General features: G+C 46.2%; 1 protein-coding gene and 1 long non-coding RNA gene across 21 annotated transcripts; one reads left to right on the top strand and one right to left on the bottom strand.

Annotated features, from left to right (window-relative positions):
* The first annotated feature begins 15264 nt into the window (after window positions 1-15264).
* On the top strand, window positions 15265-43054 carry TPM1 (tropomyosin 1). Of its 19 annotated transcripts, none has more exons than XM_045791634.2 (10): window positions 15265-15529; window positions 16599-16724; window positions 28490-28623; window positions 30923-31040; window positions 32367-32437; window positions 32693-32768; window positions 33736-33798; window positions 34085-34154; window positions 35590-35668; window positions 37089-37282. In XM_045791634.2, exons 1-10 carry the CDS (start codon window positions 15416-15418, stop codon window positions 37090-37092), a joined length of 855 nt encoding a protein of 284 aa, XP_045647590.1. In that variant the 5' UTR covers window positions 15265-15415; the 3' UTR covers window positions 37093-37282. The 19 variants fall into 19 exon arrangements, with proteins under 19 accessions (XP_045647590.1, XP_045648318.1, XP_045649673.1 ...); XM_087859153.1 differs by lacking the exon at window positions 16599-16724 and adding an exon at window positions 16270-16395 and having other exon boundaries at window positions 15309-15529; XM_087859155.1 differs by lacking the exon at window positions 37089-37282 and adding an exon at window positions 16270-16395 and having other exon boundaries at window positions 15312-15529; window positions 35590-35672.
* A 6119-nt stretch (window positions 43055-49173) lies between these two features.
* LOC123794047 (uncharacterized) lies at window positions 49174-55671 on the bottom strand. Of its 2 annotated transcripts, none has more exons than XR_015723168.1 (3): window positions 55488-55671; window positions 52592-52698; window positions 49174-50900 (listed from the first exon to the last, which is right to left on the bottom strand). It is a non-coding gene; the product is annotated as an uncharacterized LOC123794047 (long non-coding RNA). The 2 variants fall into 2 exon arrangements; XR_006780179.2 differs by having other exon boundaries at window positions 49174-52188.
* Between the last annotated feature and the right edge of the window lie 15324 nt (window positions 55672-70995).

Consider the following 70995-nt stretch of genomic DNA (forward strand, 5'->3'; position numbering starts at 1 on the left):
CTTTCTCCGTGCTTCCTACTCCCTGGTCACTTTGGGGATGGAGGGTCAGGTAGATAGATGGATTCAAACATTTAAAGAGCAGAGTGTAGGCAGCAAGCTGGCTAAGAAAAGCACATGGGCATGAAGGTGAGTTCCATAGATTCTCAAGGGACTAGAATGAGTGTTCAGCTTCTGGACCCTGAGGATCAGCAGATACTGAGTGTCATGGGCACCCTAGCACACCATCTCCCTTCACAGATCTGGTCCTGACTTCAGCCCAGCTTCTTCCCCTAACTTCCTCTCACCTGTCCTCTTCTTCTCCTCTTCCACCTCAGCCACCTTTTGGATTTAACACCTGTTATGGTACCCTTGGTTTTGGCTTTGACTTTCTCCCACTATGATTCTTCATCCTCAACCTGACAAAACATCCTTGAGCTGCTGCCCTAAGGAACATCCTTCCCCCTTCACCTGGCACTTGGACCTTCTTAGCCAGACCTTCTTGCCTTCCCACTAGTAGAGCTCCCACCATATTCACTTCGCTTATTTCAACCTCTGATCTTCCATCAAAACTGGCTCCTAAGTCTGAATTCACCTTGATTTGAAATAGGGGGCTGTAATACAGTCCTTCCATATCAAAGTCGAAGGGGAAGCTGTCGCTCTTTAACCATACCTTCACGGTTTTCCCTTTCGTAGACCCTGGACTTCTGGAGCAATAGACAATGTCCCCAAAACAGTAAAACTCTAGTGATGACACCAGATTGGGAGGCTCTGGTGGAGAGCCAAGGCAGGAAACTTCACTGACAAAAGAAGGACTTAATGCAGGAGCTCTGGAGATAAATGAATGGAAACAAAATACAGAGTAGTCAAAGTAAGGCCCTCGCTTCCCAAAATATCCTTGCTTTCTCCTAAAACTGGATACTCCTCTAACCACAAAAGTGTAACACAATGTGAGAGGACAAGCTCAAATCCAAATTCCCTCCTAACACTACAGAGATTACCTGTGGTTTTGTAGCACCTCCTAGTTTTTCAAATATATCAAAAACACAAAGTTTCCAGGTACTCATCCCAAAAGTAAACTCTCAAAAAAAAAAAAAAAGACTTTACCCCCAAAGATCATGCAGATTGATGCTGAACTCTTCCATGTCAACCTCTGCCCTCTCCCACCTTCAATGCACAATGTTCAGGTCCAGGAGAGTTTTCTATGGCAATTTCTCTACATAACATTCACCATTGTTAGCTTAACGGACGTAAATTTTTGTTCCTTGCTTGAGCTATAAGAATTGTTACTACTGAAATGTTTCTGAATTAAATCAAATCAGGCTCCAATTCCCAATTAAACCAACCTCAGTACGAAGTCCCATGTTGGTCATATTTTGTGGCTCCCTTGCCCCTTCCCAGGAGCTTTCATGACCCATGAGAAAATAGGAGCAAGTCCTCTAGTTGTGGTCTACCATGGTCAGTTAGGATCCCTGGCCCAAGCTTGTAAGATCCATTCAAAGGAGGGCTGCTCCACAAACATATCCATGACCACCATACCAAGGTCAGCTATGGGACAGAAGCTAAAGCGCCACAGATATGGTGTTTGGCCATGGTCCTTAAGCATCCAACAGCCCATCCTGGTTCCTGCCACCCTCAGGAATGAAGGTCTCACATCCTCTTCCCCACCCAAGCCCCAAGCCTGATCCCTTCTCCTCTAGGACAATCAAGCCTTCCTCCTAGCTGGGCCTAAACCTTCCAAAAAAGCCCTGATGCTTGATGTTTATCCTCTTGATCTTTCAATCATACACACAAAAACTGCCCATTTTCAGCCCTCCACCCCATACCCCAGAGCAAGTTGTGCAGGACTCAAGAACAGGAAACCTGGTCCCCTACACAGTGAGGGTCAGGGGTTGGGGGGCAGGGATTAACTCTGCTCTTCTGCTGATGAGCCTGTAGCAGCAGAAAGGATAAGACACTCATTTTTCAATAACTTGATGGTTAATTTATCATTACCTAAACACATTTCATGTTCTTGATTCTAAAATAATCTATTTCGTTAGAGCAGAAAATCCAGAGTAATAGGACTCACTCATGGCCAGGTATACAACAGGGGCCTCGATGTAGCTTTACCGATGAGTACTGAAAGATGGTGTGAAATCCACCTTGCTCTTTTCAGCTCACTGGGACCTGACTCATTCCAGTTTCAGGAACTAAGGTAAGGCTCCAAAAAGCTACACCCAGGGACTGGCTCATGCCATGGGTAAATATACCTTACTAAGAATTTGTCCAACTTGTTCGTTGAAACAATTTGTTGTGTGTGTGTCAGGCACTGTGGAAGATTAAAAGAAGAAGATGACATGGCCCCTACCCCCCCAAAGACTGTGGTTTTCTAATTGGGAAGATATGCACCCGTGAGAAAGATGAAGCTTAATAACTGTATAAAATAACGATGAAAGTAAGGCCACAAGACAAATTGACACATCTCATTGGTTTCTTGCAGCAATCCTGAGTGGTGTTATGACCTCCCATTTTGTAGATGAGGAAACTGAGCCTCAGAAAGGGGATCCTGTCCTCCTATAAACCACGCTTCTAGCGGTGGGAACCAACGTGGGACCAGAGAAGCTGTTCCAGCCCCCCCCCCACCAGCCTGCTTCCCATCCGCTCACCCGGACCTGCAAACTTCCCGACACATACACACAGAGTCTGCCTCTGCCTTACGGTGCAACTGACTCTGCAACAGTCTATAAAAGTTTTATTGTTCCTTCTTTTAGAAAGTTGCTGGATCTCCCCAGCACTTGGAAATAATATGGTGCTGCACCCCTGCCCCCACCCCGTCCCTAACTGCAGGCACCCAGAGAAGCTGAAGAAACATGGTCGGGATTCTGAGATCACAGACCTCCGCCTGTAGGTTGATGACACACTGTCCCGGCTGCTCCCACCTGTCAGAATATTCCCACTATTTCTCCTCCTGCCCAGGCTCGAGCTCATGTCCTTCCCTCCTGGAGTACCCTTCCTTCAGATTATGCTTGTCCAGTACTGCCCACTGACAAGAACTCAGTCGAGATATTACCTTCTCCTTCAGTCCTTCCTCAGTCTCCTCCATCTGTATATGAGCTCACCAGTCTCTGAAACACCAGAATGTCACCGGGGTCATTTGAAGGCATGCTTCACCATCGGCTGCTTCTCACAGCCATTTGTGGATTTGCCGTAGGGGATTGAAGTCAGAACTCTGAATCTGTGTCCCACCTCTGCCACATATAACCCATGCAAAATTGGGAAACTGAGCCGAAAGAAGTTCATCCATAAAATGGGGTTTCTTGAGGATGAAATGAGATAATCAGGAGGAAAGCTTTTTGTAAATGATACTAGGCTTTCCTTGTCTTACGCTTAACCACTCTCTGCCCCAGCTTGCACATTCATAAAAATAAGGAGTAGGAATAGTAATGGGCTCACGTCTGTAAAGCAAACTGAGCACAGTTCCCTGCCTCCATCTCTGTTCCACACATGACATTAGCAGAGCTGGAACCACAGACCCAGCATTATGCTCTTCACCCTGACCCCGAGCTTATGCAGGATTTAGGACGCCTTTGCAAACACTCCTCTACATGGGTGACTTTTGGCATCTGGGCAGGAATTCCAATGCTCTGCAATAATCATCACCATCATAAACAGTTGGTGGTCCCTGCGTCTAGGAAATTAGTTTTTAGGGGCCAAGTCTGGCTGTGATAGAACACAACCCCCCACCCCCACCCCTGCCCCAAACCAGGGAGAGACTGTAGAGCATGTGTGTCTATAAAACCACAGCTGATCCTCAGAGCGAGATGAAAGGGCCACCATCCTGAGTGGCTGGTTGCTGCATCAGAGCCAGAAAGTCCCCCTCAAATGGGAGTTCAGAGAGCATCGGCCTTAGTCCTCCATGAGCACTGTTATCTCTGAAGTGCTCCAGTTCAAATTTGGTACAGAAAATGAATAAATCAGTTTAGACTTTGGGTCAAGGATCTGTATATAAGGAAAAGAAATCATAGACTACCAGAGCGGGAAGGAGCCAGTTTGGACCCTGATCCTTGCTGAGAACCTCTAAGCCAAGGCCCTCCCCCTTCCTCAGCAGCGCTCCCTCTTCTCAGGGGTGGGTCCACAGCCCTTAGCACCCTGTGTCCCTAACCCTCTAGCCACAGTTGATATGACCAAGAGTGGGCCAAGCCACGCCAGTCAGATACTTGTCCTGGAATTCTGGAGTTGGAAATCAGACACACTGGTAGGTTTCCGTTGGGACCTTTACCAAGGAAGGCTTACTTCCATGGATAGAACCCAGGGAGGAAGCTAGGCAAGAGAGCAGAGTATGGGAAACTTGGACGTCATTCTAGAGAGAAACAGCTCAGCGAGTTGGCCCTCTGAGAAAAATTGCAAAAATCACTCACCAAAGACACCAAGCTCCTTTTGTCTTATTGCTTTACTTAACACAGTGTCTTGCATGAGGTTGCCGCTGAATAAAAGCTTGCTGACACCTGCATTAATCATCAAAAACAGGTGAAAACTTAATCACAGTGTAGATTTTGGGGAGAAACAAATAGGCACTGAGCTGCTCAAAATTTAAGAGCCAGATTTATATGAAGTTCAAAACCAGGAAACAACTAATCAGGATCGTGGTTACCCTTAGAGAGATAGTATATGGAAGGAGCACAAGGGGCTTCAGGAACGTTCTGATTCCCAATCTGGATGCTGGTTTACACAGGTCTGTTGAGCTTGTGAGAATTCAGTGAGATGTATGTTTATGATATATGTACATCCCAGTATGTATGGTACATGTCAATAAAAAATTTAAAAATAAAACAAATAAAGGTCAGGTCTTGACTTGTCCCCAGAGCCTACCTGATACAATTCTGGCAGGACTTCAAGGATCCATCTCCCTAGCATTTCATACAAGTGATATCTGGTTAAAACGACTAACCTTAAGTGGTTTGGAAGAGCATAGGAATCAGAAGGCCAAGTCACAGAAGAGCAGCCTTGTTCAAGAGTTTGGGGTGGAGAAGAGCTCACTGCTAAGAAGTCAACCCCAAATGGTGTGAAAACAATGTGTTTGGGCTAATGTTTTATGCACAGACCAACAAACACACATATGTGTGTGAGCGTATGTTTACATGCCTTGGACCTTTCGATAAATTCAAAATAATTATAAAAGTAGTATTTACTGAACCTTTCTACGTGGCAGGCACTTGTGGTGTACGTTCATGAAGTAGCTCAGTTATCACCACAATCCGATGGTGTATCGTTATTTATCCTCATTTTTCAGATGAGGAGACTGAGGCACAGAGAGGTTTTAGTGACAGGTCATTCAGGTCACTCAGTCTAATTCCAAAACCTATATTTTTAAAAGAATAATTCCTAGCTCCTAAAAAGGTATAAACAGAGGTTTGTATGCTTGACTCCTCCATGTAAAATATGATAAGAAATAGTTTCATTTATCAATGGTTTATACTGAAGGCACATCTACTAGCAAGACCAGTGAGCTTGTTTGTTTCAGGGGGTAAACAGGAACTCATTAGTTTGCTGGTTATTTTCCCATACGTGAAAGTTGGAAGGGAAGCAACAGACATGGTGGTTTTGTTCTTACACTTACTCTTCCTAACAATTTTATGAAGTAGGTATTTTTTGTCTCTGGTTTGCAGGAGAAACTGAGGCTGGGAGACATTAAGGACTTTCATCCCTATTCAGACTCTTACCTGGTGACTCCGAAGCCCAAGAAGGCATTTTTTCCCCCAAACATGGCAGTCTACATCCTGTGTTGACCTCTAGGCTGTTGGGTTGGACAGGAGGGCTCGTGTGTGGCCTGGCCCTGCACTAGATCAGGTGTGCTCAGTGACTGGGCTCTTACTTCTTGGCTTCTATTTGTCTCTAGCAATACCAGGGCACCCAGGCCCACTGGCTCAGCAAGCACCAAGAAGAAATGTTCACACCAAGGAACACACCCACCATGGGTTCCCTGGAATGGAGGGTCCCAGAGAGCCACCACCAGCACTCATGCCTTGGAAGAATCTGGTGGATGAGAAGAGAAGGACATGGGTAACAGCTTCCACACTAACCACACACCTGGGAGAAGCACATCATTCCCAGCCATGAGCTCACCATCCTTGCTCAGATGTCAAGGCTGACAGAGAGTGAGCAGGGGTAAAAACAAACTACGGTGAGCTTTGCTTTCTCTCTTCTCTTAGCTGAGAAGATGCTGGCTGTGGGCTTTCCTGTTGCTGTTAATGATGTATAACTGCAAGATCTTGGGGCTGCACTTTCTTAACACACGGATCATTCATTCACTCGATAAACATACGTTGCAGGCCTATTCCTGGCAAACTAGCAGCCAAAGAAGGGAATTCTGGTGCCTGTCCTGGGTTCAAGTCCTAGCCTTGTTCAGGCCTGGTCTAGGGAGTCTGCTGCTATAATTACTCGTCTTATTATTCAGTGGAAGTCCTAAGCTGGGTGCTGGGGGGGAGAGAGATAGTACTCAAGGAGCATTCCTGTTAGGAGAGGCATTAAGACAAGTACACAAATAGCCCACGATTGTGAAATAAGAAACATGCAGAATACAACGAGTAACCTAATAGGCAACTTAGAATTATAAGCACTGTCTCTTTCAAAACTGCTCCTTGGGGAGGCCTCGTAGTTATGGCTAAAACATTGTTGCTGTTCGTTAAAGGAACTTTTTAACATTTATTGATTTATCATTATTATAAAAGTAAAACATATTTGTTTTCACTTTTTTTTTTTTAAGTAATCTCTACCCCCAACGTGGGGTTCGACTTCACATCCCCGACATCGAGAGTTACATGTTCTACTGACTGAGCCAGCCAGGTGCCCCCAAATTCATTTTTTAAACTTTGGAAAGTATAGAAAGTATTTCAGAAATGTCTCATAATCCCATCATCCAAGAAACTATAGTCAATATTGTGCATTTTTTCTTTCATTTGAATCTTTTCTGGAATTATTTTTGAGCTCCACATTTGGTGCTACTCCCTTCATCTCTGTAGCACATTCTTTTGACTTTGCCGAGTGAGACAGATCTTGATCCTTTGAAGGTAGGTTGCATTTTGGAAACATTCGTAAGTCATCAGGAACCAGGTGCAGCAAATTTGGTGTGATCAAGCCAAGGGCACGTTGCTTTGGGTCCAAACACGAGATGATGGAGTAATGAAACTAATTTTATGGGGGGGGGGGGTGCTTGTAAAATAGTACTGACAGGAGTTCCAGTGGATGGCTTGAAATCTGAGCTTGCCACAAGCAGCGACTTAGAAATAAAAGATCTCGAAGAAGGTCAGAATGCTGGGTTGTTCATTTTTAATTTCTGGTGCCAAGTGTTATGACTGACAAATCACAGACACTTAAGAACAGTTGGGTGACCCGAAGGAGATCGACCACTCTATTTTTTAACTGATTTTTAATTGCTGTGTGACTTGGGCTAGCATTCCTTCCTCTAAGGGACTCAGGCGATTATAACCCTCCAGAATTTTATATATGATACTCAAGAATATATATATATATATACTGAAAGTAAGGTAAAGAAAAAATAAGAGATTGTTAACACTTTAATTATATAATTCATAAAAATATTCCACTTATAAAAATGAAACCTTAAATACATGGCTATACTTCTGACTACCATAGTCAATCCTATCCCCCCCTCGTCCTCAGAGGAAATGAATTCAGTTAACAGATTGATATGCAACTTTCCAATTATTCTATGTTTGTGTATGTACCCATATATATTACACATATATATTACATAAAGTATACCTATCATTTTTTACTAAATTATGTCACTATGTATGATTCACTGCTTACATTTTTCAGCCAAGTAAATTAAAACTGACCACTTTACAGGAGACAAAACACATTTAAATATTTAAGTTCTGGTTCACTTCCTTTGGAAATAAGCTCCTGACTTCATAACCAGGCCCTCCATGGCATTTGGGAGAATTTAGAGGAGCCCAAGACGTCAGCAGATGCACAGAAGAACTTCCCCACGGGCTAGCCCTAGAATTTATCAGCACAGTCCTGCACATGTGACAGGCCCTGAGGAATGTGGTGGATAACATGGGCTGACGTCAAACTCCAGGATTAGAGACCTCCTAAGACTTTCTCATTGTCCTTCATGACCCATGATGCATCTGTCTTCCACAAATGTATCAGGCTCCTTGAGAACATATTTCTATTTCCAGCTTGCACCATCTTTAGGGGATAATGAATTCAATGAGTTATATCTGCCGTGAGAAAGACGTTTGCATCCCCATCATCATCATCCGCTCTAGAGCATTAGCTGGACTTTGTCTCTCATCTTCACATATTTTCATGGATATCAAAGGAGGATTTTGCTTCAGGGAAATGTGTGTTGAGAGCCTCTTGTGGCCTCTGTCTGGCATAAACAGTAGAGGAAAAAACTGAAGATGGGAGCCAAGAGTAGAATCATTATAACTAAACTGGCTGCCATTGAGGTCAACAGATCCAGTGGTTTTCTCCAACCTCTTCCCAAGGCAGAAGTCACACAGCTTGGCCAGGATCTGTAACAGCCCCACAGTTTGGGGGAGGAACAAGAAAAGCAACAGAGCTAGAAATGAACTGGCTCTTGCAAGAAAACCCTCCCTTGGGTGGTATTTTAGGACATTAGCTCAGGCTCCCTTGTCCTCAGTCATCTCACTAGCATTTAAGTAGCCCCTTGGGTTACAGATCACGGCAGGTGCTGGGAAGGAAAGAAGGCCATGCTAAAAATAACCAGCCCCTTCTGGAACCCTGCCTGCAGGCAGGAGCTCCCTCCTCAAACGACAACACCTCAGAAAAAGAACAGTCTCCTCCATCTCGAGCAGTTAGAAAGGTCCGGCTCTTTCCTCCACTGACGTTATTGAGGTGGAAATGGTCCTCTGGAGAACATACACTCAAAGAAGCATTTCTACTGAGAAATAGCAATTTCTATTAAATCAAGAAAACGGGCTTTCTTAAAGAGAAGCCAAGGTCCCAGCAGAAAGTGCTTGGGGAGAAGGGTTTTGCTAGTCAGCCAAGAAAGGGTCTTGTGCTTCTTTTCAGTCACCTGGGCCTACCCATAGGCCTCCAAGCCAAATAATCTCCACTGCAAATTAAACTGTTGGCCGTGGGTATGGCAAAGTCACAGGGACAAAAATGTTGGAAATCCCAAGTTGGAGCACGCCTCCCACAGCAGCCCTCCGAGAGCCTGGGTGAGCACAGCTAGATGTCAGCTAGAGCGGGGGGCTCTGGCTTGCCCACCTCCACGGGCCCTTTTGCATCCGATTTCATGGTCTACAGAGTAAGAGTGGAGTTCTTCCTGCCACCTGGGAAGCTGCAAAGGTCATTTTCACATATGTTCCTGTTAAGGACATCAGTGGAAACTTGAGAACCAAGTATAAAAATACAAAAATGCACAGGTGGCATCCAATACGAAAAGAATGCGGGCTTTGTGGGAAGTTATGATTAAAACCGTTCAAAGCTACAATGTGGCCCCCGAGGCTGGCTCGAGTCTCTGGACTGCAAAGTCTGTGGACACTTTCTTTCGGCACAGCCTGAGTCTTGAGGAAGCACTAGCTGCTATCCTGACCACATATTATGTCTTCGTTTCCCCCCCAAATGTACTACTTGGATTGACTGGTGGCTCGTTCCTTTGCCAACCCATTGGTTTTGAGAGAAGCAGGTGTAGATTTCAAGCAGTTACCTCGACTCTCCCTTGAAGCCACTAGGAACAAAATTAATACACCTGCCCTTCTCTCTTCATGAAGATGTCCTTCCTGTCCCATCTTGAGCCATCAACGTGAGAGGAGGGAAAGTCTCCTCGACCCAGGTTCTCCCAACAGCAGAGGGTTGGGGCTGCGGTACAGAGCTGGGGCCATACAAGATAACACACCCTTTCAGTCCCAGCCTCACTACTGTCATCTGTCAACCACGTTCATATGTAGAAATGACCTCTGGTGGCCCTCTGTTCTCTGCTCTTCACCTTGTAATGTGTTGTGTTTAAATATGAAGATTAATATAAACACGGGCTGGTGCAAGGTTAATGGAAAGAGCACCCTTGCTGGGAGCCAGGACATTGCTGTTCTTGTCCCTGCACTGCCACCTCCCAGCTTGGTGATCCGGCACTGCCCTTGATATTCTAATCTGTAGAGTGGGAATAATAGTCCTATCCTGATGCTGTCATAAGCTGTGAGGAGAAGATAATAAACACGAATAAACTGTACAGACATAGGGAACATTGCTGTTCTTGAGGCTGCTAAATTCCACAAGTCAGGCTTGAACAATTCTATACATAGTTGGTGTTGTTGTAAGAAGAGAAGATATAAGGCAGGAAAAGCCATAGGCCTTTTTTTTGTAGTGGGAGAACCATTCTGCCTGTGCAAACCATCCAGGTAGCGCCCGCACTCGAAGGAAGCATCCATGGGGCCTAAAGGCTTTTCTCAGAGCTCTGAACCCTTCCCAGAAGCAGAGCCTATTTTCCTTGGGTCCTTGGTGTTGGCATCCCAAGCCCATGAGAAAGAAAACTCCCCTGTGGGTAAGGAGGACACGCTGTATCTTGTTCCGTGAGACAATGAGCCATGAGCATAATAACACGCTGCATTCCAAAACCCAGTAGAAGAAGCAATTGTCTCTTGATTTAATTATAGATTCTTCACTTTCCCTTAATTGCTTGAGTCAGCACTGTTGACTCTGGGGCAGTCACCGTACACAGAGCTGTGGCTATGAAACAAGGTGTGACTATCAGGTAATGAGGTTTTTGTTTTTGTTTTATGTTTTTAGACAAACAAATCCTCATGTACATATTCAAGTAAGTGTTCTGTTAAAGGTGTCCCAGTAGCAGGCTCTGCTTATGTTAACTCTCTTTTCAAACCAAATACTGGGAAATGTAGTGGGGCAAGTAGGGCTGCTCTTATGGGGGCAAAGGGGCAGTATATTTAATAGTAAAGCTCTCCTAGAAAACCTGAGATATGTGATCCTCATAGCTATAGGGGGCCCAGACAGCATTTGGGACAATGGCCATAACACTGTTGGAAATACACATTAAATGACCCTCAGAGAGAGGGTTTTATCTGCAACATACATATTTTCCTAGAGGAAAAGATCTATGTCTCTTATCCACCTTCCCTGATCTCATAAACTCTAGTTAAATGCCTTGGACACCAAAGGTGTTCAATAAATTTTTGAGGCACATTTGTCCTACCCTATCACAATACTTATATTTATTCTTCAGAAAATAAACCATAGAGTCCATATTTTCAATGGAAATGAATCTTTTGCACCTAGTTTTATTATCTTTCCTTCCCAGTATTGTTTCTCCTACTTACTCGTATGACTAATAGCCAATAAACCGTCATTCAGCAAACATTTATTGAGAAATGATTGATACCAAGCCCTGGAGAAATCTGGAAATTCCATGGATGTTCTTAGTGTCCACACAGAGCTCGGGGCCAAGGGTGTTGTGCGACTTCTACACCAGCATGATTTGGTCAGCTTTTTACTTTCAAAGAACACAGACTCTCTCGTGTTACCCCAGGAAAGAAAGTTATTATAAAGACCCTTGGAACTGAAATATGATCAGATTCTCCCAGTCTCTTTCACTCCATGGTGTTCCTGTTTATCTTGATAAGTCTGTTCCATTCTTGCTCCATAACCCAATTTCTCTGCTTCCTCATAACTTAGAGGATGCATGGCCTATTGTGATATATTAGTCAAGAGAAGCTAGTTATGCTTCAGTAACCCCCAATCTCAGTGGCCTAGAATAGCAAAGGTTTATATCTCACTCAGGCTACTTGTCTACCAAGGGTTAGTTGGGGGAGAAGGGGAATTCCTCTTATCATAGCTACTTAGGAACCCAGAATGACAGAGCAGCAACAGTCTTGAAAAAGGAACACGAGGACGTATGTGCTCTTCAAGTGTCCACCATATGTCACTTCTGCTCACATTTCCTTGGCCAAAACAAATCATTGACCACCACTAATTTGGCAGAGTGGGGATGTGCAATCCTACCAAGACCCAGACTGGAGAGAAAGCTCAAATATGCCTGAATGGCCTTAATTGCCCTCATTCAAGACATCTCCAGCCCAAGACTGCAAACCCCTTTTGTTTCAGCAGCTACAACTAATGATTCATATTTTCCATGTTCCTTCATTCAAAGTGCAGTGAGAGAGAAGTTGAGTAGCCCAGTCCCTCTGTCTTATAGGCTGCAACCTAGGTCCCTGGTTAGCCAATGGATCTGTCCTTGAGTCATGGCCAGTCTGCTGGGAACAGGGATGTATACTGCAGCACGTGGCTGTCTAGCCCAGCCCCCTTGATCCTCTCCAGCCACCAAGAGACCTGTCCAGTACGGAAGAAATTGTTTGAGTTAAGTCATGATGTTTGCTTGTCCTTGCTCTTGATGACAGAGAGGTCATGGATGTGCAGTCCATCAAGCTGGGTGAGGTCTGGCTGTCAGGCTGTTTACGGAGCAAACTCTCAATGGTGGTGAAATGGAAATTACTGAGCCCAGGGACCTGCTATGTTAACCCATCAGTCTAGGGATCAATGATGTGGTACTACTGGATTTTTAAAAATTGGCTCTATGCAGCTCTATTTCCACACTTGGACACCACAGTCTTCCTCCTCTGAACATAGACTTAGGTGGGAGGTGCAGGGAGGGGAACAGAAGTGGATGGCTTCAACCCACACAAGAAGACCTGAACATGTGAACCCTGAAATTCAAGTCCCATATGCCCCCATCTATCTGTTCAGTCTCATGCCCCATTTTACCCCCAAATACACCTACTGTGCAACCACCGTCACACACTCCTTGTTTTTCTCTTGGCTCATACAATACCCTTCTCTCTAACTGCTACCCTTCCTCTAAAATCAGTTTATTTTTTTAAAGATTTTATTTATTTATTTGAGAGAAAGCGTGAGAGAGCACAAGCAGGGGGAATGGCCGAGCGAGGAGAAGCAGGCTCCCCTCTGAGCAGGGAGCCCAACGCAGGCCTCGATCCCAGGACCCTGAGATCATGACCCCGGCCGAAGGCAGATGCTTAACCAGCTAAGGCACCCAGACACCCCTCTAGAATCAGTTTAAGACCCACCATTTTCAGAAAAGTTTTTTTCTGTCTGCTATGACCTGTGGTCATTTTTAGGTCTTCCTCCTCTGAATTCCCCCCCCCCCGCCCCTGCTCATGCTGAACACGTGGAGGACGTGAACATGTCTTACTCATTTTGGAATCCCAGAGCTTGGTGCCTGCCTAGTCTATAGCAGGTGCTCACCAACAGTGTGTTTAATGAATTATCTGTAGCACTGGACATTCAAGGAAGCTTTAAGGAGTTCCTCTGCGCTATTACACACAGTGGAGGTAAGTCAGTAATATATGATCTCTCCAGGAGTTTCTCTAGTTCAGTTGCTTAGTTTCATAGATGAGAAAATTGAATCCCAGAGAGGAGAAATGATTTGCTGTCTGCTACCCAAACAGCCACTATCGACCAAGCACTTTGCTATGTGCTAGACAAATGCTTTTCACTCTTTATCTCATTTTCATGATTGTGACAACCTTAAGAAGGAAGACTTTCTACACCTACTTTTACAGAAGAGAAAACAGGGGCTTAAAGAGGTTGTAACCTGGCTAGGGCCACATTGCAAGGAGGTAGCCAGGCCAGGTTTGGAATCTGCAGTCTAACTCCTGAGTCCCTACTCTTGTCCCCTGTGCTGAGGTCCAAGCTAAGGAGTCAGCTCCCTGTGGTCCATGCATCTGTATATTGCCCAGAGGCCTTGAACCTTTTCTGTGCTCCAGTGGCTGGGTTGACATATGGTGATTAAAGGGTCCTAGTGAATTTCTGTGCCAGGCAGCGCCTATGCACACAGGTCTAATGTTCTGACCGCTAGGTCAGGGTATTTTTTCCTACCTGGGCAGTTGGGTTAGTGGAAGAAATCTGATAAAATCCTGGAGAGGAACTTGATCATTCTCTGAAGGACTTACAAGTTGTTTGGCCTGCCTAAACTGCTCAGACACCGTCTGGGGAATATTCGGTATCCATGTAGTACAGGTTGTGAATTACTCTGTGGGGACTGTTAACAAGACCCTCACCAACTCTGCCTCCGCCAGTGTCAGACAGGGCCCTAGGGCAGCCCCCTTTCTTCCCTTCCACCAAAGCTCTTTTCCCCCTTGGGGGCTGGGAAGAGTGAGAGATGGAGGGGAAATCCTCCTGCCTGCAAGCAGAGCTCACTATACACAGCTGGACTTGATCCCTCCTCGGAGCTATGGCTGTGGATACAATGACTTAACTGGGATAACACTCAGCCAGGGTTTTGGCAACCTGGTATCTGAGCATCTGAACATGGAAAGAGGCCGACTCCCTGAAATCAGTGCAAGAATAATGATGAAGAGTTAGATCTGGAGGCACCTCAGGGATCATCTACCCCCTGGATTTAAAAAAATACTGAAGCTAAGTTACTCGTCAAGGTCACACAGCTGCTGGTGATAGAGACTGAAGACTACGGTGCCTGAGTCGAAGCTCACAGTTCCTTCTCTTTAAACTTCCACCCACCCACCTACACACTGACACACAGCCTACCTTTGCCATACCATCACACACAGGCACACGCACAAGTAAGCCAACTGGGTCCTGTGTCGCTAAAGTATTTGTCCCTCCCATAGGGAGAAGGGCACACAGAAGACAGATTCCCATACATCCCGACCCGCACCAGCGCGAAAGTCTCAGGAGGGGCCCCCAGGTCTTCCTCTCAACAATCCCTTCCCTCCTCCGGAGAGGGAGCGCCCAGATGACACCCGGCAAGCTGAGAGCTGCGCGGAAAGCACCGGGCGGGTGCGGGGAACGCGCAGGCCTGGGGCCGGGCGCGGCGGCTGCTGGGGGCCCCCCGGGGCCGAACGCTGAGAGCGCCGGGGTCTGGCCGCTCCCCCGGGCGACCCACACCCACTACCTGCCCCGCTCCCCCGGCCTCCTGGGGCTCGGGAGGGCCCGGCTGGGGACCCTGACGGCGGGGCGCGGGCCCCGGGGGGAGGGGGCGCGGAGGGCACAGGGCAGAGGTCTGTGCCTCGGCCCGGTTCGGCCCCAGCGAGGCCTCGGCGCCCTCTCCCTGGCGCGCAGGTTTGGAAACAGGGCGGCCTCGCCCGGCCGCAGCCTCGGCGGCTCGGGTCCCCATATATAGTCATATCCACCGTCAACTGGGAGGCCGGCAGGCGGCAGCGAATGGGCGCGCGGCCCCCGCGGGAAGGAGCGGGGAGGGGGCAGGGGGCGGAGGGAGAAGAGGGGGGAAGGGGGCAGGAGAAAAAAGCTTTTCCAAAAAAGTATTGGCTGTCTCGAGGAATGCGGTCGCCCCCTTGGGAAAGTACATATCTGGGAGCAGCAGGCGGCTCCGCGCTCGCACTCCGGCTCGGCCGCCCCACCGCGCGCTCCCCTCGCCGCTCCCGCCGCAGCCCCAGGGCCCCTTGCCGCCGCCACCATGGACGCCATCAAGAAGAAGATGCAGATGCTGAAGCTCGACAAGGAGAACGCCTTGGATCGAGCCGAGCAGGCGGAAGCCGATAAGAAGGCGGCGGAGGACAGGAGCAAGCAGGTCTGCGCCTCCCCGGCCCTGCGCCCGCCCGGGTGCCCCCGAGACCTGGGCGCCTGGCACCCCTGCCCGGCCTCTCACCCCGGGGACGGGGGGAGCCACCCCCCACTCCTGGGCGGCCAGGGACGCGCAGCTGAGAAGGGGGAGGGGAAGAGCAAGACTCGGGCTTATTCTAACTTTTTGGTCTCGTCTGGGGACGTTTATTTCCCTCCTCTGCTTCCCAGAGCCCGCGAAAGTCAACTCAAGTCCTAGAGGCACATGATTCTCAGGATCTGGGATCAATGTCGGATCGGGGACGGGGGATGGTTTGAGGGGAATCGAGTCCAGAAAGTGTTAGACGTTCTTCTGGACTTTTGACTGGAAAGAATAAAAGCTTCAACTGGGATAGAGACTGGGCGGGGCGGGGGGGAGGGAGTCATGAAGTTTTTCCCTAAGAACAAAGATGGGACAGAACAGAGTGCGGCCCGAAGGCCAGGGAGACAGGGGCGTTTTTGCACCCCCATTTGTGGACTTGAGCCCGCTGAGACCTGGGCAGGAGCCTCGTCCCGCGGGAGGTGGGGGTGCAGGGTAGGCCACAGTGCGGTTCCAGCTACGGGAGAGAAGAGGTTACCTAGAGACCCTTGAACCCCAAGTCGGCGGCGCCCCAAGTCGAGGGCCCCTAGCCAACCAGGCGCTCGTGTGTTGTGTATGTCTCACACCCGGTCCGTGCCGGCCGCCCGCGCCCGCCCGCCGCTGCCCCCCAGTTCGAGGAGGACATCGCGGCGAAGGAGAAGCTGCTGCGGGTGTCGGAGGACGAGCGGGACCGGGTGCTGGAGGAGCTGCACAAGGCGGAGGACAGCCTCCTGGCCGCGGATGAGGCCGCCGCCAAGGTACCCGGGGCGCGCGGCGTGCGCGGCGCACGAATGGCTAACTCTGTCTCTCTCTCTTTCTCTCTCCCTCCCTGTCTTTCCCTGTCTCTCTCCCGCTGTCCCTGTCCTTCTGGCTCTGTGCACCCACACCCCTCCCCTGCGGGATCACGCTGCCTGCTGCACCCCACCCCCACCCCTCCCCGTCCCCCACGGCCAACTCCCAGCTGGAAGATGAGCTGGTGTCGCTGCAAAAGAAACTCAAGGGCACCGAGGATGAACTGGACAAATACTCCGAGGCTCTCAAAGATGCCCAGGAGAAGTTGGAGCTGGCGGAGAAAAAGGCCACGGACGTAAGTGCACGCACACACTGCCTCCCTCACCTCCTGGCCACTCTGCGATCACCACAATGGCCAAGGAGCAATGGAGGAGGGTCACCTCCTCCTGCTGGACACCCGCACACAGCCCTGACATGGCCCAGAGCACTGGATGCTGCCTCAGACTTCTATTGCACACATTCATTTATATTTCATCCACTCCTCTTTTTCTCCTTCTTTCCCCCCTTCTGGGGGTGGAGGTGGGTGGGTAAGAAGCTGGGAGTGGAGTGGCTGAAATTGGATGCAGGAGGTGAACCTTGCCTCCCTGGCAGAAAACCTCTGAGGTGTCATCACCAAGGTTTGTGCAAACAGAATGACTAGTTTTCTTTACTTTCTTTCCTTTTCCGCCTCTGGTAGGTGGGAATGCCTGGTTTTCCATGGTGAGTCTTGTCAGGGTACAGAGGGCCTGGCCTCTAAATTGAAGGAATGGCATGGTGCTACTTTTACTCAGAAGGCTGAGCTTGATGTTGGGGTGCAGAGACCCTTGAGGCCTCTTTTCTCACTAGAGAAGGCTTAATCCTGCCCTTAAGATCCTCCTGGGAAGATGATACTTGCTTGGGTCTGCAGTCTGACAGCACTAGATCCTGAAAGTACCCTGGGAGTTATATATAGCTCAGTGCTTTATATGGTATAGTGAGCTAACTGCCCCCTGCCCCTCCTGCTTGCCCCACCCCCACCTGTCAGCCTTCTGACAACCACCACATAGTTTCAGGGGTGATGCACACACTGCAAAAACTCTACTAGCACTTTGTCCACTGCACTTTGGAATCTTCTTCTCTGAAGAGCTTGCCTCTTCTGCCCTGCCCCGTAAGTCAAGCCAAGCATTAGATTTCCAAAGGAACGACTTCTTTTCACACTGTTGGATTCCATTGTAGAAGCTCATTAAGGCTAGAGGCCCAATTAGGAAAGAATTCCTTGGGAAGTTAGTAACAATTCCAAGAATGTATGAGCACCGGGGAAAGCTGTGCCCAGAAGTTGAACTACCAAGCACAATGGCAGAATTTCTCTTATGAGAGTAAAATGCAAATTGCTGGAGGGTCTTGGGTCTTGCAACCAGTAAAGGCCTTTTGTGGCATGAAAGGCTTAACACGTAATCTCCAAGAATGCTTTGTAAATGAGAAACCCAGACATAGGACATTTAGAATCAACAAAAATATTTCGATGACTGTCAAGATTACTGGAAAGGGGGTTCACAGAAGCACTGACTTAGCTAAAACTTTAAAGTTACAAACTACCTGGCTTTAGAAAAAGAGCCAAAAAACACACATAACTGCGCCTGCTTTGTGTAATGTAGATCAGATGTCTGCTCCGTATAAGGTTAAACGGAGGATGCGTGTCTCCCCCAAATTCTCCAGCAGGACGTTTATTTAGCTTTTTCAAAAGAGCCGCTGATAGATCTAGGAGAGATATTCCTTATAAGGAAAAGAATGCAGAGAATTTGAAAATAGCCCAGTAAGACTGAAGGCAAGAGAAGGAGAAAAAAGCCACCACAATTCTTAAAGGGAAAAAAGATCATGATTATTGTAACTATGCGGTGCTATCATGTCTTAATGGAAAAGTCTTGTTTAAGGGAATGCTGGAATGAGGTGGGGCAGAAGTGGAAATGAGGCTATTTAAAGCCACCTTGGGGGGGCGTGGTTAGCAGGGGAGGGAAATTTTTGAAACTATGTTTTGGTTCTTTTTTTTCCTACCGGAAAACTGTCCCTAATATGGTACTTTTCTTCTTTCTTTCTTTCTTTCTTTCTTTCTTTCTTTCTTTCTTTCTTAGTATTGATCGTTTTCCCTTTTAAGATATTTTAGGTTGTTTGGAATCTGTAAGGATGTTGAAGAACATTTGTGAAGAAATGCTGTATTTAAAATGATTCCTAACTAGTAAAAATAGTCAAGACTTCAGGAGGAAGAGACTGAATCATTAGAGAAAGAGGGAGGTAGGAGGTCAGCTTCCTGAGGTAGAATCATATTTGGAATTAGGATACTTCACTGTCATTACTCACCAGTGTCAAAACATTTTCATTTTTCCTACTACTAAAAACATTTTTCTACCTATTTACCATCATATTTTACAAATCTTATTCCAGAAGGAGGGGATTACTTAAAAGTAATTCACAAGGCAGCAGCACCCTGGTGGTTTTGGTGTGAAATTTTTGGTGTTCCACCTAAACGAGGTTGAAGGAGATTGAAGTCTGCATTTTCTCTCAGCCCCCCCTCAATAATTGCGATGTCTCTGATATTTGCAGTATGTGAGTCTTTATGCCTTGCTTCCTAAATCAGTAATTCTCAACTTTATGTAAACAGAATCTCCTAAGGAGGTTTTAAAACCCTGGATCCAGGCTGCACCCAGGTCAATTAAATCAGAATCTCTGGGAGTGGGACCCACGCATTAGTATTTTTTTTTTAAGATTTTATTTATTTATTCGACAGAGATAGAGACAGTCAGCGAGAGAGGGAACACAAGGCAGGGGGAGTGGGAGAGGAAGAAGCAGGCTCATAGCGGAGGAGCCTGATGTGGGGCTCGATCCCACAACGCCGGGATCACGCCCTGAGCCGAAGGCAGACGCTTAACCGCTGTGCCACCCAGGCGCCGCACGCATTAGTATTTTTTAAATATGCAGCCAAGAGAGAGAACTGTCCTAAACTCTTGTATAATGACATCAGCATGAAAATGAACTCACCTGAAACTGTCTTTCCCAGGTGTTTGAAAAGCAGGACATTAAGTCATTAGTTGGCTGCCGAGAGCACTTGCAAGTGTCCAGCAGTTTCCCGGGCTCCTCCTGGAGGCAGCCTGACTCCCCCTTCCTCCATCTCCAAAGTTGGAGGTGCACTGTCTATACTCCTCGAGGGGAGGAGCTGGAACCTCCCTGCCTGACCAGATGAACTGCGCGGAAACAAAGCGAGAGGCTCCACCTACAGGACGTGAGGGCACGTGCTGAGGTTTGTGAGTCTGAGCCGGACTGACACCGTCCAAAGAAAAAAGAGTCCGGAAAGCCAAGGAGGAGGTTCGATGTTAGGGCTTTGCAGGCGGAGGAAGGGGGTTGTCAGGTATGGCTTTATTTTCTTCATTATTGCCACAGTTAAACACATCAGAAATTGACTTGAAGGGCCTCCTGTGGGAAAGGTGAGGAAGAAAGCCATGAGACTTAGAAGGCATTTAAAAATGCAGCCCCGTGGGAGAATTGGCGGAGGACGGTTCCCAGAGCGTGGGTTTTCATCCAGCTGTAGCCAGAGGCTCTCATAGGGCTCTGTAGCCTTCCCGGCTGTGCCTTTGAAAGGCATCCCAGCCCAGCCCAGAATTGATCAGATTCCAGAAGATCTCTGAGGCTGATCTAAAACCAGAGAAGTGTGTACGTATAAGGGACCCTCGAGATGATTGTTTTTATGGAAAGTGAGCCCCAAAGAGGCTCCGGGCCCTGAGAGCACAACTGGCTACGCGCCCGGCCGGACTCTTAAGTCAGTGCCTGCATCACTAAAGCGATCATTTAACTATGTACAATGTATTGTGCTAAGTGCTTTGTATGATTTCATAATCCTCGCCACAGCCCTATGAGGAAAGTGCTACTATTAACCCCACTTTTATAGATGAAGCCCAGGAAAGTCGAGTTATTTGGCCAAAGTGAACAGCCAGGAGAGATGCAGGAGCCAGATTCTAACCTAGGAAGGCTGCATTGAGGAGGAGGTTTAATCGCAGTGCAGTATGTTAGTGGCTTTCCCTTCGCGAGTTTGGAGAGGGGGAAAAGCCTGTGTGGTTAGGATCTTGCGTGCTGGGGTTCTCTGCAACGAGGAACACTCCCACCCGGGACACATTAAGGCCCCAAACCCCTCGCTCAGCTTCTCTCCCTCTCCGGCTTCGGAATCCAGAACTCCCGAGTGCAATGCTCCCGCCGCCAATAGGCGGCACCGTCGCCCTTAGCAGCCCGGTCCGTTACCCCGGGTCACCGTGGAGCCAGGGAGGCGCGCTGGGAATCCAAGTAAAATCCCTGGCACGCTGGCCTGCCACCCGGCCGTGCCCAGCTCTCCAGGTGTCCCTCAACGCGCCCACCGTCTTCACCAGCCCCGCAGCTGCGAGCATGCGCAGTATCTCCCGCGGATTGCAAATTCCCGGGGTCCGCGGCGCGCGCCCCGCCCCGCCCGCTCTGCCCGCCCCCGGCGCTCGCGCACCCGCCTGCGGTTCGCCTGCGCCGCCCGGGAGACCGCCACTTCCGGGCTGGTCCTGGGCCGCTGGGGGCGCCGCCGTTGCGCGGCGCGGCCTGGGCGGGGCGGCCGGGCGCTCAGGAGTGCGGCAGCAGCGGCCGGAGCGCGGCAGCCGGCCTCTCCCACCGCAGCCCGCCCGCCAGCCCGCCGCCGCCCCGAGCAATGGCCGGGAGCAGCTCGCTGGAGGCGGTGCGGAGGAAAATTCGGAGCCTGCAGGAGCAGGCGGACGCCGCGGAGGAGCGCGCGGGCAGCCTGCAGCGCGAGCTGGACTACGAGAGGAAGCTGAGGGAGACCGTAAGGGACCCACCCATCGCCCACCCACCCCCACCCAGAGCCGCCTCCGCCGCAGGCGGGCCCACTTCGAGGTGCAGGGCCCTCCAGAGCCCGTCTACCCCTGCCCCCACGCCTCCGGGACGCACCTGGTGCACCTGGGGCAGCTGGCGGCTGGCTCTAGGGAGGGGCCTGTTCTTTTCAGCCCTCCCTTTCCATCGTAGCTGGTTTAAAGTAAAAGCCCCGAGTGGAAGCAGGAGTGGTGTTGAGAAGGTTCTGGAAGCAGCACTTTCCCAGAAAGGGCTCTATTTGGGGGTTATTTGCATTCGGCCCGGGTATCTTGGGTCCCCTGGGATGTGCACTTTTGCGCTGCTAGCCGTATTTACTCGAAGGGTGGGGAGGGAAGAGGGAAATCCCTTTGGAAATCCGTTCCGTTGGAAAGGGGCGCTGACAGGGCAAGTCTGGGGTACTGCCAGACTTTAGGGCCTGGGGATGCTAAACTCCACCATCGCCTTGACCATTGGTTTTCTGGAAGCCTGTCTCTTTGTGGTGGTTGAGATATTGACAGCGCCGGGTTCTGACTTAAACGGTATGAGACCCGGTCACCTTTCCCTTTATATTAACCGTCTCTCCTCCCTAGTGGTCTTATAGAGACATTCCTTTGTTACCGAGTGTTGAAAAAAGTTGGCTAAATGTCAACGATTACTGGGTGTATTCTCTTGCCGGCTTCCCCCTCCCCCATCTTGAATGTAATACCTGGCTTCCTTCCTTTCTCCTAAGGCAAATGTATCCAACAAACAGGAAAAGGATTTCAGAGGTAGTTCAGGCATTTGCTATTTGTTGGTTTTTGAGTGTGTGTTTTAAATCAGGATACTCAAACACCTTGGGAATTTCATGACAAGCATAATATGGTGTCCAGCTGTGCTTAATATGGACCCATTCTGAGTTGAGTAAATCCTATTGGTTAGGTGATGGTAATGGCAATATGGCTGGCTGCAGAAACTTCAAGACCTGTTTTGCATAAAACACGTAGAAGCAAATGGGTTCTCTTAAGAAGAAGCCCTAACTAGAGGAAATTTCAGATAAAATACAGCCAGGAATCAGGAAATTAATAAGCAAAAGATAATTTTCTTGAGAACAAGTCAGCAGAGACCACATAGATGTGTCTGAGTTTGACAGGGCAATAAATTGATTCCAGTTCCCTCTCTGACTGGCTAACCGCTGTCCTTGAACCATTAAAACTAATAGAACATGATGGATAAGAATGAGAACTCTGGACCCAGACGGCCAGAATTTGAATTCTAGCTTCCGCTATTTACTCCCTGTGAGACACTGGGCAAATTAACTTCTCCGTCTCTCAGATCCCTAACTTTAAAATGTGGGTGATACTAGTACCTCCCTGTTGAGGTGGCGAAGGGAATTAGTACGTGTAAAGAAGTTACGTCGGGTCTGCACAACAGAGTCAGTGCTGAGTGTCAGCGGGTAGTAAAGCTGCAGGACACTTCGTTTTGCTCCATGCCCCTTTGCCTTCAGCTTACCACTTATCAGAGGGTCTTAAAATGGCTGCTCATTTCACTACATCTGAAAACACTCCATATAATTGCTTTTAAACAATCCTGGTTTTTTTCTTTTGGAACTTGGAGAGAGGACATGCGCAGGCTGGAGAAGACGTTTGGTTGAAGTGGTATTAGTGGCGGAAGTCAGTAGAACTCCCCTCACCCTCCTAAGAAAGGAAGTATGGGATCCTATCCAGGAGCGCCTTGAATTGACTCCTGCCCTAGTGATTGACGTTCGATGCAGAAGATTAATTTTACGAAGGGCACGTTGTTACTCTTAGACTCCTCTTTTGTGCGTCGTTTTCGTAACAGTAGTCTTCCTGTGCCTGTCGGCTAGAGACAAGTTCAGTCTTTTCAAAGTTTTGTATTTAAAGTGGTTTAATTGGTTCAGGTTTTTGAAAGTGATTTGGAAAGCACTCTATCCAGGTGACTGGACACAGAACCTTTTAAGATAGTAGTTTGAGGACTGAATCAGACCATTGAAGAGACCATTTCAGACTGAGAGTAGTTCCTGACTAATGCAGCCGGGACTTAGAGGTAGCTTATTGAAGGCGGCCTCTCAGGAGTTGTCAGAGCTGTGAGTTAAGCTATGTAGTCAGTTTCTCTGGGCAGCAAAGATACAGGTTTAGGACAGAATCATGAGCCACTGCAAAAAAATAATTGAGTGGAGCGTTGGCTCAAAATTCTGATTCTCAAAAGTTCCGACATGCTATAGTTAATTGGCCCTATTATGCCAAGCACTTACCTTGGAAAAATTGGCTATCACTTATTTCCTACTGGTTTGTTTTTCCAAGGTGTGTGGGCCCTTCAGACTGTTGGAATGAGGATACTTTGCTTGTTATAATGATTGACTCTGGGTCTTGTGACCCACTAGGGTTTTGTATGCTTTTTGTTATTATCATAGGAAAAAGTACCAAGAAGGAGCCGGTCTCTCCTCCTTTCTGGGTAGTATCCAGCAAACAAGGAGACTTAAAGTTGTAGCTTATATGTTCTTAACTGGTAATTTTATTAAATCGTGGGAAATAACCAGTTTACAAAAATCTGCCCTCTCCCACTTTTGAGTTGGTGAATATCTCTGAGACCAGGAGGCCGGAGAGTGTGCTTTGTGCTCACGTTGGCGCCCCCGTTACTGGCAGTAACTGGAATATACACTCATGATTTCTGTTTTCATATGTAGGCAAGGCAAGGGCACTACAATGCCCTGTTCATGTCCGTTCTCCCTCATTATACAAATATGCCTCATAAATTATAGGCTTTGGCACAGATAGAGGAGGTTGTGTTTATCTGTTATCCATGGGAGTGCCCCTTAATGTCATCAGTGGTTTTTTCCCCCTTTCCTTACCATATAAGGGCAGAAGTTTAACTTGGCCATAGTTGCTTGGTCTTACACAGCAAGTTGGGTGAAACCTTCTCTGTATAACTACAGTTTGCGTGAAATAAAAATGCCTGACCTTTGACCCTCCCATGTTCCACTGTGGTTCAGGCAGGACTTTGAAAACATACTCCAGAGGGTCACTTTTTAGGCTATCGTGTTGTTTTCCTACAATTATTTTTTTCTTAATAGTCTTAACTAGAACACTTTTTTAAAGTAAAAATCATTGCTATTTTTATTTTATTTTATTTTTTTAGTTGTATTGGCCAAAGCATCTGGATTTCATGAAAATCTAGGCCTCGTAGGTGTTTTCTCTCAAATCTGATTTGGAGCACTATTTTGCTGTATTGCGGTGGCCATACCCTTGATTTTCGTGTGGTGCCGTGTTGGGTGGGGGGAGTGGTGTGCCTGCCCTTGTTTTCTGTGTAGGAAGCTGGAAGTACCTTTGGGTTGGGTGAGGAGACAGGGCAGGTGTAACTGACAAGTGCCTGGTGCTTAACAGCAGATCTGCAGGAAGATAATTGCTCGCCTTTGCTAAAATATAGCAGTCTCTTTTCTGAGGAGCTCATTACATGTTGGGACACAATAGCACTTTTGAAATAAAAGAAACCAGCATCCCAAACTGAAAGACTCCTCCCGCAGTGTCAACACACGGGCCGTTGTTAGAAGAAGCTAACCCAGCACGCTAAGGGTGATTTCCATGCCTGGAATAATCTGCGTCTGGGGTCTTGACTCTTCCCAAATGCCTTGTTATTTATATGTGCTTTTAAAATAACAGATACTCCTGTGGCTGTGGGCTTGTACTGACAGAGGTAATCGCAGGTTAAATCTTAAGTAGACTGCCCAGGTTCTGCAATGAAAGGAACCTTAGGGAATGCCTAAATAACCCTTAGAACTTAGGAAACACCAGAAATAAAAGCTATGAAGGTGAGGGATAGGGGCCTTTTGAACACGGGGCATAATCCCAAATACACACATACACGTGTGCACACACGCACGCACAAGTAAAAACAAGAGAGAAAGAAGTGCCCTTAATTCATTTGTGGAATTAAACTTAATTTGAATTCCAGGGACCCAAACAACATTGCGACCTTACCAGTATGGTGGGGCCTGAGAAACCAGGGAGAGTCCAGGTTTTTCCCAAAAGCTTTCCTGGGGATAGACGCACCCCAGACGCTGCTCTCAGGTCCCAGCTGTAGCTTACAAGCACCTTTGCCTGTCCTGGGAAACCTCAGGGGCAGCAGGCATCAGCTTCCTGGCTTGAGAGCAAATGCTCTGTGTCCGTATGGGAGCTGTCACCCATGAGTGCGGCGTGATGCAGTTTTCAATGTAATACCATACCTTATTTCAGAAAGGACTGCGAGGATTTGTTCAGTGGGTGGTATTCAATACAGTAACTCGTCTAGTCCTGGCTGGCCTTGATCGTGGAAGCCTTTCTTTTGCGTGGGGAGTTGTGTTGGGAGAGGCTGTGGAGGGCCTCCCACTCTGACATAGGAAGAGTGCAGGCGCCAGGGGTGAGACCCTCCAATTCCAGGGCTGCCGCGAGATCCGTGGAGGCCATGGGAGGTGACAGCCCACACACGAGGACCCAGGCAACTGGGGTTTTAGCCTTGTCTCCCACTGATGGTCTGAGCATAGTCAGCCCTCTGGATCAAAGATCCCTCTCCATTCTTATGAACAGAGCGCTCAAAGAGTGGTTCCCACAGGCTTAGCCAGCTTCTGTGGATGGTGGGGTGGGGGAGGTGCAGGAATGGAACAGATTGCTTATTTATATTGCAGGTGCCTCCCCTCCCCTCTGACCTCCTGAATCAGAATCTCTAGGGATGGAGCTGGAACTTTGCATTATTCGTGCATACCTCCTAGTGGATTCTGGCACTCAGCCAGTTGTGGACTGCTGCATGATGCCTAGGGACTCTTCCAGCTAAACAGTTGAGACCCCATTTTGTGACCCACCCCCAGGTCTGCTCTCTGTGTGCACACAGTCCAAGCTCCTAGAATGGACCTCCATTCCCAGTTGTTGCTTGGGTGCCCTGTATGAGGCCCTATGGGCCGGTGTTCATGTAGGACTCAACCCATAATGTCAGGAAGTATAAGTTTCTACAACATGCCCCCAGGGAAAGAGTTGGTGATGTTTGTAAAACAGGGTCCAGAACTAAAGGAGGGAATGGTTAGAGTGAGAAGCAATAAGAGGGAAGATACAGATTGATGGGGGGAACCCTCAGGTAGGGGGATCTTGTGTACAGGCAGGAACAAGCATGGGGTACGGTCTCTTTATTGCCTGGTGCCATAGCCACATGAGGAGCTGGGGACCTAGACCGCCTTGTCACCCAGAAGGTCCTTTCCCTAGAGCAGAAACAGTCTTCGTTCTGTGAGTACGTAGCTCTCAAGGTTGGGGCCCAGAAGAAACACAAAGCAGAAACTTAGAATGTGGTGGCCACCAGAAAATACTCCGAAAATCTCGTTGATGTTTCTCTGGCCACATCACCTGTAACAAGGATATTTGACTTCATATTAAAAGAAATAATAATGAAAGAAGTGAAGGGGAGAAAAGTACTTTTGAGCACATGACCTAGACGCTCTACTGCGGTATTTTTGTTTTCGACTTTGAGACGTGCTTATCTCCCCCCTGCCCCCACCCCTGTTCATAGAGACAATAGAATTTTACTAGTAATGGAAAATACAGAAAAGTGAACAAAGCAGACTGACCCAGAGTATACCCTTCATGTACACTTCCTTCCAATTTTTAAAAAATAAAGCTAAAATGACAGTTCCTTGTACTTAAAAAATGTATTGTCCCTATTACCCTCACTCCCTCTGTAGAAAAAACCATACTCACCAGCTGGTCAGACTTAGCAGAACCCCTTAGTAGCTGTGCACCAGTAAGGATTTACCTTATAGGCCAATGTGGTTGTAAACTGTCCTCCTCAGATCCGTTTCCCTTTTCCCCCATTCCCTGTCTCCATCAGGCAGTTATTGCTACATAGTTAATTTTTGATGAGATAAAAGTGTATTTTGAGTTTTTTATGGAGAGTCCTTCACCACACTTGGAGATGCCCTAATCACCTCTTTCCCAGACAAAACTTGGCATTTAAGATTTTACAAGTCCTGATGAGCAGAGAGCTGGATGTTCTCATATTCATTTCATTCAAGGCTGTAATCACAGCCTCTCTAACTACGCGTGCCTTTCAAACTGTACGTCATGGGTCCGTGAACTAAGAGAGTTGCTTTTGTTTGAATGAGGTTGGTGTTACTTGCTTTATTCAGTAGATATTTACTGAGCCCATATTATGTGCAGAGAACTGTGACTCCCTACATATAAGAAGCTTCCCGTTGAGTAAAGAAGACAGGAGTGTAGATAGAGCACGCACGGGTGCCTAAGAATGTTTTGTAATTTTTAGAAAACTCTCAAGTGTCCTGAAAACCTTATCACCCCGTGATAAGCACATATTCAAAGTGAATGCGGATAAGGAAATGGTACCTGATTAGTAAGTGCTGGCTTTGACTTCCATGCATAGTATTTAAACAAACCCCAATGCAAGTGTATATGAGGGACCATCGCAGTCTTAAAAGTGTTCTGAGACTCATAGTAGGTAATAGTAGGTTTGTAATAGTAGGTAATCATTGCATCCCCCCAAAAGAAACATCTTAATTCAGATACAGATACCAATAAAAATAGTCTCTCTTCTGCTTTTCTTCTAAGAAGTTTGAAACTTCTCTTGTAGGAACCTTGTAAGAAATGCCAGTAAGCTTATCTCAAAAACACATGGGAAATTTGTCTTGGCCCTGTTCCAGTGTGACCAAGTTCTGCAGGGGTTACTGAAAAGTGGGTGAGCGAGGGGCAGTTACTGGATTTCGCTCCATCTGTATGGTGTGTATTTTAGAACGCCTGAATTTTTAAATATTTTAGTTCCTTTGTAAGACTCCTTTGAGCAAGTGGCTCAGCAAGGGGCAAGGAGAGTGCAGACCTCTGAGTCTGGTTTCTGGCCGTCCTGCTCTTGTCTGGTGCGGCCGAGTCTCACTCTGTCCAGCCCATGGGCCCCAGAGAGTGAGGTGACCGTCCTGACGCGCTCCTTGGGCAGTCAGGTCGGGCCAGCGTGCTGTTCTGTGGAGAGGAACCCAGCGAGACAGCCCTCGCCCACAGCCCCTCTGGCCGCTGGAATTGGTGTGTGTGGACTCATACACACTGCAGGCGCGCTGGGAGAACTGCAGAGCGGCCAGGGCGCACCGCGCGCTCAGAGGTAGCTCCTCACGGGGCGGGGCTTCCTGCCTGAAGCGGCCTTGCCGCCGCGCCCCTTCCTGAAGGCGCTGCCCTCGCTCGCTCTCCTGCTCTCACGCGCCTTTCACTCTCTGCCTAGGCTGAAGCCGACGTAGCTTCTCTGAACAGACGCATCCAGCTGGTTGAGGAAGAGTTGGATCGTGCCCAAGAGCGACTGGCAACAGCTTTGCAGAAGCTGGAGGAGGCGGAGAAAGCAGCGGACGAGAGCGAGAGGTGAGCGCGCCTCTCCCAGCCTTCCTTTCCGCACAGGCCTCTCCTCGGGCGAAGGGAGGGCTTCTCTGATCTTTGGGGCTTACGAGTGTTACAGTCCCCTGCTGGGATCATTTCCTCAGTCCATCCCAGCTAGGACTCTACTGGGTTTGTTCGTTTAACGTTAGTGGGGCACCTGTGTGCCAAGCGCTGTTTTAAACCCCAAGGTTACAAAGAAGAGAAGGATCCTGTTCCTGCCCTCATAAGGTTCACTGCCCAACGAGGGAGATGGACCTTTACATGAGACATTCTAGAGATACCTATTGGTTCTTTCAATCCTGCCGACCGTGGAGCAGTTAGGCGTTTTTTTAAAAGATAAACTTTACTTTAAAATACGGGGAGAGACTGGGCCTAGATAAACGAACCCGGGGCTATCAGTTGTCCAATAACCCAACAAATACATGGAAGAGGAAGCACAGAACAGAAATATGACCTGCGAAAGCCAATTGTTTTGGACTTAGTAACACTGATAAGACACTCATGTGTTGGGGCGCCTGGGTGGCACAGCGGTTGAGCGTCTGCCTTCGGCTCAGGGCGTGATCCCGGCATTATGGGATCGAGCCCCACATCAGGCTCTTCTGCTGTGAGCCTGCTTCTTCCTCTCCCACTCCCCCTGCTTGTGTTCCCTCTCTCGCTGGCTGTCTCTATCTCTGTCGAATAAATAAATAAAAAATCTTTAAAAAAAAAAAAAAAAGACACTCATGTGTCGATACAGTCGGGTACTTGTGCGTTCTGAGCCCGCTCCCTGTAACCTGGCTGTACCTGACTTCCTAGGCCAAGATTCAGCTTTGTGGCAGTAAAGGAGAACCATGATAGACCAGCACAGCTCCATGTGTGTTCGAAGGCATTTTCTCTTATGCTCAACCGCTCAAGCTCATGTGTTTGTATTGTACAGAAGCATTCCGAGAACAGCTGCACGAGACTAGAGAGAGTTCTGCTGGAGGAATGAGAGAGTAGTGGTGGCTCAGAACACTGGGAGTGTGGATCTGTGCCGTGACCTGTGCAGGTGAACGCAGGCAGTCATTCTTTCCATTTCTCCCTCTTAGGCAGAAGTGAGTTTCTGCTCCCTGCCACCAGGGATAAAGAGTGATTTCAGTCTTGAAGATTCAAGAAGCTTTTAAGTTGAAGTGTCCAGCTCATTATTCACTGCTGCTTATTGATTCTTCCCTAACCAAGAGTTTTGGAATTCCTTAAGATGACTCATCATCTCTCACAGTGCACACATACCAGTGGTTTTGTGGCTGATTCTTCCTGAAATATACTTGTTAGTGAACCTAAAAGGCAATCTGGCAACATTAGACTTTGCAGTAAAAAGGAATTTAGAGGTCGTTTACCCCAGCCCCCTCATTTTACAGATGAGAAAACAAGGGCTCAGCAGGTGATGCGGCCTGCCCAAAGTCTCACAGTGAATTTATGGCCAAGCCGAGACTCAAATCTCAGTCTTCTAATATATACCATAATACTTCATCAAAAAATAGTGGTTTATTTATCTGCACTGCCTGCATAGATTTTGCTAAATGAATCCCATTGTAGCATGATTTATTCTATAAAACTGTAATATATCACAGAACAATGAACATTTTCCAAAACTTAACACCATGGGATCCAGGGAGCAGCATAGACATTGGTTATCACTCTGTTTCTCAACACCTCTATTATGAAAGAACTCTATTAAAGGCAAAATTCATAGTTTCTTATTTAGAGTATTGGGTGACCCATATGAAATTGCCATTTTTACAGGTCTGACATCGTCAAGTATCAGTGATTTCATATGGTTCAATCTGGTATTTATATTTGTAGCTAATGGAGTAAGAACAGCTACCTTCTTTGTAGGAAGAAGTACATGAAGACAAATTTATTTTTGTTATAACTTTGGTCCATTTTCAAGCTGAAGCTTCCCACCAGGAAAAGGAATAAAACCCATTATTTATATAGCAAGTAAAGTATGTTGGCTTTTCCTGTTTCCATGCCTCCCAGTTTCAAACAGGATCCTGACATGGTACCTTTCATTTAACATTAGATCCCTGGACAGTTCCACCAGTATCGAAAGTATGAGGTTTCATTCACAGTAAACAAAGAAGTGTATGGCTTTTTCTGCCTTCAGCTCTGGAAACTCTTGCTTCATGGTTTGGAAAATAAAAGCAGCTCTGTGCTCTATTTTGGTCTGCCAATTACACCAGGCCTTGCAAACCAGTGCGTTGCAGTGTGGGTTTATGGAAGTCTCCTCTAAACCTTTGGTCTTCCTGCTGGTCTTCCTTTTCAGAGGCATGAAAGTCATTGAGAGTCGAGCCCAAAAGGATGAGGAGAAAATGGAAATTCAGGAGATCCAACTGAAAGAGGCCAAGCATATTGCTGAAGATGCCGACCGCAAGTATGAAGAGGTCAGATCTTGGGGCCCAAAGCCTCATGGACTACCCAGCAGCGGCCTCAGTGGGGGCCAGGGAGCAGTGCTTACAGCCTTGTGTTCTTTAGTGAAATGATCTGCTTCGTTCGTGGAAATGGGTGGTTTTGAGAAGGCAGAGTTCCTTTGTCTCCAGAAAACAGTTGTGATTTGATCCTGCTAGGGGATCCCAGGCTTTATCATGAAGCCAGTCCATATCTCTGAGAAGGACTGAAGCTTCCCCCATGACCCCCCCACCTTTGCAGCCTCCAGAACAGGACAAAAGACCTTTGGCCAGGAAGAGGGAAAGTTGGGTCTTTTGTCCCTTGTGGAAAGAGCCTCTCGTAATTGTCACCATGCAGGCTGCTGTTCCTGGTGTGATTCACCTAGCACCATCCTGTTCAGGCAACATGGAGACACAGTCCATGCACTGAAGGCCATGTAGATTCAAGAGGCCCTTTTCATTCTGTCCTCTCTTTTCAAGATGGTAGAATCCCACTGTCCAGAGAGGTTCACGGGTGAATCAGCTTCTGGTCATGTCCCCATGAGAACAACCTCCTATGATAACAAAGCTAATGTGACTTGTTTTAGTTTTCCCTTAATGTATCGTGGCTATCTTGAAATGGTATTGACACTCCTTTTTTCCATCATCATCATCATCATCATCATCATTATTATTATTACAACCACCATTATTATGATTACTTCCCGGTTACCCTACTTGAAATGCTTCAGAGGATCCTTTCTTCTCCCAGGTTCTCTCCTCCACTGACTACAGAGCTGACTTCATTAGTCATCTTACCAGCTCATCTCATGTTAGCTTCTGTGGCTGTTCTGTTGTCATTGTTAACCTCCTCCACAAAGAGGAGGTTGAGGTACAGAGCTCTAAATTGATAGAGTTCTCAGGATTATTTTCCGTGTTTTTTGGCAGCCCCTACCTTTACAACATCAAATGCATCATGTCTCATCATGCTGCTATTTTTGGGATTGTAAATTTTACATCTCTCCCTCCTTCCACACTTTGGCTGGCTGCTATGTAATTATATGGACTTCACCTGGGTCAGACTTAAAATGAGACTGCCTACTCAAAACCAGCCATTCTGGGTCTTTGTGACCAGAAGCCTCTTGTCTACCCTCCTTTGGCCTTCCTGATAGAGAGTGGCTTCTCTCCAGTCCTTGGGAAAGAGGGTCATCTTATTTTGACCCTGAGAACGTGTAGGGGCTGGTGGATCCAGTACCCACCTCCATACCCGGCCCCCTTATTCAAAGCTTGCCAGCCCCATGGTGTATGTGTGTGTGTGTGTGTGTTGTGTTTTTTGTGCTGCAGGTGGCCCGTAAGCTGGTCATCATCGAGAGTGACCTGGAACGCGCGGAGGAGCGGGCTGAGCTCTCAGAAAGGTAAGCGGGCCTGGTGCCGGTCTGCTGTGTGTGGGGTGCTCCGGAGCAGTGACTAAACAGCATGACCTTCTGGCAGCTGCGCATTACCTGTTCCAGCGCCAGGCTCCTTCTGCGCCCGTCTGCCGTGGGCGAGCTGGCAGCATGGAACACGGAGGACTTGTGTGGGGTGTCTGTGTGAATGCGTGTGTCACTGCATGCCTTACCTGCACACTGATTTTGAGAATGGCCTTGTGCATTTCCTGTGTCCACTAACAGCCAAGTTCGACAGCTGGAAGAACAATTAAGAATAATGGATCAGACCTTGAAAGCATTAATGGCTGCAGAGGATAAGGTACTGATGGCTCATGTGTGGTTTTAGGTTTAACTGCAACCCAGACGTCTTCAGCTTCCAGTGTCTACTGGTTCGTTTGGTATAACACCACCCTCTGCTGTCTTCTCTCTGCTTTAAATGCTTTCTTTGGGTCCTTTATACTCCTTTGTTTTTCCTTCATAAATGCTCTTTGGCACAGCCAAAAAAGAAGCCAAATTATCACACTTCAGAATTGTTGGATTTTGTCACCCTGCCTTCGTGCTGTTGCAAGGTTGGGGGTAGTGTCCTTGGCAAAATGGCGCATTTTAATATCGGACGATTTGGCTACTTTAAGGCAGCCCTTTGTTCTCTAGGACTCAGTTCTCACTTTTTCCCATCCCTCTCCTTTTTCTCTCCTCCTTCCTTGGGCTTGTCTCCCACCCTTTCTGCCTCTGATCGAAAACGTTAGCAAATGTGCCGAGCTTGAAGAAGAATTGAAAACTGTGACGAACAACTTGAAGTCACTGGAGGCTCAGGCTGAGAAGGTAGGCCAGGAGCACGGTGTGGGGGAAAGGGGTCTCGTGAGAGCTGCTCGGAAGACACGCACGCTTTCTCGTCTGAGGCCCCGCCGATGAAAGCAGTAGTCCCTTAGGCATTTTATTTAGCAAATGGCATCATTTTGAGGTGATTTCCTGGTGGTTATTGGATAACAGATTCTTTTTTTTTTCTTTAATAGAGAACATATTTTATGTCGAGTATGTGAGTCGTCCATAACAATTTAATTTAAACCAAGCGCCACATGGCTGAATTATCTTGTTCTTATCCCATGTAAAACAATAGGCAAGAAAACAGAGACTGTATGGTAACGTGCCATTTGATATCAGAGGCTCCGTTACCTCCTAAGAGATCCTCAACATCTGTTGGCTGGGCTGGCACTTGCTTTGTATTGGAAGACCTGAGTGTAGAGTGAACTGTAGCTTGACATCTGGAATGCTCTTTCTAATTACAGTACTCGCAGAAGGAAGACAAATACGAGGAAGAGATCAAGGTCCTTTCTGACAAGCTGAAGGAGGTAATACTATGAGTGTTTTAGATAAAGCCAACTGGATTTTAACTGAATCCCATTTTTATGGAGCTGGTCAGGGCTTCTTCGTCTCAAAAGTATGGTGAGCCCCGTCAGGAATATTCAAAGGTGGTCTTGGAGTTCACATGCTGTGCTAGTGACTGACTGACAGGCCATTCCAGACCCATTTTACGGGTGCTGTGCTTGATTTTTATTATCTAGTTTTCCCTGTATTTGTAGGTACTAGCATTGTAAAACTTCCCAATTTTGACTAAAATAAATGGAATTATTACAGGCCGAGACTCGGGCTGAGTTTGCGGAGAGGTCAGTAACTAAATTGGAGAAAAGCATTGATGACTTAGAAGGTAAGATCTTAAGTTTTGTTTTTAATTTAGTCCTTGTGGTTGAACACTGACCTTGCAAAGCAGTTTTCCAATCCAAGTGTATCCTCCTTGATACACTTCTTTGCTCTTGCACATTCTTCCTGGCTGCCCTTTGGGGTTTTCATTCTGTGGTTCTTCAACTCTTGGACCTGAGTCCTCTGCTCACCAGATGACTGCTAGCCACCCGACGAGGCCCGTCTGTGTAATGGCAGATGCCATCCAGCTTGACTTCACACTCTGGAGAAGTGTGGCAGGTTTATTTGTCATTGAGGGTGAGGTAGTTGTCGGTGAGAGCAACTAGCGAATTTTCTGCTTAGTGATACCCCCTAATTGTCAGTGGCATGGATTTGTTTTTAGACACAACTCGTCTTCCAAGTAAGAATCCAACGTAAGGGTTGGGTTTAAGTCCTTCATATCTTGGCAAATGCTCCACATTCTGAAAGGGGTGTGGGGATAAGAGGACATTGGTTTTTGAGATTACACGGAAGCCTTTCTCCTCCCCTAAAGTATGTAGGTTTTGTTTTAGTAACACCCACCTTTGTCTCACAGAAACCCTAAATGTTGAACTCTGAGGCCTGTAAAGGGTCAGCTATGAAGAAGGATAGAAAGGGAAATATTTAAAGCAGACAAGAAAGGCAGAAAGAAGGGGCGGAGGTGCCAGGCGTTGGTGCCGATGATGGCCAAGCTGGTAGGGAGGAGAGGGTGGCAGATGCTTGTAAAACAATGTGCCGAAGTGCGGCAGAGAATGAACCCTCCATCATTACAGAGACTAGATTGCAGACTTCGCCCAGCACCACCCTAAACGTGTGGCTCCCCTCGCTTCTCAAGCACCCTGACCGCGAGCAGGGTAGCTTAGTGAGAAGAGCTCCAGGAGCAGCTTACAGGGTGCTCAGAAACCGATATCCCAGGAGTCTGGCTTGGTCGGGAAGTCCGTGGTTGGAAGGTGGAGCCAGATCGGGATGACAGACCAGAGTCACAAATCGTTCTTCCAAAACAGTGCCCTTGGGTATTTTCCCCACTGTTGATAGTGGAGGTGACTGACTGCTCCAGCACCGTGAAAAGAGAGCTGTAGAGAGGAGAGCTGTTCTATCAGCTACCCAGCAGACAGCCTTCCGTGGTTTCATTTAGGGTTTAACATGGTTTACTGCTATACCAACCATATTTGTGATGATTTTCGTATTGGGTCTTCCTTGTTTTATTTTCTAATGGCTTTTGTTCTTTTTGTTTTTGTTTCGATTCGTTTAAAAACAAAACGCACGCCTCCTGCATTGGCCACCTGCTGCGATCCCACTTCCTTCATGCACTGCCCCTTTCTTGCTGCTGTGTCGGGATGGCGTCTGCGCCACCCCCGCTCACCCTTCATCTCTTGATCACTCTCCATGCCCTTGTACCTCTGCCTTCCACTTCCCGGTCATAGACGAGCTGTACGCTCAGAAACTGAAGTACAAAGCCATCAGCGAGGAGCTGGACCACGCTCTCAACGATATGACTTCCATGTAAATGTTCATGCACCCTGCCTGCTCACATCCGTGCCCTCACGCTAATACGATAAACTCACCACTGCTCCTCCTGTACTTCCAGAAACTCCATCTTCACACCTTCTCTTTACTCTCTTTGCATCACCTAGAATAGTTTGTTTTTGTTCACATTCTACTAATATAAAAGCCAAGCAGATTAAGTCTATCTATACAAATCATTTTCCTTTCAGAATCTGTTTCTTTCACAATCTCTGAGCTAGATTGTTCCCACCAGGCAGTGAACTGAAATGTGAAGGACTGGAGAGCTACCGTTTTAGGAAATTAAACTAGCCTCAAGTAAAATTCAAAGGCCGTGCAGTCGTGCAGGAACTTCCCCAGAGATATCAAAAAAAAAAAAAAAATTGGTATCCTGAGATTTAGTTAAATACAATACGATCATTTTTGTAATGGAAATATAAATTTAAGGACCCCTACAGCGTCCAGTTATTGATGCTCTGAGAGGAAGTTGACCTGGTACAGCCTGAGGACTGGTGCTGTGAGAGATCATCTCTTCCTCGCTTTTAAGAATTCTGGAGAGAAATGGTTCATCTGCTCAATACCAGAGCCTTTAGATTAAAGGACTTGAAATATTCGCAATGAACACCACAGCTGGTGTCAAAGAATTGGGACATAAAACCCCGATGGCCCAGTATGAGTTCGGGAGTTAATGGCCCACCTTCAGTCGTGTGAGGCAGTGAGAGTTGGAGTAGACCCCTTGTTCTCTTGAGAACTTTGAGCAAACACAACTAATCCGCATATTGCTAACCAAACCTAAGCATCACACTCCTTCTGCCTCTTTAAAGTCTAACCTGGAGCTTTCCACCGAGCGTTCCCTTCATTCTAATAATGTGGCACTGAATTCCATATAAGCTGGAAATTTCCAGATCCACCCATGCAGGAAGATGGTAGCCTGAAGGGTGTGACTTGTGCCTGCTGCCTCACAGGTTATAGAAACTCCACATGACCATGAGAGACACTGATGTCCCCATGGAAAGTTGAGAGAATTCCATCCTCTCTTCCCTCGTTTGTAAATGTGGGCGTGAGTCAGAACTTGTCAGGTCTTTTCCAATATGCTAACGTGTGGTGATGCTATAGGAAAACTCGTAGCATCGCGTACGATTCACTGTCCTGAAAGGTGGGTTAGCGTGAAGTCTGTTTTTCAATGCCATTCCTGGGTCTCCTTGGCAGTGGACCCTCAGCCCGAGGGCCGTGTGCTGGCCGTGGGTCCCGACACGGGGGGCGAGGATGGACATCCCTGTGCAGGGGTGGCTGGCAGCGGGTTTTGCATGTGTGCTTCTGGCCTGTGTGTCCAGTGCTGCTCTCCTCTCGTAGTTTGGTTTTCCTTTTTTCCATTGTGCCACTTTGTGTTCTTTTTCTCCCACCTTTTCTCCTCATGCAGATAAGTTTCTTTGCTTCACTTCTCCTGAGACCCCTTCATCAAGCTGGCTGTCCCACCTCTCTGAGCTCTGCAGTTTGTCTCTTCTCCAGCTGGCCTGGCTCCTTCCTTTAGCCTCCTGCCTCAGGGCCAGGCACACTGCTTTCCATTGTACAGAAGCTCCTCATTTCAGTGTCAAATAAACACTGTGCAAGCGGTTTCTGTTTGCTATTCTTTTTACTTCTTATTTATTGACATTTTTCATTTCAACGCTGAATAAAACTACAAATCTACTTCACGGATATGGGGGTTAGTTTTTGGCTGCTACCTTTTCTTTTCCCCCAGGCTCTACATTAATATTGAATGTTTCCAAAGCAGTAGTTCCTTATGGAACTTTTAAAAAATACTCATGCATGGATCCGTCTCAGAGTTTGAAAGGTTAGAATGAAAGGTTAGAATGAGGCCTGGGCCTGGGGGGGCGGGGGGCTTGTTTTGTGTTTTTGAGGGGTGATGGTTCTGAGACGTGGTCCTCATTGGGAACGTCCGCGCAGGGGACGTTGCTTGCTGGAGGGAGATGAGCCTCGAGCAGTGTCTCCCTCTGCCAGAGGTTTGGTGTGGGATGCGGTGAGCCCCCCGTGAGGATGCTGAGGTGGCCCTGCTTGCGGGGACGTGGCTAACTAGCAGCCCGCACTGCCAGGAATTCACATACCGGGATCGCGAAGAAGAACTCGTACCCAAACAGTGGTAGTAGAGGTTATTGTCGATCACCCTTTTACAGCCTGAAGAACAGTTAAAGCTTTAAAACTATGGTCATTACTCAGCCTCCTTCATTTTGATCATGAAATGACACCTTAATTTTCTTTTTTTTTCTTCTTTTTAAGATTTTATTTATTTATTTGAGAGAGAGCAAGAGCACGAGCTCGGGGTGAGGGGCGAAGGGAGAAGCAGGCTCCCTGATGAGTAGGGAGCCCAACTCAGGACTCGATCCCAGGACCCTGGGATTATGACCCAAGCCGAAGGCAGACGCTTAACTGACTAAGCCACCCAGGCGCCCCTTGTTTTCCAAATATGATAACATATAAGTCAGGGTTCATTTTTGTGCTCTTAAGGACATCACATATTTTTAGGAGGGTTTGTATGGACATAATCTTTGTGATAATAGCTGGTTTTTTTTTCTTCATTTGTAGACATTTTTAAAGTATAGTCATTAGACTTGATTCTCTTTTTCTAAAAGCATAGTTAAAAATTGTTCAGAATACAGTTTTATTTTATTTAGGATTTACTAGTTCACTTCAAAAACAGCTAAGTGATTTTCAAAGAGAAACGCATTGCAAAATTAGAACTTTATTTTTTTTTTTTTTAAGATTTTATTTATTTATTTGACAGAGATAGAGACAGCCAGTGAGAGAGGGAACACAAGCAGGGGGACTGGGAGAGGAAGAAGCAGGCTCATAGCAGAGGAGCCTGATGTGGGGCTCGATCCCATCACGCCGGGATCACACCCTGAGCTGAAGGCAGACGCTTAACCGCTGTGCCACCCAGGCGCCCCAAAATTAGAACTTTAAAATGATGTGGACTTTTGTTTCTTAATTCCCAACATTTCTGCATCCTCAGCAGCCTGGCTGTATTTCTCCTGTGTTTTAAATGTGGGTGATTTTCATCTGTTTTTGTTAGCCTGAAAGGGTTGATAGATACCACTATACTGAAATAAATTTAGACAAACTGAAAATAATGTCAATCACTCTACAAAGACTTCAGAGCAGAAAAAAAATACTCTTTTTAAGAGGACGATAAAGTATTTTAATAGCGACATAGTAGGTTATAAAATTTAGTATCTGGAGTCTCTCTCTCCCTTGAGAGTGTAGACTTCTATAATTTCATGGATTTTTTTTTCCCCTAAGGGTCGTTGGGTCTACTTTTGACTATGATTCCTGCCTTTTTTTTTTTTTTTTTTTTAAACTCCTAGTGATAGAAGTGGGCCCTTCTCGGAGTGACCCTGCTTCCTGCTGTAGACCAAATGAGGAGTCTGAAAGGACTGCAGTTAGTCCTGTAGGCCTTTTTTTTTTTTTTTTTTTTTTTTTTTGGAAACCCTTCCAGAGACTTTCACACTTTCCATAAGTACGTTTTCGGAAAGGCAAATCTAGAATAGCCCAAGAAGGTGTGGGTTCACAGGGGGATAAGTAGCACTTGATTGTGTCCAGAACTTGTCGGGGCCCAGGTTTCTAGTTCAGAGGGCCAGACCGTAGCTGCTGGTGCTGCAAGAACCTGGTAGGACCAAACAGAAAGCATTGCTGAGTCTGAGCACCAGAGGTTGCAGACATCTGGGAGGTAGGACAGGAGGGGAAAACCCTTCCAAATGTATAACTGTTTCTGATCCCTGCCCTCAGGCCACCCAGGCAAACCAGCTCCAGGGCAGCCAAAGTGGAGCCGGTCCAGAGAGGGGTGTGGTAGGGACAGCTGTCATGTAAGCTGAGTTCACATTGACTGTCTGGGTTCTCTAGGGTTTCTCTAAAGTTCTTTCATTCCAATTTGGAATGAAAGCTGAGACATCCTGCCTGCCCATAGCAGTCACCCCACCTGCACTAGTGTGTGCGTGCTGGTGGGGTTTAGATTTGCAACCCCAGAGCCACATCCCTTACACAAGACACTGGAAGGCAGTGGAGAAGTGAAGAGATGAGCCAGGAATGTTCTTTGCTCCTGGTGAGCGGGCCATCTTGCTGGAAGGTCGAGGAGCGAAGCGTGTCTGAACTCATAGAGGGTGTACGTTTGGAGCAACATGGAGACCGTGACATTTGACTCGGGTGTTGAATATCCAGAGAATGGATGAGCAGAGAGAAACAAGGTAGCAGATACTTGAGGCTAGAAAGCTTATTGCATGTGGCATCTTCCCCCATCTCCTACCACTTAGGAGAGAAAGCTGAAGTAAGAACTGATTGATTTTCCGACACACCTGGGGGCCAGAGGATGGATGGTTGCATTCTCCCCAGGGCTAGGATTGTCAGCTTTTCAGGATCAGTAAGTAGAATTTCTGGGTCCAGGTTGTCACTGTCATTCAAAACACTTGTATATCCTCCAGCATTTCATGGTAAGTGCCAGGTTCTTGTCATTTTGGTGGCATCCCCTGGACCATCAGATGCAGCCTGACACACCTGTGGTTGGCCTCCCTGCCACGTGAGCAGATTATATGCCCTGTTGTACAATTGACGTTGCACTGCTCTCCCTGTGGGTGTTGGAGATTCTGTTCATTTTGTACGCCTCCATCTCGCACCACACATGAATGCCAGTCTCTTCAAGAAGTAAGCAAGTGAATTTTAAGTCGGTTTCGCGTGGAGATGAGTGCTTGTTGGTTTTGCTGTTAGCGTAGGGTAGCACCCTGTATGGTGGTGACCGGGGGAGGGACAGGGAGCTTAGTTCTGCATTTCAAAAACTGTGAATGCAGCAGCCACTGGGGGCCCCTCTTGGTACTTCCTGAAAGGGAAGCCAGCCCCAGAAATGCAGGTGAAAGGGGTTCTGGGAAAAGGTGGGCAAAATGGGCAGGTTACGGTTTCACTGAGGTCTCCACCATGACGCTCTGTCTCGGTTTCTCGGGCTGTTGCCAGAGACCGCATGTGGCCCGTTCACACGTTTTAGTAAGGTGCAAGAGAAATGTCTCCCCTCTCTCTCCCCCTCGCCCCGTCACTCCCTTTCCCTCTCCGGCCACTGAGAGAAATCCTGGCTCCTTCTAAGTCTGCCAGGCCTTTACCGCCCACCCTTCCCGGGCACGGGACAGATGACCACCAGGGAAGGGTGAGCTACTTGGCAGGTGACCTGAGGTATCTCTGTGCTGTCTGTTAACTCCTTTCCCAAGTCTGGCTAACCTCTCTTCCTTCTGCCTCCTCTCTTCTGCTAACCTGCTCGCTGACCTGTACAGATCAACTCTACCAGCAACTTGAGCAAAACCGCCGCCTAACTAACCAACTAAAGCTGGCCCTGAATGAGGATTAAACTTAAGTGGGAAAGAGCTTGGGCTGAATTCTAGGAATGGAGCCCATGGGCAGGAAATCTAAGACTGCCATACCTTCAACTAATAGGGCTGACAACACTTGCTTTGTGCAGAATTGTACGTGGAAGGAATAAGCTAAAAAGCTTGCTTCACCTGCATTTTCCTCCTATATCTGGAATAATTAAGTTCTCTTTAAACCCCAAAACCACTTTTATGGTAAAATTACATATATATATATGAATTAAATATTTATAACAGTTCAGTAATCGCAGGTCCTCTTGTTTGATACCTAATGAGGACCAAAAGTTGTTTTCTATTTCCTGCAGAGAGCTGAGTCCTGCTTTAAGTTAGAAAGCCAAAGCAGAGGAGTAACTATACACATATATGTATTATATATTGCATCCTATATATAATATATATATACACACAGCTATTGCATATTGGTATTCCTAACTTCTTAGTATCTGGTATAGTGTTTGATTAAATGTACCTATGCTTGGGCAAAATAGCTTTTGAAAACAGGAGCTCATGTCAGAAGTCCCTGATTGTCTGAAAGGTATGCTTTTATTCTGTCTAACGGTGTTGTGGAATCTGGTGAGAATGTCATGCTAATAATAAATAGAACACTGTAAGAGTAGTAAGAGAATGTCCTACTGAAGTGTGCATGAAATATGTTGATATTCATTTTTTTAATGAGCAACAGAAATAAATCATTTTAAACGTTGTCAGAAAGCCTACTTACGTCATCTTTGTCTTCTGTGAGATTGTGTTACAGCACAGCTCAGACCCTTAACTGCCTGTAACTCAGCAATGTCTGCTGTATTAACTTCAGTGCTGCAAGCACCCCTCCCTGTCCCCACGGCGTACGGCCGTGGACCTTCGCCAAGTCCCATCTGCGCTCTGTTCTGCGTGGACCTTGGTGAAGGTCCACCTGACCGCTCTGTGAGAACCTGCCGTGCCTGTAGTTCTTTGGGTCAAAGACGTCTTCCCCTTTGTAGGTCCTTGTCTGGAAGTGAGTAATACCTTACCAGCATGCCTTGTCCTAATCATCTCCTCTTTGTTTGTGACTGATGTTTGCCTGCCTAAATGTACAAACCGCCACTGTGTCCAAAGTGCAGCTATTCATGACTCCATTTTCTAATCCCACCACAGAGAAAGTGGCTCATGCCAAAGAAGAAAACCTTAGTATGCATCAGATGCTGGATCAGACTTTACTGGAGTTAAACAACATGTGAAAACCTCCTTAGCTGCGACCACATTCTTTCATGTTGTTTTGTTGTTTTGTTTTGTTTTGTTTTGAAACACCGTGCTTACCATGAAACCCCTTAAACGCATTTTTATTTACTTTTACACTGTCACAGAAAACATCCACAGAATACCAGCTAGATCAGGGGTTGGGGAAAACACACACACACACAAAGGCGAGCCCGTGGCAGGGCCGTCATGACTTAAATGTGCCATTTCCCAGGTTGACGTTGCCACACCTCATAGAGTTTTGCAACACAGTGTACTCAGCCAGTCCAGGAGTCCTCACTAAAGCAGAAAGATTTCCACTCAAAGTGCCAACGATGTGTTCAACAGGCAGATTCATGTTGAAAACACAATCAGGTATGGATTGGTGCTACTTTAAACAAAAAGTCCCACTGTGGTCTTTTCGTCAATATTGTACAATTTAGAATTCTGTCCAACACTAATTTATTTTGTCTTGAGTTCTACGAGATGAGACTGTGGGGCCTGTATGCCTGAATTCACTAAAGCCAAGGGTTTGTAAGGCACGCTGCTCTTGTTAAGACTTCTATCTCCTTCTCATTGGCACACTTGCGGCTCATTACAACTTGTAGGATAGCATTTGATGTGGATTTCCACTCTCCATTTCTCCATGTTAAAGCGAAAGATTTAGGCACTACGTACAATTGGTAAAAAAAACATTTTCTTAAGAGTTAATAACTATATGTAAACATTGTATAATGGTATGGAATAAAACGCACATTGTAGGACATTTTCTAAATTTGGTGGTCCTGTCATTTGTGTTTTTACTTTGTGACCTTGAGGTGGTCTGGCTGACCAACCTTCCCTCATGAATGGTTTCTTGGTATCCCAAAGATCCCGGGGGAGACGGTTTTGTGTGTGCCCCCCCCCCCCCGCCCCCAGCATTGCAGGCAGCATTCCTTTGGTCTGTTACAGTTATAGCCCCACAGGAAATACCTTTTCCAAGAGCCTTTCCCCGTGTTACAGGTATATATCTGCACACCCCTAAGAGCGTTTGCAGTGGTTGTGTTGTTTGGGGGATTTTCCCTCAAGTCTTAGCTGAGTCTTCAGTGGTGACGCAGATCGTGAGTGAACGCACCACGCAAGCGCTCGTCCCCCAGCTGGGTGACTCTGCTTACAAGTATTGCTCTAAAGGGTCTTCGTGATTTTCTGCTTTCTCACTTCTGCCAAGTTCTAAATTCCAGCACATCTTCTTTTTCTCGGACTTGGAAACTGAAAATATCACCCGTCACTCTTGAAGACTTCAAGCAAATGAAAGTAGATTACCAACAGTGTAGTTGGCCAAACTTGTGCTGCAGGGCAGAAAAGGATGTTCTTTTGAAAAGCGGACGTGGTAGAATGGAAATAAATGAGAACTCATTTGGGTGACAGATAATGTTTTCATTGAAAAGTATTCAATATATCTGTAGCTATTCTTCAAGCCCTTTGATCAGGTATTTTCTCTCCACAGAGAGGAAGGACGTGTAAGGCAAAGAACCCAAAAAGAAGCCTGGAGGCCAGGCTTCGGGTTCCCACTTCTAAAAAACTGTCCCCTTGCTCAAGGCAAAGAAACGCTCTGGGTCTCCCCTCATCTTCACCATCCCTAGTCTCCCTGCTGCCCGTCCTCAGCTAGACCACGAATGCCTTTCTGCCTCACTAGTCACAGAGGCCTTTCCTGAACCCAGCACCCTTTCACTTTGGGGGCCAGGTCTGGCTTCACCTTTACTAGCTGCCTAGCCGGTCAAGTCCCTAAATCTGAGATTCTTCATCTATGAAATGGGAACAAGATTAGCACGTAGCTCCCAGCGTCCTGCCATGGGACTGGAACGTATCACCCGTGTCATAAAGTGCACAGCGCCTGGAACATGCTTGATAACCCTCAGCTGCTTCTGTCCTCATGGCACGTGTGCTCTGAGACCCCCACGGAGGGGATTTCGTACCTGACTTGGTAAAGCTGGGACAGCACGAACCCCGTCCCACGTGACGATGGTCATTACTACTGTTCTCAGACACCATGTGCCAGGACCCGTCATAAGTGCCTCACAGGTGTTCTTTAGCTTCCCGTCGGTTCCCGTCGTATTAACACAGAGACCGAGGCTCAGTGTGTGAAACTGCTCACAGTCCACGGCTCCCAGGGAGTGGGGTCGGGCTTCAGTTTCGGGCCCGTGCGACTCTGAAGACCTGTGCGGGTCACTTGTTTTAGATGTCGTGCAGGAGAAAAGCCACTGCTGGACTTAGCTAGAAACAGATGACCCCGCAAACAGTCTGGGGAGGAGACAGGGCAGATGTAGGCGGAGTCTGCTTCCGGGTTGTCGTGGCCACTACTGAGTGGTTTACCCCTAACTTCCTTGGTTCCAGGGGTCTGGTGAAATCCCGAATTAACGAAGCATCACTCCAGTACCAAGAATTCTTCCCTGATCTTTCTGATAGACAGGAGGGGAACACCCTGTCTCCACATGGCACCCACCTTGGGTCTGTTCCAATGTGATAATCTCTGAACATGCTGCCTCTGTGAGGTCAGGAGGAAGATAAGGGCTCTTCCAGTGGGAGCACCAAGGCTGGAAGCTGATACGGTCACCATTCAGAAAACCATGAAGTACAGAGAAATAGTTCAAGATTCATACCCTAAATTCCATGGGCAGGCCCAGCTTTCAGGATGAGCAGCTGGAGAAGTTGCCATGTTCAGGGTAAAACCCTGTGGCTCTCCACAGAGAAAGGGTACAAGTAAGAAATCAGCATCTCCCCAAAATGTTTAAATTTATGAAAAGAGTTCCATAATCCTGTTGCTGAGGGGAAAAAAGCACTTTCTGGACATAGTCTTAACTTCTTGAGATTGGCATTGAAGAGAACAATTCCCCTCCTTATTGCTCGTGGAGAGGTCATTAGCAGAAAGAAAATCTAATTTTTTTGTATGCTGGTATGTATCCTCCAGAATTTAATACTTTTGGCTCGTTTTTTTTTCCTCGGGGGTTGGGGGGAAACCTGTCTTCTTACTTGAACAAATATTTGAGTGTATGTTAACCATTTTTTTCAACTTGTCAACACTATTTGTAGATGTGATTTTGTTTTAAAATCTGCAGTCAAATGTACATACAGAAGGGGAAAAAATCTGAATTCTCCAATCGAAACAAGAAGCTCTGGGGTGCTCAGGGAGCCATCATTTCCAGAATTGGAGACAGGGCTTTGGGAAAAAATTAGAAATGTCAGACAGCGCAAGAAGTGTTCCTTCCATTATATATACTTTCTGATGTTGAGGGTGTTCAGAGCTACATTCCTCCAACAGGTGTCATAAATTTTGTGTGTCAAAGAATGAATGAAGCTATGTTGAGGGATCACTAACATGAATGCAACTTTTGCCAAGTTTTTGACAAATGGGCCTCAACCTAGAGGATAAGACTGGTTCCTGCTGCCTGTGAGAGTTTTATTTCTGTTTCCAAGGCCATGGAGAGCAAAGAGTCAAGTCAAGGCCTTATCAGGGCCTGCCAAGGCTGATGCCCTCACCGAAATGCTGATTCAGAGCCCAGCTGCAAGGAGGCTTGTAATCAAGGCCTAGTGAGGTTCGATTGCTTGCTCAAGGTCATTCAGCTAGTGGAGTTCAGCTCTCCTGCAGGGCCCGGAAAGGAGAGGGGCACGCTCTGAAACCTGCCTCACCACTCACTGTGCGACCTCGGTTCATTGTACCATTTTGAGCAGCAGTTTCTTCAGCCTTGAGGGACAGGGTTCGCCTCTTCACATGTTCTGCACGTCTCACAAGCCCGGGAATTAAAGGAAGCGGTGTGTGCTGATGCTCCCACTACCTCCAGTCCCTTTTCTGCTCCTCAGCCTGAGCCTTCCCCACTCTCTTCCTTGGGGCTCCTCAGGGAAACTGAAAGTAACTCTGTTTCTTTTGAAGTGAAAAGTCTCCAGGACCACGCCCCTGGAGGCCGTCTGTCCATGTCCTCTGGGCCACATGTAAAAGCCATAGTCGTAGATGGGACAAATGGCCCAGACACAAAGGCTCAAGTAACCATTCCGGAGTCGTTACCAACGGTGCACAGAAGGTAATGAATGTCTCAAAGTAATAGATTCAAATTCCTTTTCTAAGCAAAACACTGGCCTTTGAAAATAAGTTTCTGTTGCTGGGTTCTCAAACTGCATTTGGACATGCTAGAGAGTGAAGCGGACAGTAGGAAAACACGAATACTGCACAGAGGCCCTGAAGCAGATGTGAAGGAAGGCAGGCAGCCCCGGTTCATTCCTGAGCAGCACCTGGGCAGGGCCACTGCCGAATCCACGTCTCCAGAGGAAAGCTAGTGATGGCAAAGCAAGCCCTTCGTGTGTGTGGCTCAGGATTGTTGTCTCCCAAGGGGCCTCCTGGGCCTGGCTGGGCCAAGGCTCCTCTGGGAGGATGCTGTACTGGGGGGGGGGGGGGGGGATGGGGAAGCACACCTCATGATAGGGAGCTCCGATCTGTTTTCAACTCCGGAATTCTTGTTCCTTAGACTCACAGGTGGATAGTAAATGCCCAGGTACACACGGTGGGATGGTCCAGCCCCATGGCCTTCCAATGAGCTAGGCTTTGATGGGCTGACCACATGCTGCCTCAGCACTCCCCCCCGACTCTGTCCCAAGGCCACTTCCTCTATGAAGACCATTTTTCACACAATTTGCCAGATAGCTATTTGAATCATGCTGTGGTCAAGGAACCGTTATCTGAAGCAAGCCCTGTCACTATCCCAAAAGGCTTTAGTACTGGTGCTAAAAGCCCAGCGAGTGTATTTAGTATGAGCCAGCCCCCAGGCAACAGGGTTTTTCATTTTTGCTCTTAAGGAGCTGCTCCATACTACATCTCAGAACCCAGACAGGAAGTGATGAATTACTGATTTATTCAGCTTGAGGACTGCCATTCCCATGATTTGTCCTCCTCCTGTGTTCTCATAGAGTACTCCTTCCCAGAATACTCCAGGACTGTCTGCCTCAGACCTTCCCAAGAATTTGAAAAGGAACAAGTCAGAATAACTTGTCTAGGAATAGGATTTAATAAAGAAAATGTGCCTCAGTGAAGTGTTTCTAGACTCAAATCCTGGCAAACCCGGTCACATCTCTTCAGTTACTAATCCCATAATTGAAAGCTCCTGTCTGTTTCTGGCTTGTGATCTCCCCTCAACAGCGACCATTTTTTACTACTCTAAACTCTTGTTCTGCTCACTTTCTCTTAAACACAGAAAGGACTTCCATAACGTCTTCTAGTAACTAGAGAATAGATGGGATTAAGATTATACATGATTTGGCCTATGGGACTAAGAAATCCACTTGCACTTAAGAAACCTGCACATCATTTTAGGAACTGTAGGTTGGGGGTTGTAGGACAATATAGAAAGAGCAGAAAATAGACGTCTTGCCGTCATACTCTATAGAAGAAGCAATGCACACACGTTTAAAAATAACAGGATGTGATTACAGGGCAAATGGAGAGTAAATGTTATAGGAGTACGTTGAAAACAGGCATTATGCCTCCTTCCCAGAAGATTGTTAACCATCTAAAACCAGCGAAGAGACCCTCCTGGGCCTGCTGGATCGTTTTCTTAGAAGGACTCTCGTCACGGGCAGTTCACGACTCACCTGACCTCTCAAACCTTAGAAACAAGACTTGTGTTCGTTTACAGATGCCTTGGTTTTGCTCTTTACTCAGGCCACCAAGCATTTTGTTCTTCACCGTAGTTTTCTTCTACCAGACTTTAACCGAAAAGTTCTCCCTTCTTACCCACCTTCCCAGTCTTCATTTTATGCTGTTTAACTATTTTAAATTAATCTTTGGTGTTGGTCTTACCATACCTTTGCTTTTATCCTAGAGCATCTCTCAATCTTTAGAGCAAACAGTGGAGTATAAATAAATAAATACATAGACTCTTAGAGACTATAAACAGCATTCTATGCCAGTAGGGAAATTTGCAGGGATTCCTGGAAAAGCAAATGGACACGAGATGCCATGAACACTCCCTTCGTCCGTGGAAAGATTCCCCAGCACTCTTTCTTGTAGCCCTTAGAGAACACAGTGGGCTGATCTACTGGTCTTGAACCTTCAGACTTCAACCTTACTAATAGGTTAGGGGCCCTGGGCATCTGCAGATAATTCATTTTCCAGCTTTCATGGAAAGATGAAAAGTGAGGTGGTGTGTGAGAGAACATTGAGTTTCGCTACTGTATTTATAGGAACCCGCTGGGGGTCCGGAGTGCTTTTGCTTTTCTAGTTTTGGTTCCTATGCAAAAAGATAAGTGCTAGGGATTAATATGGCGGAATTAAATGTGGGTGACTCTAACCCAAAGAATTAATCCTAATTTCTATAACAGCGATGGATGTAGTTAATATGTAGTTAAAGGAATATGTAAATTTCATGCAGGAATTGGCAAGTTCAAGTGAAAAGCTCTGCCGTATTTGGATACAAGGTTGCAAGCTAAATAAGCCAGGCACACCCCACCATAGAATTGTATACACTTTGAGTGTTTCATTTGTCACATATTGTTATGAGAAATTAGTAAATTATGAGAAAATTAGTAAAGGAAAAGTCATTCATAATCTCACCACCACTTTTAAAAATAGTTATTTTTCATATGTTTTGCCTATGTGTATATTTAGGGCTTTTTATTCAAAACTTCATATATTTTATCCAAAAATGTTTGCATAGGTATCTATTTCGTATGGTGCTACCCTAGCCTTCATGGTATTATTATGTGCAATTCCATCTGGTTAATGTGCCATAATTGGTTATTCTATTTTTGATCATTTGGAATGTTTCTGATTTTTTTTTTTTTTGCTTTCCTAACTAGAACTGATAAATTCATTATAATTTTGGATATTTCTTGACTGATGGGACATGAAAACATACACCTACAAGGGAGAAAAAAAAAAAAGCTGTTTCTTTTTAAGCACAGGCATACCCTAACTATAATGCTGTAGCCAGGACTAGACAGCCCATTTGGGTTCCAAACTTTGAGTTCTTAAAAAAGAAACAAAACAAACACTTCCCAAACTGGTTGAAACAGAGAATTTTAAGAAATCTAGCGCCACATGTGATCTCGGTTTCTCCCCAATCTCCTCCTGCCAACAAAAACACGGAAACTTGAACTTTGAGCACTGCTCTCACAGGAGTTACCCTGCTCTTTCCTATACCCCATGTCGAGACCCAGAACGGATAAAAGTGAACAACGGGTGTGTGGACTCAGAGGCGCCGTCCGGGGCCATTCTTGCTTCAGGCTTAGGAAGGCCCTTCCTTATTGATAACGGACAGTGTCGGAGGGTAGCAGCTCCAGCTGCATTACAGAGGACGCAGCCTAGGACAGTGGTTACACTCCCAGGCTTGGACGTTAGAGCAGAACTGGAAGGCCACCTTTGGTTGTGTGACGTTGAGTAAGCTACTTAACTTTTCCGTCTGCAAAATGGAGGTGATGTTAATAGTAGCTGCACTAAGGTCATGACTAAAGAAGATAATGTGTGTCAAGTTGTTAATACAGTGCCTGATACAAAAACTTCGTGAGGGACAAGTTCTTTTGTTGCATTATCGTCCCTGAAACACACCGGAGTCTCGTGTCCTTGCAATTAGCCCCTGTAGCCACTCTCCCCAGGCTTCAAAGGAAAGGCTGCCCCTGTCCCTTCCATACTCACCTGTGAGGCTGCCTCTGATGCCCGTCAGGATGGTTCAGGGCCAGAAAGTTCAATGAGTTCTTCCCCCTGAAGTCACAAGGAGGCAAGGCTTCGTGGCCCTTCAGGACTCAAATCCAGTGTTGGGAAACAGAACAGCCCCTCTCCAGTGGGGAGGGGGGGGCCTGAGTAGACCCTCAGTGACCAAGGGATCGACCAACCATCACCAGCTCTTGGAGTCACGTCTTCCGTGGCATCCAGAAGAGAGCACCCAGGTCCTGCGTCTCCACCAGAGCAAGATGGGAGTTTGCCTCCAGGGTCTGGTTTCCTGGGGACTTCTCAATAACACTCTGAAAACCCAGCTCACCTGGTTGTTGATCTTACTCTCAGACACTAGAAGGTTACTTAGGGCACTTGAAAGTTTTCTTCAGACGATAAAATACCTTCATCCTCTGGTGAAATCCTTCACATCTGAGGTCCTGCTTCCTGGTTTCCTCTGTTTGGATGCAGTTCCTGCCTTGAAAGAAGGGTTGGCAGGAGGAAGCAGGCTGTTCTTGTTAGGAGTGGATCCTAGATATGTGGGAGGAGGCAGGAGCCCAAGCTTCTTAGCCGTGGCTTTTGTCTAGAGAGGTGTGGGGTGTGGGGCAGGGTGCAGGGACCCAGCCAGCACCAGGAACTAAAGCCAAGCACCTGCTCTGTGCTTCTGGGTCAGGTTGGCCTGGTTATCTGACACTAGGGAACATCTTTCCTTTCACACCCTATTGTCTGGGGCTCAGTTACATTCTTGACTCAGAGCCCAGGAATGGGGAGAGCAAGCACTCCAGAAATCCTTAGAGCAGTGACTCACTTAGGTTTGCAGCCTCTCCACCTCCCTAACAATGAGGCATGCAACTGGTCTTCCAAGTCGAGGAAGCACCACCTCCAGATACTGGGCGAGCATCTCTTGGCCTCAGCGCTGGTATTAAGATGGGTCCTACAAGGATGGGTCCTGAGTGCATCAGCAAAAGAAGAACACCCAAAAGAAAAAGGAGATAGAATTTAATATTTTATATTTCCCCCCAAAAAAGCACTGATGAATTCTTCATTACAAAAATCTGAACGTCCTTGGTCTATTTCCACTTAGTCTACAGTGATATTTTATTTCGAATTATAAATGTGTAAATGGTGTCATAAGCGGACTGCATATCCCACGAAGAGGAGCTGGGTTCCTCTGCAACCTTCTCACTGTGTCCTTGACTCTCCCAAGGACTCCATCCCACCTTCCCCCAGCACACGCTCACACACGCCCACACCCAGAGCCATCGTCACTGCCACCACCACTACCCACACAGGACAAACGCCAACCACAGTTACATCTTACATGTTATGTTTCATGGGTTTTTGTGAGTCTGCAACACTGACAAAACCTGGTTCTATCCCTGATTCTTCCCAGCTAACAACGGGGAAACTTGAGGCAAGTTGCTTGGCCTCTCTGAATTTCAGTTTCTTCCTCTTCTGTGAAAGCCTATCCTTTATGGTTATGTTAAAGAATAAAAGGTAAAATGTGTCCAGGCCACAGGACAGGCTATCAGTAAATAGTAGGGCTGTTAATGCCCTTTCTTCATTCCTGACCCATCCTAAAAGGTAGAACAGGTGCCTTCTCGGAGAGAACCACCGCCAGCCCCCACCATCCCGTGTTAGCCTGAGGGACTTTGTAGGGAAACATCACTCTTCGAAGTAGCTTCCTGAGTCTCCTGCCCCCACTACCCCAAACTTTTAAAAGGGAGGAGCTTCCCTGGAGAGAGGCTTATTCAAAGGGTGACACTATCACCATTTTCTGAGGTCAGTGCCTATTTTTTTCTTTTATTTTAGTATCAGCCATCAACTAGAGACCGCATGAGTGTGTCTAAGGAGCCCTGGGCTGAGGATTCCTCAGGGAGCAAGCCCATCTGGGAAGGGGAGGGCCAGCCCTGCGCCTTCCAGAGTTTCAGCAAGTTATGTGTTTCCCAGGAAGGCCCTTTCCCTGGCCTTTGTGACTGTGAAGCCTAAAGGGACTCAGTGGCAGGAGGATGGGGGGAAAGTGTCCATTAGCACTTCCCACATTTAAATGAACACAGGAATCACGTGGAACCTCGTCCAAATGCAGATTCTGGCTGTGGTCTGAGGCAGGCCAGAGGGTCTGTATTTCTCACCAGCTCCAGGTGATGCCAAGGCCGCTGGTCTGTGAACCACGGTTGGCTCTGAGGTACGACTTGGAATGTAACACTGTAACATTACTCAGAGAGACTATAGATGTCCTGTGGATGGTGAGAAGAAACAGAAAACAACTCATTTGGCTCAGAAGCCGCAGTGCAGACACAGTTCACACACCATGCTCAGGGCCTCACACCAACATAGGCTCTGGGGGTGAGGCCAGCGGGGAGTTCCACAAGTCTATGCCATGAGAAAGGATTTCCTCACCAGGAAGTTGGGGCATCTCAGGAAGGGGATATGAACACGAGGTCACCCAGACCCATCAAAGCCCATTCCAGCCCCCCCAGGACCGCAGCTGGCCTTTGGGGAAGCTAGGGCACCAGCCAGGACTAGCGTGAGGCAAGTGAGGCACTGGGTGCAAGATTTGAGGAGGTGCTTACTCTCAAGGTCATGCAGTACTTGTGTGTGAGGCCTCCTTGACCTCCGTGCCCTGGAGGCTTCACTCACCTTCCCCTGGTGCCAGCCCTGCGAAAGCAGGTACAGGTCATGCTCTGGTTTCCCACTTTGAAATCCCATCTGGGACAGCAGCTAGACCCTCTGTGCCTCTGGTTTTCCTTCAAGAAAATAAGATAAGAACTAAGTGAAAGCAGTGAAGAAAGTCACTATAAACTTCAGAATTTATTTATCTTGGAAGATCTGGCGCCTAATCCAGGACCTAGCGTGGAGCAGGTGTTCAGTGAGTGACTGGATACTATTACTAAATAGAAAGGACCTTTGATGAGCAGTTGCCCCTGTCAGAGGGCAGGCGCTGTGTTTTCACGGCCTTTGCACTTAATGTGCGCCTAGAATATAATAGAGATCAAGAGAAGTCTGCTGAATTTGACAGAGGTGAAGTCCATTCTGTCTGAAGGTAAAGTCAGTACTTGTTTTACAAAGTGTCAGATGAGAGACCTTCAAAATATTTTTCTTTATTCTTCTTGAAATTCCGGTGCTAATAGTTTGTTCCTTTGACTTTCGTTTTCCTTTACCCACTTGTCTTATGTTAAAATACTGCAACGGGGGCGCCTGGGTAGCTCTGTCAGTTGTGTGACTGATCTCTTGGTTTCGGCTCGGTCGTGATCTTAGGGTCGTGAGATCAAGCCCCGAGTCAGGCTCTGCACTCAGCACAGAGTCTGCTTGAGACTCCTTCTCCCTCTTGCTCTGCCCCTTCCCCACTCCGTCTCTCTAAAATGAATAAATAAAATCTTTAAAATAAAATTCTAAAAAATGCCAGAACCAGGGGTGTCTGGGTGGCTCAACTGGTTAAGCATCTTGGTTTAGGCTTGGGTTGTGATCTGGTCGTGAGCTGCAGCCCCAGGTCAGGCTTCACGCTCAGCAGGGAGTCCACTTGAGATTCTCTCTCTCCCTCTGCCCCTCCCCTCCACTTGTGTGCTTGCTCTCTGTCTTTCTAATAAATAAATCTCTTTTATAAATAAATAATGAAATAAAATACCAGAACCACAAGGAAAGGATTACATTAAGCGAAAACAAAACTTTACCTTCATTGTGTCTTTGTCCTGGGAATTTTATAAACCAGGCAAATTATCATCTATGGGCCTATGGAATTTTATAAGCCAGGCCAATTCAACCCACCACCTGTTTTTGTACAACCCGAGAGCTAAGAGCAGTTTTTAAATTTTTTAATGGTTGAAAAAAAGTCAGAAGAAGAGTAATAGTTCATGATAGGTGAAAAGTATATGAGATTGACATTTCCTTGTTTATAAAGTTTTATTGGAACACTCACATCCGTTCATTTATGTGATGTCTAGGGCTGCTTTTTTGCTACAGCTACGGAGCTGAGTAGTCATAACAGACTTATGGTCCAAACGTCTAAAATATTTACTGTCTGGCTTTTTACAGAAAAGAGTTGCTAACTGTGTACTCCAGAGGGAGGCTCTTGTACTTAACCCATCAGCATCAGCTTGTTCCAATAGTTTTGATGAAATCACTAGATATAATCTAGTGAGGAAGTAATACTCCTTTTATGAGATACATAGGTCCCCAGGAAGTTTTGTGTAAATAGAAATCTTATGGATAAAATAATTTTTTAAAGATTTTATTTATTTGTGAGAGAGAGCATGAGCAGGGGGAGGGGCAGAGGAAGAGGGAGAAGCAGGCTCCCCGCTGAGCAGGGAGCCCTATGTGGGACTAGATCCCAGGACCCTGGAATCATGACCTGAGCCAAAGGCAGATGCTTAACGGACTGAGCCACCCAGGCGCCCCTAAAATCATATTTCAGAATATTTCTTATATTTCTACTTAAAATAATTATTTTGGTTTAGAGAAATGAAAACGTCGTCTCTCTGAGTTTTGGCAGTCAGGTTTGTCTGAAGCAGGCACCGCATTGTCCCAGAGGCACCTTCTCTTTATCTTCTCTTTTCTCTTTGCTCGGTGCCAATGCACCCCATGCTTCATCTCCGTCTCAGCTCACTGGAGGCAGACTGTTTGAATTAGGATTCAAGCAAGAGAGCGACCTTCCCAGGGGTAGAGAAGGAAGTGATTTACTCCAGGTACTCCCAGCAGTATGCCTGGGAAATCATCTGGCTGCAGCTAAATGATTTCCATACTGTAAGGGTGTGTGTGCGTGTGCGTGTGTGTGCGTGTGCGTGCGTGTGTGTGCGTGCGTCTGCGTGCGTCTGCGTGCGTGTGCGTGTGTGCGTACGTGCGTCTGCGTGTATGTGCGTGTGTGTGTGCGCGTGCGTGTATGTGCGTGTGTATGTGCGTGTGTGTGCGCGTGCGTGTATGTGCGTGTGTATGTGCGTGTATGTGTGCGCGTGTGTGTATGTGCGTGTGCGTGTACGTGCGTGTGTGTGCGTGCGTGTGTGCGTGTGCGCGCGTGTGTGTGCGTGTGCGCGTATGTGCGTGTGCGTGTGTATGTGCGTGCGTGTGTGCGTGTGTGTGCGCGTGTGTGTATGTGCGTGTGCGCGTGCGTGCGTGTGCGTGCGCGTGTGTGTGTTGGCAGGCCAGGAGAGGGAGGGGGAAGTAGGGAGGACAGGACAGGAACAAAACAAGGATAGGAATTCCAGAATTGGTATATCTCCCATTGTCCCCCACCCCACCCTCAAGCTTATCCGTAAAGATGGGATTGTTGTTTGGGCCCCCACATCCCTGCAGGTGCTCTCTCCCCAAACTTCTAGTTTTGCAGCTACTCAATTTCAAGGAAAGTGAACTTGGGTTGTGTTGGCAGCACAGGGATTTTCAAGCTAGACATCACCTCCCAGTTAGGAGAGCTGATAAAGTTTGATCCCAGTCTGAAAGTTGTGATTTCCCTTGGCTCTCTGGAATTCTAGGTTTTCCTGGATTTGCCAGAGGGGTCTGTTGGTCTTACCAGTATAAGCCTTGAAGCTCCATTTTCCCTTCTTACCTTAGAGTGCCTCAGCCGAGTACTGTAGGAGAATTCGCAGAGTGGTAGCAGCGTGGGAGTCTTCAGGCCACACTCTGGATTGCTGGGGAGCAGTTCAAAAGTCAGCTCCACCTTCAGGATGTGAGCTGAAGGGAGTTAATGGAAAACAGCAGGCTTTCATTCTGCCTGCACCGGTGAATTTTTCCATCTCCCTGTTTTCATAGCGTAATGTGTTAGATGTCATGAAATACCTTTAAACAAAGAATCCTCAATCTCTTCCTGATGTGAAGAACCTTTGAATTTGCCCAGAATCATAAAATCAAAGTACTACCATACTCGCAACACTTCTGACATCAGATGTGTGGCTTTCCCACACTTGAGGCTTTTCCCCAACGCTAGCCCAGGTGTCCTATAGTTCAGTTCGGTCCTGACACTATCTACCTGGAGTTAGCATCAGATGCCACAGGTTCAAGGCTCAATCCCATGAGACTGCCCCACTTAAGGCACCAATCACAAGTCCCAGGCTGTCACCTGTCCTTCTCACCAACTGGCTAGAAGTCAGAGTTCCCATGACCCCTCCTCGGGTTCAATAATTCGCTAGAATGGCTCACAGAAATCAGGGAAACAGTTAGGTCTTACCAGTTTATTATAAAGGATGCAGTAAAGGTAATGAATGAACAGCCAGATGAAGAGATACACAGGACAAGATCCAGAAGAGTCCTGAGCCCAGGACCTTCTGTGCCTGTGGAGGTGGACTTGGCCACCATCCCAGCACGTGGGTGTGTTCACCAACACAGAAGCTCCCCGAACCCGGTATTGTTGGAATTGTTACGGAGGCTTCCTCATGTAGGCATGGTTGATTATTAACACCATTCCCAGCCCCCGTGTCCTCTCCAGAGAAAGGGGGTTGAGGCTGAAAGCTCTAAGCTCCTGATTATCCTTGGTCTTTCTGGTGACCAGCCCTGACCCGGATTCCGCCAAGAGTCACCTCTTGGTAGTCTTTTATAAGAAACAGGGAAGAAACTGAGCCTTGTGACCAGTTTGGTACCCACTGAAACCAAAGCATGAGCAAGACATATGCATGAGATATGCAAGAGCAAGGGAGCAGAAAGAGGCTAGTAAGGAGGTGAGGGACAGGCCAAAATCTCGGGAAGGGCTTTTCACAACCTCAAGCAGGGTCATCTGGTGTGCGGGCCCCACTGGCACAGGGCCTCTAACAGAGGAACAGTTTTCAAAGGCCTGTGAAAACATGTGAGATGAGAAAAACAATGAACGGATCTAAAACAAGGAGAAAAGTATAAAATGGAGGGGCGCCTGGGTGGCTCAGTTGTTAAGTGTCTGCCTTCGGCTCAGGGTGTGATCCCAGCATTCTGGGCTCCTCCGCTGGGAGCCTGCTTCTTCCTCTCCCACTCTCCCTGCTTGTGTTTCCTCTCTCTCTGGCTGTCTCTATCTCTGTCGAATAAGTAAATAAAATCTTAAAAAAAAGAAAAGAAAAGCATACAATGGAAAGTATTTTAATTGAACATCTATAAAACATGACTATGTCAACTGCATTTTTAAATTTTGTGTTTCTAAATCCTTCATATTTGGAAATAATGCTGTGGTTTGACTTTTCTCACTCCATAAAATTTCCTGTGCGTGTGTGATGACAGCTTAGAAATCACGGTCATATAGTAAATGGATGACTAGTAGCTACGAAATTTCAAAAGCAGAATTCGTTTTGATTTTTTCTGCTATGCAAAAATGTTGTGTTTAATGTGAAATATGAGTGTATTCTGATGTGTTTGATATGATGTGGAATGTGAATTCCATAATTGATTGAAAGGCCCTGGGGCCTGTTATGGTCTAAAACCAGCCCTGGTCACAGGCCCTGGAATTGGGGTTCGGGCCAAGTTGAACCAGATCTCTGAGGGCTAAGATGGGTATCAGATAATAACTGCATTGAATAAGCTCAAAACATTTCCGTGCCAAGTCCAACTGTGCACAAACCCTGACGGGCGATTCCAGGGTGTGAGATTTCAGACGGTGGGAGTGAAGCTTTCTGGAAAGAAGTACCTTACAGGTAGAGTGAACTGCTAGGCTGAGTCTCTGCCATGGTGAATCTAAGTCACGACAGAGAAAGTAAACCAGACTGAGTAGGTGATATGTTCCTCCTTGGCTAGTGGTAAGAGGCCGGCACAGGTCAGGCGGCCTGGGTGTGAGACGAGGCACTGCGGGGAGTGTCTGGCCTGCAGCATCACTGAGTGGTGGTAGGTCTCCTGATGGCAGTGGGAACGTCCCGTCTCCCGTGTAAGCTCTGACAGTGGACCCTGGTCGCTGTTTTCCCTTTGACGAATGCCCTTCTCCCCTCATTCACTCTTACACTTGAGAAGAGGGAGGAGAAAAGAAACCGGGCTCTCCAGCCTTTCCCTCCCCGCCCACCAGTTTTTTGTCTTTGGTGTCCCAGGCTGTCTTGTCCCACCCAGCTGCGTTCTGTCCTGTCCCCGGCCCTCCCCAGCCAGCTTTCCTTGACGGTAGCTTGCTTTCTGCGAGGCAGCAAAGGGGGCCAGTATTCACTCGCTCCGAACACCGGCAGGCTGGCTTCAGAGCTGGGCGTCGTGGAGAGGGAGAGGCCAGACCGGGGGGCCTCGGCAGCTGAGCCTCACAAGCCCAGGAGTGACTGTGGGAGAGGCCAGGCTGCTCTCCTCACCCTTCCTTCAGTGGCTCTGCGCAGACAACCCCAGCCCGAAGTGTCCTGGGACGAGGCGCTGGTTAGGAGGCTGCTGCTGTTGGTTTGCTCTTCACTGACAGGGGCCTGCACGGGGCAGTTTAACGGCCTGCGTGTCTCTCGCCACTGCTGTCAGTGACCAGGACGGCTGAGGCCAAAGAGCAAAGCGGAGGAGTGGACCTCCTCCAGAGGCCAGGCCCTTCCCCCCAGGGAGATCCCACCCCTTCCTCATGCTCCTCGGACCCTGAGGCCCAATGGCCTCACAATAATGAGCTCACATTCATCTAGCACTCCCCTGCTCCCAGAGAACATGTACGTATTTTGTCTGATTTTGACAGTGATGCCAGAAATAAGGGAGGCGGCAGGCATCAGAACTATGCCCATTTGATCGATGAGGAAACAGCTCAAGGGTGAACTGGCTGGCCAGTGTTCCGGGGCTGATGAGTGGGTGAGCTGAGTGAGGTTGGAACTTGGTTCTTCTGACTTCAAAGTGTGTGGGCTTTGACCCTGGACCCCTGGGACGCACCGGCCAATGCCAAGCAGCCAACCAGGCCAGGAGCATGGATTTAGAGTAGGGGTATACCCAAATTCTAGAACCAGAATTTCTGTCTCAGGAAAATCTCAAGGCTCTTAAAATGCTGACATCATGTAAAGTCATTGAGTGTGTGTGTGTGTGTGTGTGTGTGTGTGTGATTTCATTTTAAACTTTTTATTTTCCAGTTTTATTGAGAAACAATGCCATATATCACTGTATACATTTAAGACATACAGTGTGATGGTTTGATTCACATATATTGTGACATGACCACAGTAGGTTTGGCTAACCGCCACTGTCTCATATAGATACAATAAGATGAAAAGAAAAAAGGAAAAAGATTTCCTCCTTAGGAACTCCTAGGATTGATTCTGTTAACAGCTTCCCTGCTCCTCATACAGCAGTGTCAGTTCTGGTCATCGTGCTGGACAGGACATGTCCAGTACTTCCTCATCTGATCACTGGGAGTTTGTACCTTCTGACCACCATCCCATTTCCTTCTCTCCTTCTTCTGCCTCTTGTAACCACAAATCTGATCTGTCTCTCCCATCTTTAATATGAGTCTAGAGGACACACAATGTTACATTAGTTTCAGGTGTGCCACACAGTGATTCAACAACTCTAACAGTATGCTGTGCTCACCACAAGTCTAGCGATCAGCTGTCCCATTACATCACTATTACGATATCACTGACTGTATTCTTTATGCTGCGCCTACTTATTCCTTAGTCATTCCATAACCGGAAAACCGTACCTACCATTCTCCTTCACCCATTTTGCCAGCCCTTGACACCTCCCTCTGGGAACCCTCAGTTTGTTCTCGGATTCTGCTTTCATTTGTTTATTTGGCTTTTTCTAAATTTAGATTCCACTCATAAGTGGAATCATATGGTATTTGTCTTTCTCAGTCTTTCACTTAGCATGATACCCACTAGGTGCGTCCATGTTGTCTCAAATGACACGATCTCATCCTTTTGATGGCTGTGTAATATTCCACTGTATATCTACACCACATTTTCTTTACCCATTCATCTGTTGATGGACCCTTGGGCTGCTTCCATGTCTTGGCTATTGTAAATAATGCTACAATAATCACAGGGGTGCATACATCTTTTTGAGTTAGTGTTTTTGGTTTCCCTGGATAACTACCCAGTAGTGGAATTATCAGATCATATGGTAGTTCTATTTGTCATTTTTTGAGGAATTTCCATCCTGTTTCCCAACAGTGTACAAGGCTTCTTTTCTCTCCACATCCTCACCAACACTTGTTCTTTCTTATCTTTTTTATTTTAGCCATTTTAACTGATATAAGGTGATATCTCATCGTAGTTTTAACTATTATTTCCCTGATGATTAGTGATTTTGAGCATCTTTTCATGTGTCTGTTGGCCGTGTGTATGTCTTCTTTGGAAAAATGTCTATTCAGATCCTCTGCCTGTCTTTTAATAGGATTGCTTTTTTGGTGTTGAGTTGTCTAAGTTCTTTATGTAATTTGGATATTAACTCCTTAACAAAAATATCATTAGCAAATATCTTCTCCCATTCAGTAGGTTGTCTTTGTTTTTCCATGGTTTCTTCTGCTAGGCAAAAGCTTTTTATTTTGATGTAGTCCCAATAGTTTATTTTAGCTTTTGTTTCCCTTGCCTTAGGAGACATAGCTAGGAAAATTGCTACAGCCAATGTCAGAGAAATTACTGCCTGTGTCCTCTTGTAGGATTTTTATAGTGTCAGGTCTCACATTTAGATCTTTAATCCATCTTGAGTTTATTTTTGTATATGGTGTAAGAAAGTGGTCCAGTTTCATTTTTTTGCGTGTAGCTGTCCAGTTTTCCCAGCACCGTTTATTGAAGAGACTGTTTTTCCTCCATTTATATTCTTGCCTCCTTTGTCATAGATTAATTGGCCATATAATCATGGGTTTATTTCCGGGGTCTCTCTGTTGGATCAATCTGTGTCTCTTTCTGTGCCAGCACCACACTGTTCTGATTACCAGAGCTTGTAGCATATCTTGAAATCAGAATTGTGATGCCTCCAGCTTTGCTCTTCTCTCTCAGGAGTGCTTTGGCTGTTCAGGTTCTTCTGTGGTTCCATGCAAATTTTGGTATTATTTGTTCTAGTTTTATCAAAAAATGCTGTTATGAAATTGAAAAGTCATTGAATTTTAGAAGGAAAGATCACGTTGCTTATAGCAAGATCCAGTGCACTCATTCGTTCTTGTGCTCATTCACCCAACAAGTTGATGTATCAAACACTACTCCATGTACGATACACGCAAGCCACTTTGCCGGAAATGAGTGCGCCCCAAACCTAAGCCACTGAATGATCAATTCATGCAATTTGTCAATTTAATCCATTTGTCAAATGACTAGTTTACTGGTTTTACCAAAGTTGCTCATTGTAATTATAACAGCCAGAAGAGTAATATTTTTTTTAAAGATTTTATTTATTTGACAGAGAGATACACAGTGAGAGAGGGAACACAAGCAGGGGGAGTGGGAGAGGGAGAAGCAGGCTTCCCACTGAGCAGGGAGCCCGATGTGGGGCTTGATCCCAGGACCCTGGGATCACGCCCTGAGCCGAAGGCAGACGCTTAACGACTGAGCCACCCAGGTGGCCTGAAGAGTAATATTTTAACAACTAAAATGTTGGCTAAACCTAAATGTGCAGAAATAAAAATTTTTTCCCCACATGAAACACTACTTTTCCAGGCCAAATTCCAGCCTTTAACTATATGATACGAGTGTTTTGGTTACTTCTGGTTCCTTTACATGCTTTTGAATGTAAGTGTATATTTTCAGACTTGAAACATTTCAACATTTTTCATCAGTTTCTCAGAAGTCATGTAAGCCTTAACATTATAGAGGCAGGATAGAGAAGTGATGGCACAGGACAACTCTGACCTGGAGCCAGCCTGCGCGATATAGAAGCCCAGCTCTGCCCCTTTCTTTCTTTCTTTCTTTCTTTCTTTCTTTCTTTCTTTCTTTCTTTCTTTTTTTTCTTTCTTTTAAATATTATTTATTTATTTATTTGACAGAGAGACACAGCCAGTGAGAGAGGGAACACAAGCAGGGGGAGTGGGAAAGGAAGCAGGCTCCCAGCAGAGCAGGGAGCCCGATGCGGGGCTTGATCCCAGGACCCTGGGATCACGCCCTGAGCCGAAGGCAGACACTTAACGACTGAGCCACCCAGGGGCACCTCTGCCCCTTTCTTAAGGGCTGCACTTAGGTCAGGTTATTTCTACACACATGATGTGATCTCAGCCATGTTACATACAAACGCCGAGGGAAAAAGCACAGCAATAATAACAGCTATTTCTGGGTGGTGGGACAGTGAGTGATTTGCCTTCCGTATAACTTTTCTGTATGTTTGATTTTTAAGACATAGTTTTAATAATGTTAAGTGTTCCTTATGTAAGAAGAACAACATTGGAGAACTTCATATGTTGTTTTATTTAATCCTCATAACAAACAACACAAGGTAGGTAATATTCTCACCATTTTACAGACAAAGAAACTGAGGCTCTGAAGCACTAATTAACTTGGACGTGTTCCCACACCTCAGAGGAATCTGACTTCCTCTGTCTGACTTCAAAGTTCATGCTAATTTTTACTTCCTCTGACTCAACCTAAGAGTCCTTCTCTGTGCAATGGACATGATATCTGCATCTCAAAGTATGGAGGGAGGGTGGAATGAGATGCTGGTATGAAAGCCCACTGCAAATGATAAAGCCCTCCACAAAGAAGAGCACTGATGAGTAGCATGTGTTGTGTTCACTATGCTATTCTAAGGCTTTGCATATATCGTGTTTCTTCAATCATCTCAATGACCCTGGGAAGCAGGTGGCCAATATGATCCCCATTTTACAGAACAGGATATCAAGGAACAGCGAAGGCAACATGCCCGTGCCTGATCACACAACTGTCCATGACATTAATTATCTAGATGGAGCCTTTCCGTTGTAAAGGACTTCAGGTCATTTTCCCCAATCGTCCCCACTGGTTCCTCAGGGATCACATGGCAGAGAAGGGGAAACACCCTCCTAAAAGTGTCAGATGGTCCACTTGGCTCAGGAGGAGGAGGATGGAGGCTGGGAGACAGGTCAGAGAGCAGAAGTCAGGCTTTAGATCTATGCCTTCCGCGGTGCGCATAGACCTTGCTTTCCGAGGACTCGGGGGTAACCACGACTCCAAGGACACTGCTGCCACCTGCTGTTCACACATTCTCCATCCGAGGGCTTCTCAGCATCAACACTACTGTCTTTCCCAGACCCCTTCTAGGACCTGAGAAAGAATATCAACCTCTGATCAATTTCAAATGCAGGAAGAGTAAACCCTTAGCTGAAGTAGAAGCGCTTGAATAGGAGAGTAGAGATACACTCTGAGCCATGTGACCTTGGAGGCAAGGCCCTTGGCTTCTTTGAGTCTGTGTCTTCATCTGTAAAATGAAGACCACAGTAATATCTGCTTCATACAATTGTATTTAAGATGAAACAACATTTTCTTCCCTCATACAATCTACCTTCTTACCAGAAAGAAAGTCGGATATGTAAAGGACCAGCCAGGATAGGGAACAAGTAAACATCCCTACAAGGCTGAAGTCATCTCTCCTTTACATTAACATTTTTAACAATTTAAAAACATTTTTTCTGGGTGACTGGGTGGCTCAGTCAGTTAAGCGTCTGCCTTCAGCTCAGGTCATGATCCCGGGGTCCTGGGATGGAGCCCCATGTCCAGCTCCCTGCTCAGAGGGAGTTTGCATCTTCCTCTGCCTCAGCCCCTCCCCCTGCTTGTGCTCTCTCTCTTGTTCTCTCTCTCTCTCTCAAATAAATAAAATCTTTAAAAACAATAAAATAAAATAAAAAATAAAAACATTTTACCTAATAAAACATTACCCTTTATATTTTGCTGCTGCTTTTAAATTTATCAAAATTAAGGCTCAAGTCATTTTCTGTGTGTTTTATTAAGAATATGTGAAAACAGGGCACCTGGGTGGCTCAGTTGGTAAAGTGTCTGCCTTCTGCTTGGGTCCTGGGATCGAGCCCTGTGTGCTTCTCCCTCTCTTCTGCCCCTGCTCCTTCTCTCTCTCTCACTATGTCTCTTTCTCTGTCAAATAAATAAATAAAATCTTAAAAAAATATATCTGAAAACCAGGGGAGGTGAGTGGGGGGTTGGGGTAACTGAGTGATGGGCGTTAAGGAGGGCACTTGATGTAATGGGCACTAGGTGTTCTATGCAACTGATGAATCACTAAATTCTATCCTTATAACTAATAATACACTATATGTTAACTAACTTGAATTTAAATAAAAAAATAAAGTTTTTTAAAAATCTAAAAAAGAAGAAGAATATCTGAACTAGGGCTCCTGGGTGGCTCAGTCAGTTAAGTGTCTGACTCTTGATTTCAGCTCAGGTCATGATCTCAGAGAGATTGAGTCCCGCCTTGGGCTTCGTGCTGGGCTTGGAGCCTGCTTAAGATTCTCTCTCTCCCTCTCCCTCTGCCGCTCCCCCCCCCACATTTCTCTCTCCCTCTCTAAAAATAAAAAATTAAAAAGAATATCTGAACCAGAATATGAAATAGTGGAAATGGGTATCGGATTTTTCTTTATTTTTGTATTTAAATTCAATTAATTAACATATAGTGTATTAGTAGTTTCAGAGGTAGAGTTCAGTGACTCATCAATCTTATGTAACACCCAGTGCTCATTACATCATGTGCCCTCCTTAATGTCCATCACCCACTTAACCCTTTCCCCCAATCCCCCTCCCCTCCAGCAACCCTCAGTTTATTTCCTATGATTAAGAGTTTCTTATAGTTTGTCTCTCTCTGATTTAATCTTGTTTTATTTTTCCCTCCCTTCCCCTATGCTCCTCTGTTTTGTTTCTTCAATTCCACATATGAGTGAAATCATGTAATTGTCTTTCTCTGATTGATTCATTTCACTTAGCATAATACTCTCTAGTTCCGTCCATGTCATTGCGAATGACAAGATTTCAATTTTTGATGGCTGAGTAATATTCCATTGTGTGTGTGTGTGTGTGTGTGTGTGTGTGTGTGTATACCACATCTTCTTTATCCATTCATTTGTCGATGGACCTTGGCTCTTTCCATAGTTTGGCTATTGTGGACATTGCTGCTAAAAACATTGGGGTGCAGGTGCCCCTTCGGGTCACTATATTTGTATCTTTGGGGTAGATCCCTAGTAGTGCAATTCCTGCATCGTAGGGTAGCTCTATTTTCAAATTTTGAGGAACCTCCATACTGTTTTCCAGAATGGCTGTACCAGCTTGCATTCCCACCAACAGTATAAGAGGGTTCCCCTTTCTCTGCATCCTCGCCAACATCTGTCATTTCCGGAGTGGTTAATTTTAGCCATTCTGTTTGGTGTGAGGTGGTATCTCATTGTGGTTTTGATTTGTATTCCCCTGATGCCAAGTGATGTTGAGCACTTTTTCATGTGTCTGTTGGCCATTTGTATGTCTACTTTGAAGAAATGTCTGTTCATGTCTTCTGTGCGTTTCTTGATTGGATTAGTTGTTCCTTGGGTATTGAGTTTGATGAGTTCTTTATAGATTTGGATACTACTAACCCTTTATCTGATACAATATTTGCAAATATCATCTCCTATTCTGTCGGTTGTCTTTTGGTTTTGTCGACTGTTTCCCTTTTTATCTTGATGAAGTCCCAATAGTTCATTTTTTACTTTGTTTCCCTTGCCTTTGGAGACATGTCTAGCAAGAAGTTGCTGTGGCCAAGGTCACAGAGATTGCTGCCTGTGTTCTTCTCTAGGATTTGATGGATTCCTGTCTCACATTTAAGTCTTTCATCCATTTTGAGTCTATTTTTGTGTATGGTGTAAGGGAATGGTCTAGTTTCATTCTTCTGCGTGTGGCTGTCCAGTTTTACCAACACCATGTGTTGAAAAGACTGCCTTTTTTCCATTGGATGCTCTTTCCTGCTTTCTCAAAGATTAGTGGACCATAGAGCTGAGGGTCCATTTCTGGATTCTCTATTCTGTTCCATTGTTCTATGTGTCTGTTTTTGTGCCAGTACCATGCTGTCTTGATGATTACAGCTTTGTAATAGAGCTTGAAGTTCAGAATTGTGATGCCACCAGTTTTGGTTTTCTTTTTCAACATTACTTTGGCTATTTGGGGTCTTGTTCCATACAAATTCTAGGATTATTTGTTCCAGCTCTGTGAAAAAAGTTGATGGTATTTTGATAGGGATTACATTGAATGTATAGATTGTGCTAGGTGGCCTAGACATTTTAACAATATTTGTTCTTCCAATGCATGAGCATGGAACATTTTCCCACTTCTTTATGTCTTCCTCAATTTCTTTCATGAGTGTTGTCTAGTTTTCGGAGTACAGATCCTTTGCCTCTTTGGTTAGGTTTATTCCTAGGTATTTTATGGTTTTTGGTGCAATTGTAAATGGGATCGACTCCTTAATTTCTCTTTCTTCTGTCTCATTGTTGGTGTATAGAAACGCAACTGATTTCTGTGCATTGATTTTATATCCTGCCACTTCGCTGAATTCCTGTATGAGTTCTAACAATTTTAAGATGGAGTCTTTTGGGTTTTCCACATAGAGTATCATGTCATCTGCAAAGACTGAGAATTTCACTTCTTTGCCAATTTGAATGCCTTTTATTTCTCTTTGTTTTCTAATTGCTGAGGCTAGGACTTCTAGTACTATGTTGAGCAGCAGTGGTGATAGTGGACATCCCTGCCATGTTCCTGATCTTAGGGAAAAGCTCTCAGTTTTCCCTAGTTGAGAATGATATTCACTGTGGGCTTTTCATATATGGCTTTTATGATTTTGAGGTATGTTCCCTCCATCCCTACACTGTGAAGAGTTTTAATCAAGAAAGGATGCTGTACCTTGTCAGATGCATTTTCTGCATCTATTGAGAGGATCATATGGTTCTTGTCCTTTCTTTTATTAATGTAGTGTATCACATTCATTGATTCGCAGATGTTGAACCACGCTTGCAGCCCAGGAATAAATCCCACTTGGTCGTGGTGAATAATCCTTTTAATGCACTGTTGGATCCTATTAGCTAGTATCTTTCTGAGAATTTTTACATCCATGTTCATCAGGGATATTGGTCTGTAATTCTCCTTTTCAGTGGGGACTTTGTCTGGTTTAGGGATCAAGGTAATGCTGGCCTCAGAGAAAGAGTTTGGAAGTTTCCCTTCCATTTCTATTTTTTGAAACCACTTCAGAAGAACAGGTATTAATTCTTCCTTAAATGTTTCGTAGAATTCCCCTGGGAATCCATGCAGCCCTGGAGTCTTGTTTGTTGGGAGATTTTTTTATTACTGCTTCAATTTCCTTGCTGGTTATGGATCTGTTCAAGTTTTCTATTTCTTCCTGTTTCAGTTTTGGTAGTATATACATCTCTAGGACTACATCCATTTCTTCCAGATTGTCTAATTTGTTAGCATATAGTTGCTCATAATATGTTCTTATAATTGTTTGTATTTCTTCAGTGTTGGCTGATTTTTCTTTAATGGAACAAGCTTTCATAATTAAAATTATTGCTTCTGAAACTCTCAGAGTTATTTCCAAGATTCCAGTTCACACATTTCATAGCACTTCTTTCAGGCAAAGCATCTAGCAAATGGGCAACATAAAACTGAGAAAACTAGAGTGGGATTTTGCCACCCAAGTTCCCTTCAGAATCTGTGCAACTAGCAAAGCAAGGAGGACTGGCTCCTTCTAAGTAGCAATAAACATCACACCAGATTCTGTTTGCCTGAAAATTCCTTCTGACTGGGTCTAGATGCCAGTAGTTGGGTAATGATCAACTTTCATGTTGCCAATCTAATATCCCCTCCTGGAATATTTGCAACTTGCATTGCTGGTTTCAAAGTTCAGCAAAACTGAATGTCTCTACTGGTAAGTTCCAGCAAGTATGTGTAAACTACTGCAGGACGGTTTCTCTACTGCATGCTCTAGGCCTGAGTGCCACTTGGGTTCCAGGGCAGGTCCGGCTGTTCTCATCCTCTGAAACAGAGACTGGGAACTAGCTCACGCTCTGTCTTCTTGCAGTGGACAAAATGTTAAATGAAGATACTGTCTGCTACCTGGATTTCTCTTCTTGGTGCCCAAACTTTCTCCTCTAAAAAGTTTCCCTTGAAAACTGTTTTTCCTTTATGGAAATAAAAACAAATCAACTCAAAGAGAGCATTTTACACCTATTCAATTAGTAAAATTTTACAGTAAATTGATCAATTGTGGAATGTTTGCTGTGAAATCAAATACACCTAATGGCATTGTAACTTGGGAAATCCTTTTGGAAAGCAATAAAAATATATTTGCAAGAATCCTAAAGGTTTTTCATACCCTTTGAATAAAATAATTCTACCCTTGAGAGTTTATCTTTCACTAAGGCAAAAAGCTATGTTTAGGAAGCTATCCATTGCGGCATCGTTACTAGTAGCAAAAGAGAGACCTGGAAACAACCTAAATCCTGACCCAAAGGGGATTAAGTTCATGGAATACTATTTTGCCATTATAACGATAAACATGGAGGCTATGTAGAAATGTGGAGAAATGTTTGCTACAATGTTAAATGAGAAAGGTAGAATATCGAATGTTGTGTATGTTATAATTACAGTATCTTAAGCTATCTGTGCTTATGGATGATAAGTGGGCAGTAATGGGCAAGTACACAGAGTTGTACTCAGTAGGATTCTGGGTTATTTTTATTTCTTTATTTCCAAGTTGTCTTAAATATGGTTACATTATAAAAAGAAACCTGGCCTTTCAGGGTACAGATATTCTATTTCTAACTTGAACCTACTCTACAGAGCACCTCTTTTGGGAACAAGGAGGCGGTTACAGTCTATTTGGAGAGGGAAATGATTTCTCATTTCCATCAGTAACAGGTTGCCAAAAAATTTCATCAAGCACCACAACATTCAAACATGATATACTGAAATTAAAAGAAGCAGATACTATGCAGGGAAAAAAATCCTCTATTTAAGAATCGCATGTTCCTAAATCTTCAATGCATCAGTTGTGCTGAGATGACACGTTTCCAGCCTCGATGGGAGGAATCATAAAGTGGCTATTAAATATGTCTTACTACCAACTTGCCTTTGACTAGCGCTTTACAGTTTTCAAAATACTTTCATATCCTTGAAATGATCAAATTTAGTTTCCCAACAACTCCACACAATAGGCTGTCCATGTGGTTTTATGACCACTTTTTAGATGGGGACACTGAGGCTCAGAAAGGTAAGTGGTTTGCCCAGTTCACACAGCTAGTCAGTGGAAAAGCTGGAACCAAATATTTGAGAACTGTTTGACATAAGAGAACATGACCAGACTCCCGTGGGTGTCTGCATTCAACTCTACAGTACAGGGATTATGGAGGAAATGTTGATTGACTTTTTAAGGGAAGGAAGGAATGTTATGTTTTGTGTTTAGTGTACCTGGGAAACATGCACCATGGCCTGCTGCAGAGCTTAATAGCAAGGTGGGGAAGCCAGAGTGTGGAACAGTTGAAGGAAGATGCCTCAGGACATCTGTACGCACACAAGGAGGCATCTGTGAGAGAGATAAGCCTTATGACATGTGTGATGGGAACTCTGGGAGGAAGAGCAAAGGGCGACCTGGGTGTAGATCTTTGGTGCATTGGTGATCAAAGAAGCCGAGAGGAAAGCATTTCAAACTGAGTCCCAGGCCATAGAAATAAGAACACTTCTTAAGATGGTATTTAGGCACAGCTTTTAAGAAACTACTAAGTAACTAGATAAATGGTGCAGAGAACAGCAGCATTTCCAGTAGCTCTGAGGTTCATTCCACACAGGGCTCTGGCCACTGAGCCAGCTGGCTGGGGCTTCTCAAGCTGGGAGCTGCAGACTCCCCTTCAGGCTCTGTGAATGCTCCATGAGGACTTTCATAATTTATCCTGTCATTTGGTGCCTATTTAAAATAATATCAGTGTTTGCAGATTCTGGGTCACCTGGACAGCCACTGAATACCATAACATGATTTCAGTGTCTCCGTGGGCACGGCATTAGATAGTATTGGGGCCAGATAATGCTATGTGAATTGTCACAACTAGAGGAAGAAAGAATAGAGATATATGTAATACGTAAACAAGTAGAGGCCAAAGAAAACTTTCCCAGTCGTTCAGCCAGAAAACGGGTGGGTGTGCAAAGTTCTCGCACAGCTGACCTTGAGGGCACACTGATCTCAGGCTTCCACCTCCAGAACTGTGAAAAAACAAATTTCTATTGCTTAAGCCATCCAGTCTAGGATATTCTGTTATGGAAGCCAGAGCTGACCAATACGAAATACTTGGGGTAACATTTCATACCCACAGTTTATTCAGTTGGCTCCCAATGACCCGCGCCTTATGTACGGTAGCCTCACTAATTTTACATCTCTATCTTTTAATCCTCACCATCCAAGTAAGTGGGCAATAATTTTTTTCTGTTTTGCAGCTGAGTCTAGAGTAATAGATTATTTGGATTACAGACTCAAAACAGTAAAGTCCAGAGCTGGGTGGTATTATATGGATCACTTAACCTTTCTGGCTGCGGTTAATTTCTGCAGCTGTGAAACAGGGAATATATTAGTTCCTACTTCACAGATTGCTTATGCAAATTTAAGTCTCTGCCGCACGTTCCCCAAGGGCAGGGGTAGGCACTGACCAAGCAGGTCAGAGCCAAGATCTGGTTCCGAGAAGCCAGCATTAGAGGAGGCCAGGAAGGAGAGAACCAGAGGGACGAGTGAGTGTTCATGTTCTCAGACAGTACAAGGTCTCAGTGCTAAGACAGGATATAGGGCCAGGGCTCAAATAGGAAACACAGGTGTGTGCGTTTTGGGGGGAAGAGTGTACTGGACAGGCAGAACAGACGACAGAAGTGGCCACAGCTTGCCTTGTAGGCCATCAGGTAAGATGGACGCCCCAGATAGGGTGAGTTGGGGTGACTTCCATATCGTGTGGTAATGAACGTAATCATTACCAAAGGCATTAGTTTGTTTTTTAACACCCTCATCCCCGCCCCAACCCTACTCCCCATGATTCAAAGTGCAGGTTGAGAATCACAGATGCTAATGATGAAGTTGGGGTTTGGTGGGAGTCAGGGCTCAGGTGCGCATAGATTTCAACTACGAAATTTTAGGGCCTTGGTCATGTGCTGGATGAAACGTTATTAAGTATTCATGTGCTTTCCTCATTTCTTACCCTTCTCCTGTTGTGTAATTGAGCAAAAGTAATGGCCCCATTTGGAGCCCATTGGCCATGCTCCCTGTTTGGGAGCCTT

Source organism: Ursus americanus, chromosome 36 (assembly GCF_024610735.1).
Source record: "Ursus americanus isolate L20-20 chromosome 36, mUrsAme1.1.p, whole genome shotgun sequence".
Lineage (NCBI taxonomy): Eukaryota > Metazoa > Chordata > Mammalia > Carnivora > Ursidae > Ursus > Ursus americanus.

Coding starts and splice junctions, on each gene's coding strand:
- TPM1 (XM_087859155.1), top strand. CDS start 15,416: ATGGACGCCATCAAGAAGAAGATGCAGATGCTGAAGCTCGACAAGGAG. Junction 15,530..16,269: donor CGGAGGACAGGAGCAAGCAG/GTCTGCGCCTCC, acceptor GCTGCCCCCCAG/TTCGAGGAGGACATCGCGGC. Junction 28,624..30,922: donor GCAGCGGACGAGAGCGAGAG/GTGAGCGCGCCT, acceptor CTTCCTTTTCAG/AGGCATGAAAGTCATTGAGA.